General features: G+C 35.4%; 2 protein-coding genes across 2 annotated transcripts; both read right to left on the bottom strand.

Moving 5' to 3' along the window:
- Nucleotides 1–27,860: 27,860 nt before the first annotated feature.
- LOC143888946 (uncharacterized) lies at nt 27,861–28,658 on the bottom strand. Its single transcript, XM_077393326.1, has 2 exons — nt 28,341–28,658; nt 27,861–28,145 (listed from the first exon to the last, which is right to left on the bottom strand). The coding sequence occupies exons 1-2, from the start codon at nt 28,656–28,658 to the stop codon at nt 27,861–27,863; spliced, it is 603 nt and encodes a 200-aa protein (XP_077249441.1).
- Nucleotides 28,659–28,763: 105 nt separating this feature from the next.
- LOC143888945 (uncharacterized) lies at nt 28,764–29,288 on the bottom strand. The gene has a single exon (XM_077393325.1). The coding sequence runs from the start codon at nt 29,286–29,288 to the stop codon at nt 28,764–28,766; it is 525 nt and encodes a 174-aa protein (XP_077249440.1).
- Between the last annotated feature and the right edge of the window lie 42,801 nt (nt 29,289–72,089).

Raw genomic sequence — 72,089 nt, 5'->3', positions numbered from 1 at the left:
AGTTTCTGATTTTAGAAACTTTATAAAACATCCATCTTTTAGACATAAAAGACCCTAGAGAAGCTGTGAAGGAGCTTTTAGCCAAGTTTTGAGGTGAGGATGAGATGATATTGAATCTTAGATTTAGTTGACGCATGATGGAGCTTGAAAAAGTAGAAAGTTTCTTAATTTAGAAACTTTATAAGACATCAATCTTTTAGACATAGGAAACCTTAGAGAAAGTGTCAAGGAGCTTTTAGCCAAGTTTTGGGATGGGCATGAGAGGGTATTGAATCTTAGAATTAGTTGATGAAGGATTGAGATTGAAGAAATAGAAAGTTTCTTATTTTAAAAACTTTACAAAACATTTATCTTTTAGACATAGGAAACCCTAGAGATGGTGTCAAGGAGCTTTGAGCCAAGTTTTGAGAGGAGAATGAGAGGGCACTGAATCTTGGATTTAATTGCTGAAGGATGGAGATTGAAAAAATAAAAAGTTTCTTACTTTAGAAACTTTATAAAATATCAATCTTGTACATTTAGTAAGCCCTAGAGATGGAGATTGAAAAAATAGAGAGTTTCGTATTTTAGAAACTTTATAAAACATCAATCTTTTACACCTAGTAAATCGTAGAGATGCTGTCAAGGAGCTTTTAGACTGATCTTCTATACTATTGAAACTCTACAGATGATGTCAACGAACTTTTAGCCAAGTTTTGAGATGAGAATAAGAGGGTAATGAATCTTAGATTTAGTTGATAAAAGATGGAGATTGAAAAAATAGAAAATTTCTTATTTTAGAAACTTTATAAAACATCCATCTTTTAGACATAATAGACCCTATAGATGGTGTTAAGGAGCTTTTATCCATGTTATGGGATGAAGATAAGATGATTTTGAATCTTTGATTTAGTTGATGAAAAATGGAGATTGAAAAAATAGAAAGTTTCTAATTTTAGAAACTTTAAAAAACATCCACCTTTTAGACATAGGAAACCCTAGAGATGGTGTCAAGGAGGTTTGAGCCATGTTTTGGGATGAATTAGCGATTGTATTGAATCTTAAAGTTAGTTGAATAAGGATGGGGAAAAAATAAATAGTTTCTTATTTTAGAAACTTTATAGAAAATCTATCTTTTAGACATATGAAACTCTAGGAGATGGTGTCAAGGAGCTTTTCGCCATGTTTTGATACGAGGATGATATGGTATTGAATCTTAGATTTAATTGATGAAGGATGGAGATTGAAAAACAGAAAGTTTCTAATCTTATAAACTTTATAAAATATCCATGACATAGGAAACCTTCTAGACGGTGTCAAGGAGCTTTTAGCCAAGTTTTGAGATGAGGATTAGATGTTATTGAAACTTAGATTGAGTTGATGAATGATGGAGATTGAAAAAATATAAAGTTACTAATTTTAGAAACTTTATAAAACATTCAACTTTTATACATAGGAAACCCTAGAGATGGTGTGAATGAGCTTTTTGCCAAGTTTTGAGAAGTGGATGAGTTGGAATTTAATCGTAGATTTAGTTGATGTGCTTTTAGCAAAGTTTTGGGATGATGATGAGATGGTGTTGAATCTTAGATTTAGTTGATGAAGGATGGAGATTCACAAAATAGAAAGTTTCTTATTTTAGAAACTTTATAAAACATCCATCTTTTATGGTATTGAAACCTTAGAGATAATGTCAACGAGCTTTTAGCCAAGTTTTGGGATGAGAATGAGAGGGTACTGAATCTTAGATTTAGTGGATGAAGGATGCAGATTGAAAAGATAGAAAGTTTCTTATTTAAGAAACTTTATAAAATATTCATCTTTTAGACATAGGAAACACTAGAGATGGTGTCAAGGAGTTTTTATACATCTCATCCTCCTCCCAAAACATGGCTACGTTCCTTGTCACCTTCTCTAGGGTTTACTAAGGGTAAAAGATTGATGTATTATAAAGTTTCTAAAATAAGAAACTTTCTATTTTTAAAATCTCCAACTTTCACCAACTAAATCTAAGATTAAATATCATCTTATCCTCATCTCAGAACTTGCCTAAAAGCTACTTGACACAATCTCTACGGTTTCCTATGTCTAAACAATGGACGTTTTACAAAGTTCCTAAAAAAAAACCTTTCTATTTTTTCAAATTCCATCTTTCATCAACTAAATCTAAGATTCAATACCCTCTCATCATCATCCCAAAACATGGCTAAAAGCTCATTAACACCACCTCTAGGGTCTCCTATGTCGAAAAGATGGATGTTTTATAAACTTTTTAAAATAAGAAATTTTTTATTTTTTCAACCTCCATCCTTTATCAACAAAATCTAAGATTCAATAACATCTCATCTTCATCTCAAAATATGGCTAAAAGCCCCTTCACACCATCTCCAAGATTTTCTATGTCTAAAAGATTGTTGTTTTATGAAGTTTCTAAAATAAGAAACTTTCTATTTTTTCAATCTCCATCCTTCATCAACTTAATCTAAGATTTTAACGATCTCATCATCATCACAAAACCTGGGTAAAAGCTCTTTGACACCACCTCTAGGGTCTCCTATGTCTAAAAGATGGATGTTTTATAAAGTTTCTAAAATAAGAAACTTTCTACTTTTTCATTCTCCATCCTCTATCAACTAAATCTAAGATTCAATACCATCTCATTCTCTTCTTAAAACTTGGCTAAAAGCTCCTTCACACCATCTCTAGAGTTTCCTATGTCTAAAAGATGGATGTTTTACAAAGTTTCTAAAATAAGAAACTTAATAGTTTTTTAATCTCCATCCTTCATCAACTCAATCTAAGATTCAAAACCATCTCATCATCAACCCAAAACTTGGCTAAAAGCCCCTTAACACCATCTCAAAGGTCTCCTATGTGTAAAAGATGAATTTTTTATAAAATTTCTAAAATAAGAAACTTTCTATTTTTTCAATCTACATCCTTTATAAACTAAATCTAATATTCAATATCATTTCATACTCATCTCAAACCATGGCAAAAAGCCCTTTGACACCATCTTTAAGGTATCCTATGTGTAAAAGATAGACTTTTTATAAAGTTTTTAAAATAAGAAACTTTCAATTTTTTCAATATCCATCATTCATCAACTAAATCTAAGATTAAATACCATCTCATCCTCATTTCAAAACATGGCTTAAAGCTCCTTTACACCAACTCTAGGGTTTACTAAGTCTAAAAGATTCTGGCTAAAACCTCGTTTACATCATCTCTAGGGTTTCTTATGTCTAAAAGATAGATGTTTTATAAAGTTTATAAAATAAGAAACTTTCTATTTTTCAGTCTCCATCCTTCATCAACTAAATCTAAGATGCAATATCATCTCATCCTCATCACAAAACATGACTAAAAGCTCCTGACACCTGTCTCTAGGGTCTCCTATGTCTAAAAGATTGATGTTTTGTAAAGTTTCTAAACTAAGAAACTTTCTATTTTTTCAATCTCCATCCTTCATTAACTAAATCGAAGATTAAATACCATTTCATCATCATGTCAAAACTTGGCTAAAAGCTCTTTGACACCATCTTTTGGGTTTCATATGTCTAAAAGACGGACGTCTTATAAAATTTCAGAAATAAGAAACTTTCTATTTTTTCAATCTCTATCATTCATCAACTAAATCTAAGATTCAATTCCCTCTCATTCTCATCCCAAACCTTGGTTAAAAGTTCGTTGACATCATCTGTAGGGTTTCCGACATCTAAATCTAAGATTGAACATCGTCTCATCCCAAAACATCGCTAAAAGTTCCTCGACACCGTCTCTAGGGTCTCTTATGTCTAAAAGATGGATGTTTTATAAAGTTTCTAAAATAAGAAACTTTTTTATTTTTCAATCTCCATCCTTTATCAACTAAATCTAAGATTCATTACCATCTCATCCTCATCTCAAAACTTGGCTAAAAGCTCCTTCACACCATCTCTAGGGTTTCTTACGTCTAAAAGATGGATGTCTTATAAAGTTTCTAAAATAAAAAACTTTCTATTTTTCAATCTGCATCATTCATCAACTAAATCTAAGATTCAATATCATCTCATTCTCATTCCAAAACATGGCTAAAAGCTCCTTGACACCATGACTAGGGTTTACTAAGTCTAAAAGATTGATGTTTTGTAAAGGTTCAAAAATAAGAAACTTTCTTCTTTTCAATCTCCATCCTTAATCAACTAAATCTAAGATTTAATACCCTCTCATTCTCAACCCAAAACTTGGCTAAAAGCTCGTTGACATCATCTCTAGGGTTCAAATACCGTACAAGATGGTCCTTCATCAACTAATTCTAAGATTCATTACCATCTCATGCTCATCTCAAAACTTAGTTAAAAGCTTCTTCACACCATCTATAGGATCTCCTATGTCTAAAAGATGGATGTTTTATAAAGATTCTAAAATAAAAAACTTTCTATTTTTTCAATCTCCATCCTTTATCAACTAAATCTAAGATTCAATACTATCTAATCCTCATCTCAAAACTTGGCAAAAAGCGCTTTGACAACATCTCTAGGGTTTACCAAGTGTAAAAGATTGATGTTTTATAATGTTTCTTTTTTTTTTTTTTTTTTTTGAAATGGCAAGTTTTATAATGTTTCTAAAATAAGAAACTTTTTATTTTTTCAATCTCCATCCTTCAGCAACAAAATCTAAGCTTTAATACCCTCTCATTCTCAACTCAAAACTTGGCTAAAAGCTCCTTTACACTATCTCTAGGGTTTCCTATGTCTCAAAGATGAATGTTTTATAAAGTTTCTAAAATAATAAACTTTAAATTTTTTCAATCTCCATCCTTCATCAATTAAATTTAAGATTCAGTACCCTCTCAATCTCTAGGGTTTTCAATACCATAAAAGATGGTCTTTCATCAACTTAATCTAAGATTCAATACCAACTCATTCTAAACTCAAAACTTGGCTAAAAGCTCCTTCACTCATCTCTCGAGTTTCCTATGTCTAAAAGAATTATATTTTATAAAGTTTCTAAATTAAGAAGCTTTTTGTTTTTTCAATCTTTATCTTTTATCAACTATATCTCAGATTCAATACCATCTCATCCCCAACTAAAAATTTGGCTAAAAGCTCCTTAACACAATCTCGAGGGTTTCCTTTGTCTAAAAGATTGATGTTTTATATAGTTTAATAAATAAGAAACTTTCTATTTCTTTCTATTTCTTCAATCTGCATTGTTCATCAACCAAATCTAAGATTCAATACCATCTAATCCAAATCTCAAAACTTGGCTAAAAGCCTTTTGACACAATCTCTAGGGTTTACTAAGTGTAAAAGATTGATGTTTTATAAAGTTCGTAAAAGAAGAAACTTTTTATTTTTTCAATCTCCATCCTTCAACAACTAAATCTAAGATTCAATACCCTCTCATTCTCATATCAAAACTTAGCTAAAATCTCCTTGACACGATCTCTAGGGTTTCCTATGTCTAAAAGATGTGTGTTTTATAAAGTTTCTAAAATAAGATACTTTCTATTTTTTCAATCTCCATCATTCATCAACTAAATCTAAGATTATATACCCTCTCGTTCTAATCCCAAAACTTGGTTAAAAGCTCATTGACATCATCTCTAGGGTTTCAATACCGTAAAAGATGGTCATTCAGCCACTAAATATCTGATTAAATACCATCTCATCCTCATCTCAAAACCTAGCTAAAAGCTCCAGGACACCATCTCTAGGGTCTCATATGTCTAAAAGATTGATGTTTTATAAAGTTTCTAAAATAAGAAATTTTTTAGTTTTTAAATCTCTATCATTTATCAACTAAATCTAAGATTCGATACCATCTCATCCTCATCTGAAAACTTGGCTAAAAGCTCTTTATCACCATCTCTAGGGTTTCCTATGTCCAAAAAGATGGATTTTTATAAACTTTCTAAAATAAGAAACTCTCTATTTTTTCAATATACATGTTTCATCAACTAAATCTAAGATACAATACCATCTAATTTGCATCTCAAAATTGGGCTAAAAGCTCCTTGACAATAATTTTAGGGTATACTATGGGTAAAAGATTGATGTTTTATAAAGTTTCTAACATAAGAAACTTTCTATTTTTTCAATATCCATCCTTCATCAACCAAATCTAAGATTCAATACCATCTAATCCTCTTCTCAAAACTTGGCTAAAAGCTCCTTAACACCATCTCGAGGATTTCCTATTTCTAAAAGGAGGAGGTTTTATAAAGTTTCTAAAATAAAAAAGCTTTTTATTTTCTCAATCTCCATCCTTCATCAATTAAATCTAAGATTCAATACCATCTAATCCTCATCTCAAAACTTAGCTAAAAGCACTTCGGCACCATATCTAGGGTTTACAAAAAGTAAAAGATTGATATTTTATAAAGTTTCTAAAATAAGAAACTTTTTATTTCTTCAATCTCTATCCTTCACCAACTAAATCTAAGATTCAATACCCTCTCATTCTAATCTCAAAACGTGGAAAAAACTCCTTCACACCATCTCTAGGGTTTCTTTTGTCCAAAAGATGGGATGTTTTATAAAGTTTCTAAAATAAGAAGCTTTCTATTTTTTCAATCTTCATCCTTCATCAACTAAATCTAAGATTCAATACCCACTGATTCTCAACCCAAAACGTGACTCAAAGTTGGTTGACATCATCTCTAGTGCTTCAATATCATAAAAGGTGGTCCATTATCAGCTAAATCTAAGTTTCAATACTATCTCATCCTCACCTCCAAACATGGCTAAAAGCTCCTTGACACCATCTCTAGGGTCTCCTATAGCTAAAAATGGATGTTTTGAAAAGTTTCTAAAATAAGAAACTTTCTATTTTTTCAATCTTCTTACTTTATCAACTAAATCTAAGATTCAATACCATCTCATCCTGATCTCAAAAGTTGGCAAAAAGTCTAAAAGATGGATGTTTTATAAAGTTTCTAAAATAAGAAACTTTCTATTTCTTCAATCTCAATCATTCATCAACTAAATCTATGACTCAATACCATCTAATCCTCATCTCAAAATTTTGCTAAAAGCTCTTTGACACCATCTCTAGGGTTTACTAAGTATAAAAGTTTGCTGTTTTATAAAGTTTCTAAAATAAGGAACTTTTTATTTTTTCAATCTCCATCATTCAACAACTAAATCTAAGATTCAGTACCCTCTCATTCTCATCTCAAAACTTTGCTAAAAGCTCCTTGACACCATCTCTAGAGTTTCCAATGTCTAAAAGATTGATGTTTTATAAAGTTTCTAAAATAAGAAACTTTCTATTTTTCAGTCTCCATGCTTCATCAGCTAAATCTAAGATTCAATACCATCTCATCATCACTCCAAAACTTGGCTAAAAGCTCATTGACACCATCTCTAGGGTCACCTATGTCTAAACGATTGATGTTATATAAACTTTCTAAAATAAGAAACATTCTATTTTTTCAATCTCCATCCCTTATCAACAAAATCCAAGATCCAATACCATCACATCCTCATCTCAAAACTTGACTAAACGCTCCTTAACACCATCTCTAGGGTTTCCTATGTCTAAAAGGTGGATATTTTATAAAGTTTCTAAAACAAGTAACTTTCTATTTTTTCAATCACCTTCTTTCATCAACTAAATCTAAGATTTAAAACCATCTCATCATCATCCCAAAACATGGCTAAGAGCTCTTTGACACCATCTCCAGGGTCTCCTATGTCTAAAAGATGGATATTTTAGAGTTTCTAAAATAAGAAACTTTCTATATTTTCATTCAATATCCTCTATCAACTCCATCTAAGATTCAATACCATCTCATCCTCTTCTCAAAACTTGGTTAAAAGCTTCTTTACACCATATCTAGGGTTTTCTATGTCTAAAAGATGGATGTTTTATAAAGTTCTTAAAATAAGAAACTTTGTAATTTTTCAATCTCCATCATTCATCAACTCAATCTAAGATTCAAAACCATCTCATCATCAACCCCAAACATGGCTAAAAACCCCTAAACACCATCTCAAGGATCGCTTATGTCTAAAAGATGGATGTTTTATAAAGTTTCTAAAATAAGAAACTTTCTATTTTTTCAATCTACATCCTTTATCAACTAAATCGAAGATTCAATTCCATCTCATCATCTCAAAACTTGGCTAAAAGTCGTTTGACACGATCTTTAGGGTTTGCGATGTGTAAAAGATAAACGTTTTATAAAGTTTATAAAATAAGAAACCTTCTATATTTTCAATATCCATCCTTCATCAACTAATTCTAAAATTCAACACCATCTCATCCCCATCTCAAAACTTGGCTAAAAGCTCCTTTACACCAATTCTAGGGTTTATTAAGTTTAAAAGATTTATGTTTTATAAAGTTTCTAAAATAAGAAACTTTCTATTTTTTCAATCTCTAACCTTCATCAACAAAATCTAAAATTCAGTACCCTCTCATTCTCATCCCAAAACTTGGCTAAAAGCTCGTTGACATCATCTCTAGGGTTTCCTATGTCTAAAAGATTGATGTTTTATAAAGTTTCTAAAATAAGAAACTTTCTATTTTTTCAATCTTTATCCTTCATCAACTAAATCTAAGATTAAATATCATCTCATCCTCAATCCAAGACTTGGCTAAATGCACCTTGACACCGTCTCTTAGGTCTCTTATGTCAAAAAGATGGATGTTTTATAAAGTTTCTAAGATAAGAAACATTTTATTTTTTAAATCTCCATCCTTAATAAACAAAATATAAGATTCAATACCATCTCATCTTCATCTCATAAAAGCTCCTTGACACCATCTCTAGGATTTCCTATGTCTAAAAGATAGATGTCTTACAAAGTTTCACAGATAAGAAATTTTCTATTCTTTCAATCACCATCCTTCATCAACTAAATCTAAGATTAAATTTCCTCTCATTCGCATCATAAAACTTGGCTAAAAGCTCGTTGACATCATTTCTAGGGTTTCATATGTCTAAAAGATTGATGTTTTATAAAGTTTCTAAAATAAGAAACTTTTATTTTTAATCTCCATCCTTCGTCAACTAAATCTAAAATTCAGTATCATCTCATCTTCATACCAAAACATGGCAAAAAGCTCATTCACACCGTCTCTAGGGTCTCCTATGTCTAAAAGATGGAAGTTTTATAAAGTTTCTAAAATAAGAAACTTTTTATTTTCTCAATCTCAATCCTTAATCAACCATGGTTTAAAATATCGGTTTCGGTCCCTGAGAAAAACCGTAATTTCGGTCAAAATTTGGTAAGAAATTGAAAAGAGTATTTATTTAATTTCCAAATTTCGGGTCAAAATCCAGAAATTTCGGTCGAAATTTTGTAACAATTTTATTTTTTTAAAAGTCCCAAAAATAAAATTTCTAACCGGAATTTCAAAATTTGGTATTTAGCGAAAAATGGGATTTCGGGAAATTTTCGTTTCGGTCCCAACCAAACCATGTCATCAACTAAATCTAAGATTGAATACCATCTCATCCTCATCTCAAAACTTGGCTAATAGCAACTTCACACAATCTCTACGGTTTCCAATGTAAAAAAGAATGATGTCTTATAAAGAACTTTCTATTTTTTCAATCTCCATCGTTCATCAACTAAATCTAAGATTCAATTCACTCAAATTCTCATCCCAAAACTTGGCTAAAACCTCATTGACATCATCTCTAGGGTGTCATATGTCTAAAAGATTGATGTTTTATAAAGTTTGTAAAATAAGAAGTTTATATTTTTTCAATCTCCATCATTCCTCAACTAAATCTCAGATTCAATACAATCTCATCCTTATTTCAAAACTTGGCTAAAAGCTCCTTAACATCATCTCTAGGGTTTCCTATGTCTAAAAGATGGGTGTCTTAAAAAGTCTCTAAAATAAGAAACTTTCTATTTTTTCAATCTCCATCCTTCAACAACTAAATCTAAGATTGGTCGGGGTCTGCGTAACCCCAGCTTACCAACCAAAAAAAAAAATCTAAGATTCAATATCATCTCATCCTCATTACACAACATGGCTAAAAGCTCCTTAACACCATGTATAGGGTTTACTAAGTCTAAAAGATTTATGCTTTATATAGTTTCTAGAATAAGAAACTTTCTATTTTTTCAATCTCCATCCTACATCAAATAAATCTAAGATTCAAAACAATCTCATCCTCATTTTAAAACTTGGCTAAAAGCTTCTTGACACTATCTCTAGGGTTTCCTACGTCTAAAAGATGGATGTCTTAAAAAGTCTCTAAAATAAGAAACTTTCTATTTTTTCAATCTCCAACCTTCAACAACTAAATCTAAGATTCAATATCATCTCATCCTCATTACAAAACATGGCTAAAAGCTCCTTAACACCATGTATAGGGTTTACTAAGTCTAAAAGATTTATGTTTTATATAGTTTCTAAAATAAGAAACTTTCTATTTTTTCAATCTCCATCCTACATCAACTAAATCTAAGATTCAAAACAATCTCATCCTCATTTCAAAACTTGGCTAAAAGCTTCTTGACACTATCTCTAGGGTTTGCTACGTCTAAAAGATGAATGTCTTATAAAGTTTCTAAAATAAAAAACTTTCTGTTTATTCAATCTCCATCCTCTGTCAACTAAATCTAAGATTCAATACTAACTCATCCTCATCTCAAAATTTGGCTAAAAGTTCCTTTACACCATCTCTAGGGTTTCCTATGCCTAAAAGACGGATGTCTTACGTAGCTTCTAAAATAACAAACATTTTATTTTTTCAATCTCCATCATTCATCAACTAAATCAAAGATTCGATATCATCACATCCTCATTCCAAAACATGGCTAAAAGCTCCTTGACACCATGTCTAGGATTTACTAAGTCCAAAAGAATGACGGTTTATAAAGTTTCTAAAATACGAAACTTTTTATTTTTTCAATCTCCATCATTTATCAACTAAATCTAAGATTCATTAGCCTATTATTCTCATCTCAAAACTTAGGTAAAAGCTCCTGGACAACATCTCTAGAGTTTCCTATGTCTAAAAGATGGATGTTTTATAAAGTTTCAAAAAAAATTCGTCCTCTCCTCGGTTACATCTCCCGTTTTGAGGATTTTAGGTCTGCATCTTTCTCTTTCGTTCAAACACAGAGAGAGATTTCAACCTCTATAGTAACTGCTCCGGAGGAATGGAGCCTCCATGGCTGATCCAGAGGAATCCTAGGACAAAGAGAGTTAATCAAATGTGGAAAAAAGGGGATCTCATAACCTTGGAGACTGGAAGTGTTGTAAATGTAGCTTTCATAACTTCAAGAGAAGGGTAGAATGTTGGGGCTGTGGAAAAATTTGGTCGTCTTTTGACATTAACTTAGCAAGAAAGGTGATGGATCCGAATCATAATGCTACAAACTCTCAAAGGATTGTTGATGAGGAGATCGTTGGACATCCTGGTACAAATATCTCTGATTCTTCACTTAACATTGTTTTTGGAGAACCGGAGAGTAGCGATGTAGTCCCCCTGGTGTCTTTAAAAGGCTCTAATCGTAGCTTATGGGGCAGGATCGGACCGGGATGGTCTGGTAATGTGCAGGCGTTGGAGTTTTGGCTGAATCAAAGGAAGGTCTCTAAGGGGTCTATCAAGGTGTATAAAGTTGATGAATTGGAAGTGATGATAATCCTAGAATTGGAGGCAATTTTGATGAACGAAAACTTATATGGTTTTCTGCCAGGAATTCACCTTTTGTGGAGCTGAGTACCTGGTTAAAGAAGTTTGAAAACTTGGTAGAGACGGAGTGGTGGAGTATTTCTAGAGTTCCTCCTAATTGCTTGGTGTGTGGAAAACTTTAAGAAAATATGCATGAAAATTGGCAGGGTAATCGAAATAGATGAATCGTGTAGAGCTGCAAGGGGATATCAAAGGGCTAGGTTGCGTATCGCGACCAGTTCGGAATGTCCGGTGGTGGTTTCTATCCCGGTGTGTATTGGGGGTTTAACGATGTGGGCGAAAAGCTCGAAGGAATCGGCATTAACCAATAAGGAGGTATATGCATCATTGTCGGATCGGAGCAGTTCGGAGGGATCCGAGGAGGATTTTAGCGTCGATGGAGATTCTAGGAGTGTTGAAGGCAGCTTGGGGAGGGGAACAGAGATGGTGGAGGTGCAAACTAGCAAGGAGAGGGAGGGCGTTCGATCTTTGGCGCATGATAGGCTTGGGGCGCAAAATAGCTATGAGGTTGAAAATCAAATTCATGAAACACATGTTAATTGCCAGTTGGAGAGAAGTGGGCGGGATGAGATCTCGGGATTTGCGTCTGTGGGTGACAGCTGTGTGGGGGTTGGTGAAGATTATCTTTGCAATCAGCCTACCGGTTTGGCCGGTCATGATTTACCGAGATTTTATGGGCTGGATTTCCCTATGGCAGGTAGGAGGCCTATTGTGGACTCTTCTGTAAATGAACATGAGTTAGAATCTGTAGACCCGGTGGATGGACCATTAAATGGGCTGAGAAATCATTTGATCCAAATGGTGGATAATATAGTCAGCACTCTGAAAGCCAACGTGGGTCATGCTTATGGGCCCAAGTCGCCTTCTAATTCTAGAAGCAGGGGATTGTCCCAAGGGATTGCATTTCCACCTTTGATTGAGTTCTCTCCTATTCCAAACCAGTGTTTATCGCCTCTTGGGATAGGGATCGAAACTTTGGATGCTCAGGAACTTAGTTTTGGCGATTGGAGGGAGATATCTGTTGGGGCAGAAAGTGTAATTGGTGGTGAGGAGTTTATGGGGTGTGATTCCTCTATATTGAACCAGGGAGATCCTCGAGCGAGAAGAGGAGGCCATTATCAGGTGGAGAAGAAAATTTCTACGGAAGTTGTGTTCCATAGAATTAATGTTTCAACTTGCATAGCATCATCATGCGTAGATCAAGTTTCTGATGTTCCGGGTGGAGATCTCTGTTTGGGCGAGGGAAAGAGTCCAAATCCTCTAGGCAGAGGAGGTGCAATTGATCAGAACCATGTAATCAGGTTTCAAATGGAAGATGATATTTGTAGCCCTTACGGTTCGCTTGTAGAAGATAAAGAGGGTGGGAGTTATCGGGATCAATTCATCAGACCACAATTGGGGTTAGGGGTTTGTATCCCTAGAGGCATGTCCGTTGAAGGTATGAGTTCCTTTGATTTGGTTTTGGCTAATGATTTTTCTTCTCCTTGTGTTGATGTGCAGAGAACTGATTTGGGCTATAGAGGCCTTTATGATTGTGTTGAAAGATTAAATCCGGGAATTCCATTACCATATTCTGATTTAAATGGCGTTTACACTAGAAGCATAGCACTTGATTTAGAACATCCGTTAAGGGATCCTGATTCTTGTTCCCTGATTAGGGGTGCTTCTGTGGGAGGGATGGAGAGTAGTGTAGGGTTAATTGAAGAAAAGAGGGCTAGAGAGGTGGATAGAATGGTAGATCATACTATCGAGGTAAGTAAAAAATTAGGAGTGAAGTATAGAGGCCCGGTGGAAAATTACCGTGAGATGATAAAGTCGGCAGAAATTAGATAGGTGGAGGGGGATGAGTCAAGGAAGTCTAGTTTTGCTGAGTGTTCTAAGAAGTCGCTTAGGGAGTTAGCGAGATTGAAATCCGAGATAAATTACGAAGGGAAAACGAGTGAGGTGGAGGTTTTGGTCTCTTCATCTGCTAAGAAGATGAGTGGAAGAAAGGGGAGGAAATTCATCAAAATTGTTTCATTATGAAGATTCTCTCATGGAACATTAATGGATTGGGGGCCCTGGCAAAAAGGGCCCAAATCAAAGACCTTGTTAGAAAAGTAAAACCAACTTTGATATGCATTTTGGAAACAAAACTAGAAGTAATAGATAGGTTTACCTTGAAGAGTCTAGGGGTTAGGGGGGATTAGAGTTTCTCGTATATGGGTTCCAATGGGGCCTCGGGGGGTATTCTTGTAGCATGGGATGAGCTGTGTTGGATAAGTGTGGATGAATGGATAGGAAATTATTCACTTTCCGTTGTCCTCCAGCGGGTGGAGGATGCATCAAAGGTTGTTTTCACTGGGGTTTATGGGCCTTCCTTAAGGGTGGAAAAGATAAGGTTTTGGGAGGAATTAAATGTGGTTCGGGACCGGTGGATCTTTCCATGGTGCATAGGAGGAGACTTTAATGAGATTAGATTCGTAGGTGAAAGAAGCAGTTGTAGGAGAACAACAAGAAACATGGTAGCATTTTTATGATTCATTGCTAACCATGAGTTAGTTGATCTTCCGTTGGCTGGGGCTCGTTTTACTTGGAATAGAGGCGAGAGTCAGAGCAGGATTGATCGGTTTCTTATATGTCCTGGTTGGTCGAATCTGGTTCCTGATGTGTATCAAAGATCCCTGATTCACTTGGTGTCCGATCATTGCCCTATTCTTTTAGATCCTACGCTTGAATCTTGGGGTCCTCCTCTGTTTAGATTTGAGATTGCATGGTTGCAAGCTCCTCGTATGGAGGAAAGGTTGGGGGAATGGTGGAGTTTTCTTAAATCGGAAGGGCCTTTAGATGTGGTAATAGGTCGTAAGCTCAGATTTGTGAAGAAAAAGTTGCGGGAATGGGTAAAAGAGAAAAGAGCCTTTGATCAAAATCATTTGAGATGGTTGGAGAGTAGGATAGGGGAAATAAATTTTCTTGAGGGTGAGGGGAATGGGAACAGCAACTTGAGAGGGGAGTTGGGTAGAATTAAGGCGGAGCACAATGGTATACTACTGCATGAGGAAATATCCTGGAGACAAAAGTCGAGAGTTAAATGGCTAAAGGAGGGGGATAAGAACTCGGCATATTTTCATGCCATGGCTAGTGTTAGGAGGAGGGGTAATAGGATCGAGTTCTTGGAGGCTGAGGGTGAAAAGATCACAAATAAGGATGAGATCACTGGGGTGATCTTGGAATTTTATAAGAAATTGTACTCGTCGGATGGTTCTTTAAGACCGACTCCGGAGGAGTTGGTTTTTAAGCGCCTAGACGAGGATCAATGCAGAGTTTTGGAGAAGAATTTTGAGGAGGAGGAAATTGAGAGAGGGGTTTTCTCCTTGGGTAGAGATAAGGCTCCTGGGCCAGATGGTTTTTGTTTGGCATTCTTCCAAGCATGTTGGCCATATGTGAAGGAAGATATAGTAGGTTTCTTTAGGGAATTCCATCAGGGCATGGTGTTAGACAAGGGTACTGGGGCTACTTTTATTACTCTAGTTCCAAAGGTTGTGAGGGCTTCCAAGGTTTCTGATTTTCGACCTATTAGTCTTGTGGGATGTTTGTATAAGATCTTAGCTAAGGTGTTAGCGGAGCACCTTAAAAGAGTGCTCCCTATTATTATCTCTGATAGTCAGTGTGCCTTTGTGGCCAAAAGACAAATTTTGGATTGTTCCCTCATTGCGAATGAGGCTATTGATTATTACCGCAGGCTTGGGTTGAAAGGGATCTTATGTAAATTGGACATGGAAAAAGCATATGATAGGGTGGAGTGGGAGTGTTTAGATATGTTACTCGATAGAATGGGGTTTGGGGGAAGATGGCACCAATGGATTAGGATGTGCTTATCCTCGGCGTGGTTCTCGGTTCTGATCAATGGGTCTCCTAAAGGTTTTTTCAAATCCTCCCGCGGTCTTAGGCAAGGGGATCCGTTATCCCCTTTCTTGTTTGTAATTATGGCAGAAATTCTTAGTAGATTGCTGGCTAAAGGTAGTAGCCTGGAGATGTTTAAGGGTTTCAAAATAGGGGGTGATAATATAGAGGTATCTCACTTACAATTTGCGGACGACACCCTTTTATTTTGTGAACCTCATAAGGATCAAGTGCTCAATTTGAAAGCTACTTTAAGATGTTATAAACTTATCTCTGGTCAAAGATCAAATTTTCACAAGTCTAAATTGTATGCCCTAAATATTCCCTCGGCTGAGGCTTTAGAGATGGCCGGAATTTTAGGGTGTGATCTTGATTTCCTTCCCGCTTCTTATCTTGGTTTACCTATAGGAGTTAGTAAACCTGATAAAACTGTTTGGGAACCGATAATTGAGAAGATTGGGAGAAGGTTGGATACTTGGAAGAGAAATATTGTGTCTAGGGGAGGTAGGTTGGTATTGATTAAGGCTGTATTGGCCAATTTGCCTATATATTTTATGTCTCTTTTCATGTGCCCGGTTAGTGTTGCCTTGCGTATTGAAAAGATCCAGCGTAGATTTTTGTGGGGTGGAAATGGGGAGAAGAAAGGCATCTCTTTGGTAAACTGGAGCGATGAATGTGTTCCTACAAAGTTTGGAGGTTTGGGCATTAGGAGGTTTAGGGAGTTTAACCATGCCTTAATAGGGAAATGGTTGTGGAGATTTGGGGAAGAGCAGTCTAATTTATGGGCTAAGGTGATTTGTAGTAAGTATGGCTGTATTCCGGGCGGGTGGGAATCGAAGGACGAATATAAGAAAAAGGGGTTGACTGCGTGGAGAGATATCTTGAAATTAGCTTGCTCTTTTAATCTAAAGGTGAGGTTCATGGTCTATGTTAGTGATAGAATTAAGTTTTGGAGTGACGTGTGGTGTGAAGAGGAGCAGTTAAGGATCTTGTTCCCTAGGCTATATCGGGTGGCTGTTAACAAAGAAGCTTTCGTTTCTGAATGTTTTGTTTGTAGTGGTGGTAAGTTGATATGGTGTCCTGCCTTTAGAAGAATCCTTTTTGAGTGGGAAAGTGAGGATGAATCTCGGTTGCGGCGGCTCCTTAATAAGTGCTATGTAAAACGTGGGGGTCAAGACAAAAGAATATGGACAGTGAAATCATCCGGCATTTTCTCTGTCAAATCTTTTTATAATGGTTTGATGCCTCCTTCTGTTCCTGGATTTTCTGCAAAGGTATGGAATTTTCATTGCCCACCTCGGGTTAGTATCTTCGGTTGGGCCGTTTGTCGTCAAAGGATACAAACCATTAACTTCTTGAGAAACCGTGGGTTGTTGCTAATTGATCACTGCCCTCTTTGTCTTAATAATGGGGAATCTGTGGATCATTTGTTCATGCATTGTTCTTTCACCAGGATCATATGGAGATGTATCTTTCTGAGGTTTGGAATCACTTAGGTCTTCCCTAGATCTATTTAGAATCTTTTGAGTACGTGGGGCTTTATGCCATGGAAAAAGAGAGGGCAATTATTGTGGAATGTGTGTTTGCTAGCTACGTGGTGGGTGGTTTGGAAGGAAAGAAACTCTAGGGTGTTTGAGGGTTTGGCCAAATCACCTTATTATTTGTACATGCGGATTATAGCATTGGTCATATCATGGGTTGGATGTCTTCCATCCTTTCTTTTTGTATCGACCTTTGATCTTTGGGAACATTGGAGGGAAGTGTGCTTTAGTACTGAGAGGAAAACTAACATAGTCCAAAGATGGGAGCCTCCGATGCTAGGAATATTGAAAATCAACTTTGATGGTGCTTGTTTTGGAAACCCGGGTCCAGCGGGGGTGGGGCGGTCTTTGCCGTGATGAGTTTGGTGAGATTCTTTGGGCTTTTTCTGGTCCTATTGGTGTGTGTGATTCTTCTGAGGCGGAAGTTAAAGCTGCCTATTTTGGGATCAAGAAGTTTAGTAGAGAAGTATTAGACCATATCATTGTTGAAGGGGATTCATTGAATGTCATTTGATGGTTGAAGGGTGGTGTAGCTCCTCCTTGGAGATTTTTGGCGTTATTTGATGAAATTGAGGATTTTGTTGCAGGTTCGGCTATTGTCTTTAATCACGTTTGGAGGTCGGCAAACGAAAAGGCGGATGGGTTAGCCAAGCAGGGAGTTGGGAGGGAGAGTATTCTCTTGTTCGATCATCTTCCCCCATAATATAATCTTGTTATTTTTATTGTATCTTTTCTTCTTCTTCTCTGTTTCTTCTTTCTTGTTTTTGTTCTCTGGGTTGCCCCTTCTCGGGTGCTCCCTTGTCATTTTTTCTTATTAATGCAAATTGCTATTTAAAAAAAAAAAAAAGTTTATAATTTTTCAACCTCTGTCCTTCATCAAATAAATCTAAGATTCAATACCATCTCATCCTAATCTCAAAACTTGGCTAAAAGCTCCTTCACACCATCTCTACGGTTTCGCATGTCTAAAAGATGGATGTATTACAAAGTTTCTAAAATAACAAACTTTCTATTTTTTCATTCTCAATCCTTCATCAACAACATCTAAGATTCAATATCATCTCATCTTCATTCGAAAATATGGCTAGAAGCTCCTTGACAACATGTCTAGAGCTTACTAAGTCTAAAAGATTGATGTCTTATAAAGTTTCTAAAATAAGAAACTTTTTATTTTTTCAACCTCCATCCTTCATCAACTAAATCTAAGATTCATTACAATCTCATCCTCATTTCAAAACTTCGCTAAAAGCTCATTGACACCATCTCTAGGGTTTCCTACGTCTAAAAGATGGATGTGTTACAAAGTTTCTAAAATAAGAAACTTTCTATTTTTTCAATCTCCATCCTTTATCAACTAAATCTAAGATTCAATATCATCTCATCTTCATTCCAAAATATGGCTAAAAGCTCCTCGACACCATGTCTAAGGTTAACTAAGTCTAAAAGATTGATGTTTTATAAAGTTACTAAAATAACAAACTTTTTTTTTTCATTCTCCATCCTCAATCGACTAAGTCTAAGATTCAATACCCTCTCATTCTCATCCCAAAACTTTGCTAAAAGCTCGTTGACATCATGTCTAGGATTTCCTATGTCTAAAAGATGGATGTTTTATAAAGTTCCTAAGATAAAATTTTTTCTGTTTTTTCAATCTCCATCCTTTATCAACTAAATCTAAGATTCAATACCATCTCAACTTCATCTCAAAACTTGGTAAAAAGTTCCTTGACAACATCTCTAGGGTTTTCTATGTCTAAAAGATGGATGTTTTATAAATTTTCTAAAATAAGAAAGTTTATATTTGTTCAATCTTCATCCTTCATCAACTAAATCTAAGATTCATTACCATCTCATCCTAATCTCAAAAATTGGCTAAAAGCTCCTTGACACCATCTCTAGGGTTTACTAAGTCTAAAAGATTGATATTTTATAAAGTTTATAAAATAAGAAACTTTCTATTTTTTCAATATCCATTATTTATCAACTAAATCTAAGATTCAATACCATCCCATCCTCATCTCAAAACTTAGCTAAAAGCTCCTTCACACCATCTCTAGGGTTTCCTATGTTTAATAGATGGATGTCTTACAAAGATTCTAAAATGAGAAACTTTTTATTTTTTCAATCTCCATCCTTGATCAACTAAAACTAAGATTCAATATCATCGCATCCTCATTCCAAAACATGGCTAAAAGCTCTTTGACACCATGTCTAGAGTTTACTAAGTCTAAGAGTTTTTTTTTTTGATTGGTAAGCTGGGGTTAGGCAGACCCCGACCGGATATATTAATACGAAAACGCAAGAAATAAGTCTAAGAGATTGATGTTTTATAAAGTTTCTAAAATAAGAAACTTTCTTTTTTTCAATCTCTATCCTTAATCAACTAAATTTAATATTCAATACCCTTTCATTCTCATCCCAAAACTTGGCTAAAAGCTCGTTGACATCATCTCTTGGGTTTCCTATGTCTAAAAGATGGATGTTATTTAAAGTTTCTAAATTAAAAAACTTTCTTTTTTTTCGATATCTATCCTTTATCAACTAAATCTAAGATTCAATACCATCTCATCCTAATCTCAAAACCGGGCTAAAAGCAGCTTTACAACATATCTAGGATATCCTATGTCTAAAATATGGATGTGTTATAAAGTTTCTAAAATTAGAAACTTTCTATTTTTTCAATATCCATCCTTCATCAACTAAACTAACATTGAATACTATCTTATCCTCATCTCAAAACTTGGCTAAAAGCTCATTTACACCGAGGGTTTACTAAGTCTAAAAGATGGATATTTTATAAAGTATCTAAATTAAGAATCTTTCTATTTTTTCAATCCCCATCCTTCATCAAATAAATCTAAGATTAAATATCATCTCATCATCATTCCAAAACATGGCTAAAAATGGGTCTCCTATCTTTAAAAGATGTATGTTTTATAAAGTTCCTAAAATAAGAAACTTTCTATTTTTTCAATCTCCATCTATTATCAATTAAATCTAAGATTCAATAACATGTCATCCTCATCTCAATACTTGTCTGAAAGCTCCTTGACATCATCTCTAGGGTTTACTAAGTCAAAAAGAAATATATTTTACAAAGTTTCTAAAATAAGAAACTTTCTATTTTTTCAATCTCCATCCATCATAAACTAAATCTACAGTTTAATATCTTCTCATCCTCGTCTCAAAACTTGGCTCAAAGCTCATTGATACCATCTCTAGGGTTTCATATGTCAAAAAGATAGATGTTTGATAAGGTTTCTAAAATAAGAAACTTTCTATTTTTTCACTCTCGATCCTTTATCAAGTAAATTTAAGATTCAATACCCTCTCATTCGCATCCCAAAACATGGCTAAAAGCTCGTTGACATCATATCTAGGGTTTCCTATGTCTAAAACATGGATATTTTATATTGTTTTTAAAATAAGAAACTTTCTATTTTTTCAACCTCCATCCTTCATCAACTAACTCTAAGATTCAAAATCAACTCATTCTCATCTCAAAACTTGGCTAAAAGCTCTTTAACACCATCTCTAAACCAGTTTCTAAAATAAGAAACTTTCAATTTTTTCAATCTACATCCTCCAACAACTAAATCTAAGATTCAATATCATCTCTTCCTCATTTCAAAACACAGCTAAAAGCTCCTTGAGTGGTCTCTAGGGTCTCATATGTCTAAAAGATGGATGTTTTATAAAGTTTCTAAAATAAGAAACTTTCTATTTTTTCTATCTCCATCCTTTATCAACTAAATCTCAGATTAAATACCCTCTCATTCTCATCCCAAAACTTGGCTAAAAGCTCGTTGACATCATCTCTAGGATTTCCTATGTCTAAAAGATTGATGTTTTATAAAGTTTATATTATAAGAAATTTTTTATTTTTTCAATCTCCATCCATCATCAACTAAATCTAAGATTCAATATCATCTCATCCTCATTCCAAAACATGCCTAAAAGCTCTTTGACACCATGTCTAGAGTTTACTAAGTCTAAAAGATTGATGTTTTATAAAGTTTATAAAATAAGAAACTTTTTTTTCCAATCTCCATCCTTAATCAACTAAATTCAATATTCAATACCCTCTGATTCTCATCCCAAAACTTGGCTAAAAGCTCGTTGACATCATCTCTTAGGTTTCATTTGTCTAAAAGATGGATGTTTTATAAAGTTTCTAAAATAAGGAACTTTCTAGTTTTTCAATCTCCATCCTTCATAAACTAAATCTAAAATTGAATACCAGCTCATCCTCATCTCAAAACTTGGCTAAAAGCTCCGTTACACCATCACTAGGGTTTACTAAGCCTAAAAGATGGATATTTTATAAAGTTTCTAAAATAAGAAACTTTTTTATTTTTTCAATCTCCATCCTTAATCAACTAATTCTACGATTCAACACCCTCTCATTCCCATCCCAAAACTTGGCTAAAAGTTCGTTGACATAATCTCTATGGCTTCTTATGTCTAAAAGATTGATGTTTTATAAAGTTTTTAAAGTAAGAAACTTTGTATTTTTTCAATCTACATCCTTTATCAACTAAATCTAAGATTCAATATCACCTCATCCTCATCGCAAAACATGGCTAAAAGTTCCTTCACGCCGTGTCAAGGGTGTCCTATCTCTAAAAGATGGATGTTTTTATAAAGTTTCTAAAATAAGAAACTTTCTATTTTTTCAATCGCCATCCTTCATAAACTAAAGCTACAATTCAATATCATCTCATCCTCGTCTCAAAACTTGGCTCAAAGCCCCTTGACACCATCTGTAGGGTTTCCTAAGTCTAAAAGATAGGTGTTGTATAAAGTTTTTAAAATAAGAAACTTTTATTTTTTCAATCTTCATCCTTCATCTACTAAATTTAATATTCAATACCCTCTCATTCTCTTCCCAAAACTTGGCTAAAAGCTCGTTGACATCATCTATATGGTTTCCTATGTCTAAAAGATGAATGTTTTTAAAATAAGAAACTTTCTATTTTCTCAACCTCCATCCTTCATCAACTAAATCTAAGATTCAATACCATTCCATCCGCATCTCAAAACTTGGCTAAAAGCTCTTAGCAGCATCTCTAAACCAGTTTCAAAAATAAGAAACTTTCAATTTTTACGATCTACATCCTTCATCAACTAAATCTAAGATTCAAAACCATCTCATCCTCATCCCAAAACACGGCTAGAAGCTCCTTGACACTGTCTCTAGGGTCTCATATGTCTAAAAGATGAATGTTTCATAAAGTTTCTAAAATAAGAAACTTTCTATTTTTCCACTTTTCATCCTTTATCAACTAAATCTCAGATGAAATACCCTCTCATTCTCATCTCAAAACTTGGCTAAAAGCTCGTTGACATCATCTTTAGGGTTCCATATGTATAAAAGATGGATGTTTTATAAAGTTTCTATTAAAAGAAGATTTCTATTTTTTCATTCTCCATCATTATAAACTAAGTCTAAGGTTCAATACCATCTCATACTCATCTCAAAACTTGGCTAAAAGCTATTTCACATCATATCTAGGGTTTCTTATGTCTAACAGATGGATGTTTTATAAACTTTCTAAAATTAGAAACTTTCTATTTTTTCAATCTCAATCCTTAATCAACTAAATCTAAGATTCAACACCATCTCATCCTCATTTCAAAATATGGCTAAAAGCCCCTTGACGCCATCTCTAGGGTTTCCTATGTCAAAAAGATGTATATTTTATAAAGTTTCTAAAATAAGAAATTTTCTATTTTTCAATCCCCATCGTTCACCAACTAAATCTACGATTTAATACCACCTCATCCTCATCACAAAACTTGGCTAAAAGCCCCTCGACACCATCTCTAGGGTTTCCTATGTTTAAAAGATTGATGTTTTAAAAAGTCTCTAAGGTAAGAAATTTTCTTTTTTTTTTCAATCTCTATCCTTCATCAACTAAATCTAAGATTTAAAACCATCTCCTCATCATCCTAAAACTAGGTTAAAAGCTCATTCACATCATCTCTAGCGTCTCTTATGTCTAAAATATTGTTGTTTTATAAAGTTTCTAAAATAAGAAACTTTCTATTTTTTCAATCTCAATCCTTCATCAACTAAATCTAAGATTCAATAGTATCTCATCTTCATCTCAAAACTTGGCTAAAATCCCCTTGACACAATTTCTAGGGTGTCATATGTCTAAAAGATGGATGTTATATAAAGTTTCTAAAATAAGAAAATTTCTAATTTTTCAATCTCCATCCTTTTTCAACGAAATCTAATTTTTAATATCATCTCATCCTCGTCTAAAAACTTGCCTAAAAGCTCCTTTACACCATTACTAGGGTTTACTAAGTCTTAAAAGTTGATATCTTATAAACTTTCTAAAATAAGAAACTTTCTATTTTTTCAATCTCCATACGTAATCACCTAAATATAAAATTCAACACCCTCTCATTCCCATCCCAAAACTTGGTTAAAAGCTCTTTGACAACATCTCTAGGGTTTCCTATGTCTAAAAGATGAATATTTTATAAAGTTTGTAAAATGTGAAACTTTTAATATTTTCAATCTCCATCCTTCATCAACTAAATCTAAGATTAAATACCATCTCATCCTCATCTCAAAACTTGGTAAAAGCAACTTTACACCATCTCTAGGGTTTACAAAGTCTAAAAGATTGATGTTTTACTTTATATTTTTTCAATCTCCATCCTTCATCAACTAAATCTAAGATTCAATACCCACTCATTCTCAACCCAAAACTTAGCTAAAAGATTGTTGACACCGTCTCTAGGGTCTCTTATGTCAAAAAGATGGATGTTTATTAAAGTATCTAAAATAAGAAACTTTCAATTTTCTCAACCTCCATTCTGGATCAACTAATTCTAGGATTCAGTACCATCTAATCCTCATCTCAAAACTTGGCCAAAAGCTCATTGACACCATCTATAGGGTTTATTATGTCTAAAAGATGGATATTTTGTAAAGTTTTTAAAATTAGAAACTCTGTTATTTCAATCTCTATCTTTCATCAACTAAATCTAAGATTCAATACCCTTTCATCCTCATCCCAAAAATTTGCTAAAAGCACATTTACACCATCTCTAGGGACTCTTGTGTCTAAAAGATGGATGTTTTATAAAGTTTCTAAAATAGGAAACTTTTTATTTTTTCAATCTCTATCCTTCATCAACTAAATCTAAGATTCAATACCCACACATCCTCATCCTAAAACTTAACTAAAAGCTTGTTAACACCATCTCTACAGTTTCTTATGTCTACAAGATGGATGTTTTCTAAAGTTTCTAAAATATTCTCTTTTTTCAATTTGCATCCTTCTTCAACTAAATCTAAGATTAAATACCATCTCATCCTGATCACAAAACTTGGCTAAAAGCTCTTTGACACCATCTCTAGGGTTTATTAAGTCTAAAAAAGATTGATGTTTTATAAAGTTTCTAAAATAAGAAACTTTTTATTTGTTCAATCTCCATCCTTCATCAACAAAATCTAAGATTCAATACAATGTCATCCTCATCTCAAAACTTGGCTAAAAGCTCCTTGACACCATCTCTAGGGTTTATTAAGTCAAAAAGATTGATGGTTTGTAAAGTTTCTAAAATATGAAACTTTTTATTTTTTCAATCTCCATCCTTAATCAAGTGAATCTAAGGTTCAATACCATCTCATGCTAACCTCAAAACTTGGCTAAAAGTCCCTTGACACCATCTTTAAGTTTTACTAAGTCTAAAAGATTGATGTTTTATAAAGTTTCTAAAATAAGAAACTTTCTATATTTTCAATCTCCAAACTTCATCGACTAAATCTAAGATTCAATACCATTTCATCATCTTCTCAATACATAGCTAAAAACTCCTTCACAGCATCTCTAAGGTTTCCTATGTCTCAAAGATTGATGTTTTATAAAATTTACAAAATAAGAAACTTTCTATTTTTTCAATCCCCATCCTTCATCAACTAAATCTAAGATTTAATACCATCTCATCCTCAATGAGCATTTAGCCAAGTTTTGAGATGAGGATGAGATGGTTTTGAATCTTAGATTTAGTTGATGAATGATGGAGATTGAAAAATATAAAGTTTCTTATTTTTGAAACTTTATAAAACATCGATCTTTTAGATATAGAAAACCCTAGAGATGGAGTTAAGGTGCCTTTTCCCAACTTTTGAGATGAGGATGAGATGATATTGAATCTTAGATTTAGTTGATGATGGATGGAGATTGAAAAAACATAAAGTTTCTTATTTTATAAACTTTATAAAACATCCATCTTTTACACATATGAAACCCTATAGATGATGTCAACGAGCTTTTAGCCAAGTTTTGAGATGAGGATGAGATGGTATTAAATCTGTGATTTTTTTTTGATTGGTAAGCTGGGGTTAGGCTGACCCCGACCAGATATATTAAAACCAATGACAAGGATTACAGAGGGGGGCCACAAGGGCAGCAAAGGCACCTAGCCAAAAATAAAATCAAAGAGGGCTGCTGAAATAAGCCACAAGGGTGGCTACAGATCTCACCACAACACCAGCAGCTAAACACAACACTGGCCTCCAACACGTATCTTTGGGACATTAAACTAGCCTTACAAGCGAGGGTACATATGGCTGCATCCAGCGCCAAAATATCCCTAAGTTTTGGGGTGAGAATAGAAGGCGAGATGACGGGCCCCTCGCAACAGCAGTCCGACTTCGACAAAAAGTCCGCGGCTCCGTTCGCTTCTCTCCAAATGTGGGTCAATTTCCAGCTCTGAAATTGTAAGAAAGCGTCTCGAATTTCTTCTACGATTGGAATAGCTTTCCAAGGACACTCCCACTTCTTTGAGATCACATTCACAGCAGTCAAAGAGTCAGATTCGATCCAGGTGGAATCGTGCCCCCCCATGAGAGCTAGCCTGATTCCATGAAGGATAGCTTTGATTTCCAGAAGATGGATCTCTTCACAGCCCAACCGAATAGAAAACATGACTTTTACCTCCCCAGCGGAATTACGAAGTAAACCTCCAATTCCACCCTTCCCATTCTGAACTGCTGCATCTGTATTTACCTTTATGAATCTTTGCTCCGGCCTGGCCCATGAGCAGAATTCAGCATCTATCTTCACTTGAAAACTTGGTAATCCAAAATTTGCAGCAGTGTCAACATTTTTCCTGTTCTCGACGTCTCCAAGTTGAAGATAAGCGAGTCTAGAGTGGACAGCCCTGATGCTGCGTTGGAGGATACTGTTTTTGTGGCAAGGTGTTTTACCATGCAGGCGGCTGTTCCTTTCTCTCCAGATCTCGTACACCACCACACAAAAGCTAATCCTCATAATCGAAGTGGCCTGGCCATCTCCTTTACATTTTTCCCGAATCCACATTTCTTCCTGTAGGAGGGTCTGAAGTGGTTTTCTCCTGTACCCACATCTCCAAAGAATGGACCTCCAAATCCAGGCCGAGTAGGAGCAGTGGAAAAAAAGATGATTCACAGAGTCAGGCTCAGCTTTACAGAGGAGACACTTTATATCTCTGTTTGAGCCTAGGAAGAATAGCCTATCCCGCGTACTTAGCCTGTTTTGCATTGCTTGCCAGGTAATGAAGCTGTGCCTAGGGATATGGCCTTTATTCCAGACCGTCTTGAACCAAGGAACCTCAGCGCATCTAATTCTACTTTTATTCCAAGCTGATCTGAGGGAAAACTTCCCATTTGGGTTATCCTTCCATATGATTCTGTCAGCATCGTTGATGGAGTAGAGCCCTGTTCTCATAATCTTATTGAGTTGGGGCAAATGAGGCTGCTGAGTTATGTGATCCCAACTTCCATCCTGTTTCATACTTTCGATAGATATCTTCTTTGTTATGCAGAAAAGCTCTCCTTCAGAAGTTAGAGTTTTGACGAGCCCATCCGGATGCCAAGGTTCGGTCCAGAAGTCTATGTCTCTGCCTTTTCCCACACAGTAGCACAGATGAGGCTTTGCGAAGTCTCTGCAGTTAAATATACTTCTCACACCCCAGGGCGGATTGGACGGCATTGGTCTATTCCTGAAGTTACTTTTCTTTAAATATTTGACTTTAAACCATCGAACCCACAGGGATCTCCTGTTATCAACAATGTGCCAGAGGAGTTTCATCTGGGAGGCTTTGTTGATGTCAACTACTCTGCGAATGCCCACACCACCTTCTGATTTAGGTCTACATACCGATTCCCAAGCAATTGGATGGTACTTTTTCTGATGGTCAGGTCCCCCCCAAAGGAAGTTCCGAAAATTTTTCTCAATCTCGAGCAAAATTTCCATGGGAATGTTGTAGGTGGCAGACCAATATATCTGGAAGGAGTTGAGGACAGATTTGATCATTTCGATTCTCCCAGCCCTGGAAAGCTTTTTGTTATTCCACATGCCCAATCTACGCCGAATTTTGGTAAGCAGAGGTTGGCAATCCTGGCTGGACAGCCTCTTAGTGATCAGGGGAAGCCCCAGGTATTTAATTGGGAGCGTTCCAGGATTAATGCAGAGGGAGGTGCAGATCTGAGCCTTTAGGTGGTCAGGAATTCCAGATAGGAACACTTCACTTTTCTGAATATTGACAGCAAGACCTGAAATGAGTTGGAAGGAATGGAGACAATCTTTTATACCTGCAATAGATTCGATGTCTGGGGTGATAAAAATCATTACATCATCAGCATACATGACATGGTTAATATGGAGATTTCCTTTGGAGAAAGGTGTTTTAATTTTACCCATGACATGAGCCGTATTCAGCATGCAGGAGAAGATTTCCATTACGAGGCAGAATAGCAGCGGGGACAGGGGGTCCCCTTGTCTTAGCCCATTTGTAGACTAAAAGAATCCCTTCGGGGATCCATTGAGAAGAACGGAGAAGGATGCTGAGGCAATGCACTTAGAAATCCAGGTGCACCACATAGGAGGGAACCCAATCTTGCTCATGAAACCAAGGAGAACTCCATGGATAACATAATCATAAGCTTTTTTCAGGTCAAGCTTGATACACAGGGCTTTAGTGTTGGAGAGCTTATGGAAGTTGTGACATAGATCATGAGTGAGGAGAACATTATCTTGGATTAACCGATCCTTGATGAAGGCAGACTGGTGAGGGCTGACAATCTGGTTCATAATTTTACTTAGTCTATAAGCCATAAGCTTGGTTATGATTTTATAGAAGAAGTTGCACAAGGAGATGGGCCTGAATTGGTTTGGGGAGGAGGCTCCACTACATTTGGGGATCAGAGCTATAAAGGTGGTATTGAAAGCAGGAAGGAGATTGCCAGATCAAAAGAAATACTGGATAGCTTTAATAACCTCGCCCCCAATTAAATACCAGAATTGCTTAAAGAAAGCCCCATTAAAACCATTAGGTCCGGGGGCTCGATTCCCATCACAGTTGAACACCACCTCTTTTATCTCCTCAGCCCCGAAAGGCTTAACGAGATCATGGGCCTCATCAGAGGACAGCTTGTACTGTGGTTCGGGAAGATCTCCAATCATAGAGATATTGTGATTAAGCAGGCAAGAAAAATGATTTACCAGAATGTCAGCAATTCCTTGGGATTCAGTACAGATCTCTCCATTCTGGTCTTCAATCGCCTGAATCTGATTCTGATTTCTTCGCAAGGACATGGCAGAGTGAAAAAACTCGGTATTTGAGTCACCAAGATTTAACCAGTTGACGCGGGATTTTTGATGAAACAAGCTCTCCTCCTGCTTGGCTATCCGGATGAACTTCTACCGAATGGCTTTTTCCTCATCTCTGAGGCTACTGTTCCTCGGATCTACCGCGACCTTTGTTTGGATCTCATCCAACGTTTTCCTGATTTGAGGTGCTAGGATGTCCACCCTCTCAAAGCTATTTCGATTCCAATCTTTTATAGCTCTCTTGGTCCCTTGGAGTTTCTTGAAAATTATGAAAATAGGGTTCCCACGGATCTTTGAGTTCCAAGCTCTTTCAACAACCTCATAGAGGGAAGTGTCACATAGCCACATATTATGAAATTTGAAAGGTTTCCCGCCTGTATTATGCACAGGAGAAGTGAGGACAATGATAGGGGAGTGATCGGACAAGCCAGGATTCTTGTATTGAACATAAGAGGTGGGAAATACTTGCAGCCATTCCTCATTTACTAAACCTCTGTCAAGTCTACGAAGTTTAAGGTTACCAGTACAAGATTTGTTATTCCAAGAAAGGATTTGACCAACTGATCTCAAGTCTAAAAGAGAGCAGCCCTCAATACAATCATTGAAATCATTCATGTCTGAGAGATTAGGATCAGCTCCTCCCCATCTTTAATCAGCGAATCTAGTGATATTAAAATCCCCCAAAGCAATCCAAGGCTGCTGAATCGCAGAAGAAATCCCCACTAAAGAAGACCAGAGGTGCCTGCGTTCAATAGCATCATTTGAGGCATAGATAGCAGAAATCGTTATTGATTGGCCAGCTAGAATGGCATGACATTCCCCATGTATTATTTGGGAAGTCTTATAGAGGACTTGGAATTGTACCACCTTTGGGTCCCAAAGGACCTAGATTCTGCCTTCGACACAGAAATCATAATTTGTTTGGGACTCCCAATTTTCACATATTGCGGAAGTGATCTGCTGCAGATCATCTTTCTTTGCTTTGGTTTCCGTTAGGCAAATAAGGGAGAGCTTGTTCTCTTGAATAAATCTCTTTATATCCCCCCTTTTAGTTTCGGAGCATAGGCCCCTAACATTCCATGCTCCCATAACTACCATCAGGACAGGTTGTGGTGATGTTGGTGGGCCTACCTGATGGAGACAATTTGCATTCCTGAGTTAGGGAGCTAGCAGTGCCATTCAGGTCCTGTATCTCCTGGTTTTGACCTGTAACCTTGGCATTACATTTATCAAGTGCTGTTTCATTAAGAATCTCGAGAGCCATGTAGCTGTTCTGCACCGTAAGGCCGGGGCTACGGAGGAGCGACTGACCAGGAGATGAGCCCTTGCTTAGTTCATTTTGCTCAACCCGATCCTGACTTTCACCCACCACTTGAAATTCATGTCCTTCATCTTCAGCCAGGGCTTCAAAGCTATTTTGGATCTGAATTGCTTTCTCTGCCACCCGAGAGCTGACGCCATGTTGTTTACTGCTCTGCTTAACAACTTGGGGGTGCTTTGTGAGGATGTTTTGCTCAGACCTTTCCTCCCTATCCCCATCTTGAGTGGCTTCTTGTTGGGGGTCCTTAGAAGGGGGTTTAACTGGCCTCCATTCCTGTTTATAATTTTGCTGGGTTAGCTGAACATTCTTGGGGCATGCCTCAGAGGTATGGCTGAAATTTAGGCAGGTTGTGCATGCTAATGGTTTCCAGTCATATTGCACACTTTGGAGGTGAATCCCATAGGGGGTATGTATGGGTATGGTATCAGGAAATTCGGCCCCTGCGTCCACTTCCACACACATACGAGCATAACTGAGCCTTGTTTCTTCAGCAGTCCTTGAGTCCATGTACAGAGGATTCCCAATGAAACTAGCAATTTTACTTAATCCTTTAGCACTCCAGAACTCGAGAGGCAAGCCTGGAAAGCGAACCCACACAGGGATTGAGGTCAGGTTTAGTTTCTCAAGGGGTGTCCCAGGTTTCCACTTTCTTAGAATCAAAGGTCTCCCAGCATAGGAGTGCTCCCCTGATTCCATCACTGAGTCACAATCTTCCAAACAAGTGAACTGAAATAAGTAAAATCCATTATTAAGAGAAAAAATCTGCAAGTCCCCCTTAAGTGTCCACTTTCTCGAGAGGTTTTCTCTCAGGTTCATGAAATAGGGTCTCCTCCCAATAAAATAGCCCACCAAAGAAGTTCTCCATTTACATCCAGTCTCTTCTAGCTCCTCATTTTCGAAAGAAATCCTCTTCTTCCCCGAATCAGCCAAAACAGGGTTCACAAACTCAAGTTTTGAAAGCCCCTTGGTTGAGGTCTTTTCAAAGAGGGATCTCCAAGGGCCAGGTGATCCCTGGATTGTAGTAGCTCCTTTCTCTAGATTTGGGCCTGTATCAACAGAATTTGAAGTATTTGAAATTTTGGGTGGGAGGGAAAGATGGGATCTAGTGGTCTCGTGGGAATGGGCGCTGGAAGGGGGGCTTTTTCGGTTTGAAATGTCTAGTGGACGGGTATAATTCCCAGGGGTATAAGGGAAAGAGCTGGAGAAAAGTGGGCCATGGTTGATTTTCTCCACTTTAGCAGCTGCAATTAGCTTTTGGTTGAGGATAGGGCTGTGACCTGGGGTTAAAGGACTAGGGACAGATAAGATTGGGACAGAGGAGACAGCAGAGGGTAGGTGTTGACTGACAGGTGTCACAGAACAGACTGCTGGACAAAACCCCTTTCCCTGAATGTGGTGGTTTGTTCCCTGGTTTTCTGGATCAAAGGAGGAGCTGCCAAATAAGGAAGGTTTCTCTCCATCATTCTCATCTTCTCCATTTTGCCATGCCAAAGGTAGAAAGTTGTTAAGGGTGGGTGGGTGGGGGTGGAGCACAATGGATGGCTTGAGGGATATGGGATTTTCGAGGAGGAGGGGTTTTGGAAGATAGTCCAGACGACTTCTTTGATTTTTTAAGAGAGATAGAAGACTGAGATGAGTTTTTTGTGAACCTTTTGTGCATTCGAGTACCTCGCTTGAAGTGAGTTGAGGGATCATGTTCATTTCCAGGGGGATCACCAAGAGGAAACAAGTTCTTTAGGTATGCAATACGCTGGGCAGAGTTTACACCTTTTACAGAGAGAGAAGAATCCTTTGGTTCAACATGGATGGGGAGCGTTTCAAACTCATGGGTATCCTCCAGCTCACTATCTGCTGGAAACACATTTCCATGGGAAGAGGGGGAGCTCTTACCTGGTTCGAAGAGAGGTGATAGCTGGGGTTCAACCATAGAAGAGAGCCCATCGAAATGATAGATTGCCTCAAGCTCACGAGTTGCTTGAGGCACAGATCCATGGGATGAAGGAGGAGTGCCATAACCAGCAGGTTTTGAACTGACCCAAAAACGGCCTTCCACAGGGCCTTTGCCTGGGTCAGGAGGAATCTCCATGGCCTGGAAACCCTCCAAACCACCCAAAAAACCAAAAAATATTAAAAAGAAATTAGCTCCCCAGGAGGGAGGAAGGAAAGAGAAGGGTTTGGGACCTTGGCCTCCAGCTGGAAGGCCGGAGGAAGAAGACGACCTCCTCGAAGAGGAAGTTTCTCTCACTAGAAATCTCAGAGTTTCTCTCACTAGTCGTGAGGAAACTTGGTGGTTGAGCTTTTGAGTGAGTTGTGGTCATTCAATCGGAGGTAGCTCTGTAAACTGCTAGGCGAAAGCGCGAGTCTAACTATTTCTATCATAACTCTTAAAATACTTGGAGTTTTTCATCTCTGTTTCTTCCGTTTTCAACTACATCTGTGATTTAGTTGAAAAGGGTTGGAGATTGAAAAAATAAAAAAAGTTTCTTAGTTTAGAAACTTTGTAAAACATCAATCTTTTAGAAATTGGAGACCTTAGAGATTGTACCAAAGAGCTTTTAGCCAAGTTTTGAGATGATGATGAGATGGTTTTGAATCCTAGATTTAGTTGATGAATGAAGGAGATTGAAAAAATAGAAAGTTTCTTAATAAAACATTAATCTTTTAGACACAAGAAACACTAGAGATAATGTTAACAAGCTTTTAGCTAAGGTTTGCGATAAGGATGAGATGGTATTGAATCTTAGATTTAGTTGATAAAGGATGGAGATTGAAAAAATAGAAAGTTTCTTATTTTAGAAACTACATAAAACGTCCATGTTTAAGACATAAGAAACCCTAGAAATTGTGTCGAGGACCTTTTAGCCAAGTTTTGAGATGAAGATGAGATGGTATTGAATCTTAGATTTAGTTGAAGAAGGATGGAGATTGAAAAAATAGAAAGTTTCTTATTTTAGAAACTTTATAAAACATCAATCTTTTAGACGTAGTAAACCGTAGAGATGGTGTCAATGAGCTTTTTGCCTAGTTTTGAGATGGGGATGAGATAGTGTTGAAACTTAGATTTAGTTGATGAAGGATGGGAATTGAAAAAATAGAAAGTTTCTTATTTTAGAAACTTTATAAAAAATCTATCTTTTAGACATAAGAGACCTTAGAGATTGTGTCATTGAGCTTTAAGCTAGGGTTTGGGATGATGATGAGATGGTATTGAATGTTAGATTTAGTTGATTAATTATGGAAATTTAAAAAATAGAAAGTTTCTAATATTAGAAACTTTATAAAACATACATCTTTTAATGTAGGAAACCTTAGAGATGATGACAAATAGCTTTTACCCAAGTTTTGAGATGAGAATGAGAGGGTATTAAATCATAGAGTTTGTTGATGAAGGATGAAGATTGAAAAAATAGAATGTTTCTTATTTTAGAAACTTTATAAAACATACATCTTTTACACATAGGAAACCTTAGAGACGGTGTAAATGAGCTTTTGGGCAAGTTTTGGGATGAGAATGAGATGGTATTGAATCTTAGAATTAGTTGATGAAGGATGGGAATTGAAAAAATAGAAAGTTTTTTTTATTATAAACTTTATAAAACATCTATCTTTTAGACATATGAAACCCTAGAGATGCTGTGAATGAGCTTTTAGCCAAGTTTTGAGATCAGGATGAGATGGTATTGAATCTTAAATTTAGTTGATAAAGGTTGGAGATTGACAAAATAGAAAGTTTCTTATTTTAGAAACTTTATAAAACATCAATCCTTTAGATATAGGAAACCCCATAGATGGTGTCAAGAACCTTTTAGCCAAGTTTTGAGATAAGGATTAGATGGTATTGAATCTGAGATTTACTTGATAAAGGATGGAGAATGAAAAAAAAGAAAGTTTCTTATTTTATAAACTTTGTAAAACATCCATCTGTTAGATATAAGAGAACCTTGAGATGATGTCAACGAGCTTTTAGCCAAGTTTTTGGATGATGATGAGAAACTTTATAAAACTTCCCTCTTTTAGAAAGAGAAAACCCTAGAGATGGTGTGAAGGAGCTTTTAACTAAGTTTTGAGATGAGGATGTGATGATATTGAATCTTAGATTTAGGTGATGAAGGATGGAAATTGAAAAAATAGAAAGGTTCTTATTTTAGAAACTTTATAAAACATCCATCGTTTAGACATAGGAAAACCTAGAGATGGTGTCAAGGAGCTTCTAACTAAGTTTTCATATGAGGATGAGATGGTATTGAAACTTGGATTTAGTTGATAAAGGGTGGAGATTGAAACAATTGTAAGTTGCTTATTTTTGAAACTTTATAAAAGATCCATCTTTTAGATATACGTGACCCTAGAGATGGTGTCAAGGACCTATTAGCCATGTTTTGGGATGAGGATAAGATGATATTTAATCTTAGATTTAGTTGACGAAGAATAGAGGTTGAAAAAATAGAAAGTTTCTTAAAGTAGAAACTTTATAAAACATTAATCTTTTAGACATAAGAGACCCTAGAGATGGTGTGAAGGAGCATTTAGCCAAGTTTTGAGATCAGGATGAGATGGTATTGAAACTTACATTTAGTTGATAAAGGATGGATATTGAAAAAAATAGAAAGTTTCTTATTTTAGAAGCTTTATAAAACATCAATCTTTTAGACATAAGAGACCCTAGAGATGGTGTCAGGAGCTTTTAGCCAAGTTTTGGGATGGCGATCAGAAACTTTATAAGACATCCTTCTCTTAGACAGAGGAAACCCTATAATTGGTGTGAAGGAGCTTTTAGCAAAGCTTTGAGATGAGGATAAGATGATATTGAATCTTAGATTTAGTTAATGAATGATGGAAATTGGAAAAATAGAAAGTTTCTTATTTTAGAAACTATATAAGACATCCATCTTTTAGACATAGTAAAACCTATGGATGGTGTTAAGGAGCTTTTAACTAAGTTTTGAGATGAGGATGAGATGGTATTGAATCTTAGATTTAGTTGATAAAGGGTGGAGATTGAAAAAATTGTAAGTTGCTTATTTTTGAAACTTTATAAAACATCCATCTTTTAAACATACGAGACCTTAGAGATGGTGTGAAGGAGATTTTAGCCATGTTTTGGGATGAAGATAAGATGATATTGAATCGTAGTTTTAGTTGACGAAGTATGGAGATTGAAAAAATAGAAAGTTTCATATATTAGAAACTTTATAAAACATTCATATTTTAGACATAGGAGACCCTAGAGATGATGTCAATCATCTTTTAGCATAGTTTTAGGATGATGATGAGATGGTATGAAATCTTAGTTTTAGTTTATGAAGGATGGTGATTGAAAAAATAGAAAGTTTCTTATTTTAGAAACTTTAGTAAACATCCATCTTTTAGACATAGGAAACCCTAGAGATGACGTCAACGAGCTTTTTGCCAAGTTTTGGGAAGAGAATGAGAGGGTATTGAATCTTAGATTTAGTTGATGAAAGACGAATATTGAAAAAATAGAAGCTTTCTTATTTTAAAAACCTTATAAAACATCAATCTTTTACACAAAAGGAAACCCTAGAGATGGTGTAAAGGAGCTTTTAGCCAAGTTTTAAAATCAGGAAGAGATGGTATTGAATCTTAGATTTAGTTGATGAAGGATAGACATTGAAAAAACAGAAAGTTTCTTATTTTAGTAACTTCATAAAACATCAATATTTTAGACATAGGAAACCCTAGAGATGGTGTAAAGGAGCTTTTAGCCAGGTTTTGAGAAGAAGTTTAGATGGTATTGAATCTTAGATTTAGTTAATCAAGGATGGTGATTGGAAAACTTGAAAGTTTCTTATTTTAGAAACTTTAAAAAATTTCTATCTTTTAGACGTAGGAAACACTAGAGTTGGTGTCAATGAGCTTTTAGCTAAGTTTTGGGATGAAGATGAGATGGTATTTCATCTGAGATTTAATTGTTAAAGGATAGAGATTGAAAAAATTAAAAGTTTTCTTATTTTAGAAACTTTATAAAACAACAATCTTTTAAACATAAGAAACCCTAGAAATTGTGTCAAGGAGCTTTTAGCCAAGTTTTGAGATGAGGATGAGATGGTATTGAATATTAGATTTAGTTGATAAAGGGTAGAGATTGAAGAAATTGTAATTTTCTGATTTTACAAACGTTATAAAACATTCATCTATTAAACATACGAAACCCCATTGATAATGTCAATGAGCTTTTAGTCAAGTTTCGAGATGAGGATTATTTGGTATTGAATATTAGATTTAGTTGATAAAGGATGGAGATTGAAAAAAATAGAAAGTTTTTTATTTTAGAAACTTTGTAAAACATCCATCTTTTAGAAATAGAACCCTAGACATGTTTTGAATGAGCTTTTAGCCAAGTTTTGAGATGAGGATGAGATGGTTTTTAATCTTTGAATTAGTTGGTGAATGATTGAGATTGAAACAATAGAAAGTTTCTTATTTTAGAAACTTTATAAAACATTAATCTTTTAAACATAGGAAATCCTAGAGATAGTGTCAATGAGCTTTTAGCCAAGTTTTGATATGAGGATTTGATGATATTGAATCTTAGATTTAGTTGATCATTGATAGAAATTGAAAAAATAGAAAGTTTTGAATTTTAGAAACTTTTCAAATATCCACCTTTTACTCATAAGAAACCCTATAAATAGTGTGAAGGAACATTTAGCCAAGTTTTGAGACGAGGATGACATGGTATTTAATCATAGATTTAGAGTATGAATGATGGAGATTGAAAAAATAAAAAGTTTATTATTTTATATACTTTATAAAACATTAATCTTTTAGACTTAGGAAACCCTACAGATGCTGTCAAGGAGCTTTTAGCCAAGTCTTGAGATGAGGATTAGTTGGTATTGAATCTTAGATTTAGTTGAAAAAAGATGGAGATTGAAAAAATAGAAAGTTTATTATTTTAGAAACTTTGTAAAACATTCATCTTTTGGACATAGGAGATCATAGAGATAGTGTCAATGACCTTTTACCCAAGTTTTAAGATGAGGATGAGATGGTATTGAATCTTAGATTTAGTTGAAGAAAGATGAAGATTGGAAAAATAGAAAGTTTTTTATTTTAGAAACTATATAAAACATCCATCTTTCAGACGTAAGAAACCTTAGAGATGGTGTGAAGGAGCTTTTAGCCAAGTTTCAGAAACTTTTTAAACATCCATCTTTTAGGCATATGAAACCTTATAGGTGGTGTCAAGGCGGTTTTAGCCGTGTTTTGAAATGTAAATTTGATGGTATTGAAGCTTAGATTTAGTTGATCAAGGATGGAGATTGAAAAAATAGAAAATTTCTTATTATAGAAAATTTATAATACATCAATCTTTATGACATAGGAAACCCCATAGATGGTGTCAATGAACTTTTAGCCAAGTTTTTAGAAGAAGAGTAGATGGTATTGAATCTGAGATTTAGTTGATCCAGGATGGAGAATGAAAAAATAGAAAGTTTCTTATTTTATAAACTTTATAAAACATTCATCTTTTAGACATAAGAGACCCTAGAGATGGTGTCAACGAGCTTAAAGCCAAGTTTTGAGATAATGATGAGAAACTTTACAAAACATTCATCTTTTAGAAAGAGAAAACCCTAGAGATGGTGTGAAGGAGCTTTTAGCCAAGTTTCGAGATGAGGATGAGATGATATTGAATCTTAGATTTAGATGATGAAGGATGGAAATTGAAAAAATAGAAAGTTTCTTATTTTAGAAACTTTATAAGACATCCATCTTTTAGACATAGGAAAACCTAGAGATGGTGTCAAGGAGCTTCTATCAAAGTTTTAACTTGAGGATGAGATGGTACTGAAACTTGGATTTAGTTGATAAAGGGTGGAGATTGGAAAAAATTGTAAGTTGCTTATTTTTGAAACTTTAAAAAAGATGCATCCTTTAGACATACGTGACCCTAGAGATGGTGTCAAGGACCTTTTAGGCATGTTTTGGGATAAGGATAAAATGATATTGAATCTTAGAATTAGTTGACGAAGAATGAAGATTGAAAAAAATTGAAAGTTTCATATAGTAGAAACTTTAGAAAACATTAATCTTTTAGACATAAGAGACCCTAGAGATGGTGTAAAGGAGCTTTTACCTAAGTTTTGAGAGGAGGATGACAAGGTATTGAACCTTACATTCAGTTGATAAAGGATGGAGATTGAAAACATAGAAAGTTTCTTATTTTAGAAACTTAATAAAACATCCATCTTTTAAGCATAAGAGACCCTAGAGATGGTGTCAATGAGCTCCTAGCTAAGTTTTGAGATGATGATCCGAAACTTTATAAAACATCCTTCTTTTAGACAAAGGAAACCCTAGAGATGGTGTGAAGGAGCTTTTAGCAAAGTTTTGAGCTGAGGATAAGATATTGAATCTTAGATTTAGTTGATGAATGATGGAAATTGAAAAAAAAAGTTTCTTATTTTAGAAACTATATAAGACATACATCTTTTAGACATAGGAAAACCTAGAGATGGTGTTAAGGAGCTTTTAACCAAGTTTTGAGATAAGGATGAGATGGTATTGAATCTTAGATTTAGTTGATAAATGGTAGAGATTGAAAAAATTGTAAGTTGCTTATTGTTTAAACTTTATGAAACATCCATCTTTTAAATATACGAGACCTTAGAGATGGTGTGAAGGAGATTTTAGCCCTGTTTTGGGATGAAGATAAGATGATATTGAATCTTAGATTTAGTTGACGAAGTATGGAGATTGAAAAAATAGAAAGTTTCATATATTAGAAATTTTATAAAACATTCATCTTTTAGACATAGGAGACCCTAGAGATGGTGTCAATGACTTTTTAGCCAAGTTTTGGGATGATGATGAGATGGTATAAAATCTTACATTTAGTTTATTAAGGATGGAGATTGAAAAAGTAGAAAGTTTCTTATTTTAAAAACTTTAGAAAACATCCATCTTTTAGATATAGGAAACCCTGGAGATGACGTCAACGAGCTTTTGGCCAAGTTTTGGGATGAGAATGAGAGGGTATCGAATCTTAGATTTAGTTGATGAAGGATGAATATTGAAAAAATAGAAAGTTTCTTATTTTAGAAAACTCATCCAGCTTTTACACATAGGAAACCCTAGAGATGGTGTCAAGGAGCTTTTAGCCAAGTTTTAAGATGAGGAAGAAACTTTATAAAACATCAATCTTTTAGACATAGGAAACCCTAGAGATGGTGTAAATGAGCTTTTAGCAAAGTTTTGAGAAAAGGTTTAGATGGTATTGAATATTAGATTTAGTTAATCAAGGATGATGATTGAAAAAATAGAAAGTTTCTTATTTGAGAAACTTTTAAAAACTTTCGTCTTTTAGACGTAGGAAACCCTAGAGATGATGTTAATGAGCTTTTAGCTATGTTTTTGAATGAGGATGAGATGGTATTGAATCTTAGATATAATTGATAAAGGATGGAGGTTGAAAAAATTAAATGTTTCTTATTTTAGAAACTTTATAAAACAACAATCTTTTAAACATAAGAAACCCTAGAGATGGTGTCTAGGAGCTTTTAGCTAAGTCTTGAGATGAAGATGAGATGGTATTGAATCTTAGATTTTTTTTTTTTTGGTTGGTAAGCTGGGGTTAGGCAGACCTCGACCAGATATATTAAGAACAATAGAAATGATTACAAAGGGGGGCCACAAGGGCTACAAAGGCTAATAGCCAATAAGAAAATCAAAGTGGATTGCTGAAAAATGCCACAAGGTGGGCTACAGATAGCACTACAGCACCAACATCTAGAAACAATACTTGTCTTCACAAGGAACTTGGCCATATTTTGGGATGAGGAGAGAGAAACTTTGAGGAGAGAGAAAAGTCTTCTTCTTCCTCCCCCTCTCTCCGGAGAGAGCCGGCGGCGGCCGGCGAAGCGGCAAGGGCCCAAGCCCTTCTTGTTCCTCCCTTCCCTTCTGCGATTTCTAGTGAGAGATACTCTCCTCTTCGTGGAGATCATCTTCTTCCTCAGGCCAGCCGGCTAGAGGCTAAGGGCCCAAGCCCTTCTTGTTTCCTACCTCCCTCCTGGGAAGCTATTCGGTTTTTTGTTGGTGGTTTAGGAGGACTTCCAGACCATGGAGATTCCTCCTGACCCAGGAAAGTCTGCTGTATTGGAAGGCCGGTTCTGGGCAAATCCACAACCAGCTGGTCTTGGCCAATCACCCTCACCCCATGGAAATGTGCCTCAAGCAGTTTGTGAGCTTGAGGATAAATATCTCTTTGATGGGCTCTCTTCTTGTGTTGAACAAAAGCCATCTCCTATCTCTGAACCAGGTATGAATTCTGTCCAGCGTGTTGCATACCTGAAAGAACTGTTCCCTATAGAGGATCATGAACCCTCAACCCATTTCAGGAGAGGTACTAGAGTGCACAAAAGGTTTACCATAACCCCAGCTCAGACTACAAGCTCTCTGAAAAAATCAAAGCAGAGTTCTAGAATTCCTGTGAAAACTCCTTCTTCTCGAAAATCCCAAAGCCCTGAGCTCCAGTCCACACAAGAAATTCGTGCTCCTCCCCTTCCAACTTTTAGCTGCTTCTTACCTCTGAATCTGCAATTTGGAGAAGAAGAGACAGCTGGAGGGAAACCTTCCATTTTGGGAAGTTCTTCCATTGCCCAAGAAAACCAGGAACAAAACCTCCCTTTCCAGGAAAAGGGGTATTGCCCAACAGTTTCTGCTGTGACCCCTGACAGTCAACTCCTACCACCTGACGCCTCCTCATTCCCAACCTTATTTGTTCCCTCCTCATTCCCAACCAGCTTTGTTCTCTCACCAGGACCCAGTCCTTTTTTAAATCAAAAGCTGATTGAAGCAGCAAAAGTGGAGAAAATCAGCATTGGTCCACACCCCCACTCATTTCTCTTTTCAACCCCTGGAAATTATTCCCGCCCAATTGAAATTTCAAACGAAAAAACCCCTTCTCCCAGCTCAGATATTCCCGCCCACTCTGTTGGGACAGCTTCAACGACCATCCCCTTGCCCCTGGAAACTGATGAGTCTGATCTTGCTACTCATTCAGCAACAGGAGCTGATGCTAACCAAGCTAAATCCAGTCCTTGGAGATCCCTCTTTGGGGAAAAATCTACTAAGGGTCTTTCAAAACTTGAGTTTGTAAACCCTGTAATTGCTGATTCGGGGAAGAAGAGGATTTCTTTCGAGAATGAGGAGCTTGAGGAGATTGGATGTAAATGGAGAACTTCTTTGGTGGGATACTTTATTGGTAGGAGGCCGTACTTCATGAATCTGAGAGATAATCTCTCACGAAAGTGGAACCTTAAAGGAGAACTGCAGATTTTTACTCTCTCAAATGGATTTTATTTATTTCAGTTCACCTGTCTGGATGATTGTGACTCAATGCTGGAATCAGGGGAGCACTCCTATGCGGGGAGACCTTTGATTTTACGAAAGTGGAAACCAGGGACACCCCTCGAGAAACTAAACCTTACCTCAATCCCTGTGTGGGTTCGTCTTCCAGGTTTGCCTCTTGAGTTCTGGAGTGCTAAAGGATTAAGTAAAATAGCCAGTTTCATAGGGAATCCTTTGTACATGGATTCAAGGACTGCGGAAGAAACAAGACTAAGTTACGCTCATATGTGTGTGGAAGTGGAAGCAGGGGCAGAATTTCCAGAAATCATTCCCATACACAACACCCCTTATGGGACCCACAACCAAAGTCTGCAATATGACTGGAAACCATCAGCCTGTAAAACCTGTATTGATTTCAGTCATACCTCGGAAGCATGCCCCAAAAATGTTCAGGTTGCGCAGCACAATCATAAGCAGGAATGGCGACCAGTAAAAAATCCCTCTAAGCAACCCCTTCAAGCAGTTAAACCTAATAGAGACCGGGAGGAAAGGCCAGTCAAACCCACTTGTAAATACCCCCAAGTTGTGGAGCAAAGCAAATTTCTAAGTGGTGTCAGCACACATGTGGCGGATACAGCAATCCAGATTCAAAACAGCTTTGATGCCCTGGCTAATGTTGAACGAAATGAAAATGAAGAGGGGGAAGAGAGTGAGGATCAAGTCGAATCCAATATAGATGATCGAGATAAATTGGTAGGCTGTCTTGGAAAAGAATTCGTCCATGTCTTATCTTCATCAGGTGAAATTCCTGTTCAACACTTATTGGTAGGATTAACCGCTCGCCAGAATCCATCTACTCTCAATAGAGCCCATGACCTGAACTTTGAAAGAGCCCTTGACCCGAAATCCGAAAGAGCCCATGACCCGAACTCCGAAAGAGCCCATGACCCGAACTCTGAAAGAGCCCCTTCTCCCCCATCTTTCACTATTACCCAATGAATATTGTAACATCCTGGAACATTAGGGGAATCTGTTCAGCCACAAAGAGAAGGGAAGTTCAAAATCTGATCAGGAGCACTAACGCTCCTATCTGCTGTCTTCAAGAAACTAAAGCCAGAGAACCTATGATGAAGAATCATGTGAAAGATATTTGTGAGTCTTGGGCTTCTCATGGAAATTACGCACATGTTATTAAAGGAAGAGTTTGGATTCTTTGGGATCCAATGAGAGTAAATCTTCAGATTCTATTGGAGTCGAGCCAATTCATTCATGCTGAGGTCCATCTAACCCAAACCAACCAGCGATTTCATCTTACCTCTGTCTATAAGGAATTATGGGGGAGATCGGAAAGCTCTTTGGGAAAATCTTGAATTAGTTAATGTTACCATCCAAGGCCCTTGGATTGTGTTGGGGGATTTCAATGCGATAAGAAGCTATGACGAAAGATCGGGTGGATCTCCTCATAATCAGAACGACATTGAGGATTTTAATAGTTGTATATACAATTGCTGTTTGGCGGATCTTCGATCTATTGGTCACTCTCTTTCCTGGAATAATCGAGCCACTAAGAGTGAAAGAAAATATGCAAGATTAGATAGAGCCCTTGTCAATGACCTATGGCTGCAAGACTTCCCTCTTGGCTTTGCTGAGTATAGGCCTCCTGGAATCTCGGACCATAGCCCCATTATTGTGAGTCTAAAAAATCACACTAGTTTGGGCCCAAAACCGTTCAAATTCATGAACATGTGGTTCGATGATGTCTCTATTTATCCTGTTGTTGAAAGAGCTTGGGCTATCAAGTGCATCGGGAATCCTATGTATAGGTTAGTGCACAAACTTAAAGAAGTTAAAAGACAGCTTGTTTCATGGAACAAGGACATTTTTGGTAGAATTGATGTGATGCTTCCTTTAGCTCGCCTCAAACTGGACGACATTCAGATCAAACTTGCAAATAACCCTGCGGATCAGAGAATCAATGAGGCCGAAATTGAAGCCAGAAATGAATTTTGTACGGTCGCTAGGAGGGAAGGGGCGCTTTACAAGCAGAAATCAAGAATTGAGTGGCTGTGCCAAGGTGATTCTAATACAAAATTCTTTCATGCTGCTGTTAGAACCAGAAATCATTCCAATCACATTATGGCTATGGAAAGAGAAGACAAATCCATCTCTTATGATCCTGATAAGATATCTAGTATCTTGGTCAATTTCTATCACAAGCTCTTAAACAGGACCCAAGATCAGAATTCCCACACCCCCAGGCCTAATAAAATTCTTACCTTGGAGGAAGCAAATCATTTATCCCGTGAGGTGACCAAGGAGGAGGTTAGAGAGGCTGTGTTTATGGCCGATGGAGACAAAGCGCCTGGACCTGATGGGTTTAATGGCTCCTTCTTTCAAAAGTTTTGGTATCTTGTTGAAAAAGATTTCACAGATGCGATTCTCAATTTCTTTTCGAAAGCAAAGCTCTTGAAGGAAATCAATAACACCTTCATTTCTCTCATTCCTAAGGTCCCTGGCGCGTCTTCGCCCTCCAAGTTCAGACCTATATCCTTGTGCAACTTCATCTACAAGACGATTACCAAGATTCTTGCGCAGAGATTGAAATTGGTGATAGACAAATTGGTTAACCCTGCCCAATCTGCTTTCATCAGAGGTAGGCAGATACAAGATAATATCTTGTTAACTCATGACATCCTACACAAATTCCACCTCCCCTCTACAAATGCGGCTATGTGTCTTAAAATTGATCTTGCAAAGGCCTTTGACAATGTTAAGAGAGAAGCACTTCTTCAATTTATGGCGGATCAGGGATTCAGTAAACTTTGGTGTAAGTGGGTGGGAGAATGTATTCAGTCTCCCTCCTTTTCTGTTTTGATAAATGGGTCTCCTCAAGGGCACTTCTCTTCATCCAACGGAATTCGCCAAGGAGATCCCATATCCCCTTTGCTGTTCTGTTTAACTATGGAAATGCTCTCCTGGACCCTTGAAGATTCTCAGTTGAAAGGTAATCTCCAATCCCCCTTTACTCATGGAAATGTCTCCATAACACACTTACTTTTTGCGGATGATCTTATGATCTTCGGGGAAGGTTCTGTCAAGTCAGCAAAAGAAATTCTAGCTTGTTTACAAGAATTCTACAGATTCTCTGGCCTCCAACCAAATTTTTCGAAATGTGAGGTCTTCTTTTTTGGAATTAGTTGCAGAGAAAGAAAGGCAATCTCAAAAATTCTGCTCATCCCTGAAGGAAAACTGCCAATCAAATACCTTGGCCTCCCCTTGACCTCTTCAAGACTTTCTTCAAATGATTGTTTCCCGATCATCTCGAAGGTCACTCAAAAAATAAATGGATGGAGTAGTCGTTTTCTCTCCGCTGCTGGAAGGATTGAGTTGGTGAAATCTGTCCTTCACTCTTATCAAGTCTTTTGGTCCTCCTCTTTTAATCTCCCCTCGGGAGTTATAGACAAGCTTGAATGGCTTTGAAGAGATTTTGTTTGGGCTGGAAGTGAAAATTCTAAGAAAGTTCATACGGTGGCTTGGGAATCTATATGCAAGCCTAAGAAAGAAGGTGGCCTGGGTATCCGTAATCTGAGAGACATTAACTCGGCTCTCCAGTGCAAATTACTGTGGAGACTAATTCAGGGAAATAATTCTTTGTGGCGCCAATGGATATTTGCCAAATACATTCAAAACAAGAACATTTGGTCCATGAAGGTTCCCTCCAGACCGTCTTGGGCTTTCCGGAGCATTCTTCGAGCTCGATATACCCTCAAAGATAAGATTTGTTACTTAGTTGGGATCGAAGCTGAAATTGATCTATGGACTCAACCTTGGCATCCAGATGGAGTCCTGAATCAAATCATTTCGAAATCAGTGACTGATTATTCCCTCTCCTCGATGAAAAGTCTGGCTGAGATACATTCAAAGGAAGGCTGGAATCCAATCATAAATAAAACATCTCTCATACAGGAAAAAGCTATTTTGCAAAAGTCTCTCTTTCAGGAGGACGATGAAAACAGAGTAATCTGGAAGCCTAGTACTGATGGCTATTTCTCTATTAATAGTGCTTGGAACGCTATCAGGAAGCATCAGGTGGATATCCCATGGGCTCCTTCAGTATGGTTTATAGGTCACATACCAAGGCAAGCGTTATCTGCTTGGAAAGCTCTTCACAAGAAACTGCTTACTAGAGATCACCAGATATTCAGGAATAGAGTGATGGATGAAGGGTGTCCTCTCTGTAAATCAGAAAAGGAGACAATTAATCACTTATTCTTCAGGTGTGGATTCTCAGCTTGGGTATGCAGGTCCATTTTGTGGCGGTATGGATCTCGAAGAAAACCGAAGAAAACTATGCAGGAAGAAGAAGAGTGGTTACGAACTCATTGTAGAGGTAAGTCTCAAAGTTCCATGGCCATGAAAATTGCATTTGCTTCTGCCATCTACAGGTTATGGGGGGAGAGAAACCTGAGAATTTTTGAAAATAAATCAAATCATAAGATCAAAATCCTCCGTATGATTCTTGATGATGTAAAGGCAAGAGCTAACAGCCTCAATCTCAGGGACAGTAAAGAAGTGCACACAGCTGCTGTCGCACACCACTTTGGCTACACAATTTCTGTTCAGGAGAAAGATCTAAAATTCTGCTGTTGGGTTCCCCCTGCTGTGGGAGAATTCAAACTTAACACTGATGCTTCTTTAATTGATGATGGAGGAGGGATTGGAGGAATAATTAGAAACAATGATGGCGAAATAATCCAATTTTTCTCTAAAAATACTGATGGGGAAGAGATTTTCGCCTTGGAGATTCAAGCTATATGCGAAGGAGTGGCTTTGCAAAAAGTCTGGGTATCACTTCTCTTTGGATAGAAGCTGACTCTACCTTTGCTGTAAACTCTTTTAACAAAATTTCCTCTCCTCCGTGGAGAAAAATCCCAGCTATCAATAGAGCCTGGAGTGAGCTGGCAGGAATGTCGTGGAGAATATCCCACATCTGGAGAGAGGGAAATATGGCAGCGGACTTATTATCCAAGAGAGAATGCCCCTTTAAAGGACATTCCACCTTTCAGACGAGAGTTCCTGATGATCTCCTTGCTGTTGTCAAATCTGACAGAGAGCAAACCATGTACCAGAGAATGAAAAACTGAACCATGTTTCCAATGTTTGCCTGTTTAGGTTGTTTTTCTTGTTTTCCTTTTGCCATTATGTGGATAGCCTTTTGGGAGAATGTTCCCCCCTGGCTGGACTTTTGGCCCCCTTGATGTATCTTTTCCTTATTTTTAATGATATCTGGTAGGGGTCTTGCCTAACCCCAGCTTAACCATCAAAAAAAAAAAAAACAAAAAAAAAAAAAAACTGTACTTGTCTTCAACACATAGCATAGGGGCATTAAGCTAATCTGATGAAGAATGTGAACAAAGAACCACTCCCTCCCAACAGAGATCTGCAAGCGGCTAGCAAGGCACATCCTTCTCTTCTTCACAAGATTGGGACGACTACACTCTAGAATAAACCATCCCATCATAATCAAGGGACACAATGTTCTGGAGATCTGGAGGAATAGAAACTAGCTGAATATCTTCGCCTTTGATAGAGCAATTTGGTTTTGAGAGGTAATCAGCTGCTTAGTTAGCCTCTCTCCAAATATGAGAGATTTCCCAGCTTTTGAATTTGTTAAGCATGTTCATGATCTTCTCAAAAGTAGGGATCTTCTTCCAAGGACAAGTCCACATCTTCTCTATAATTTTCACAGTCATCATCGAATCTGATTCAACCCAGATGTGCTGAGTATTCTTTCTGTGAGCAAGCTCTAAGCCATGTAGGACTGCTTCCATTTCTAACCCATGAATCTCTTCCACAGGTTTATCAACAGAGAACATAGCTATGATATTCCTCTTACCATCTCTTAGAATCCCCCCAATCCCCGCACCTTCTGAGTTGAGATTCTATGATATTTCTCTTAGAATCTTAGATTTAGTTGATAAAGGATGGATATTGAATAAATAAAAAATTTCTAATAATAAAAACTTTATAAAACATCCATCTATTAAACATATGAAACCCCATTGATGGTGTCAATGATGTTTTAGTCAAGTTTTGAGATGAGGATTATATGGTATTGAATATTAGATTTATTTGATAAAGGATGGAGATTGAAAAAATAGAAAGTTTTTTGTTTAAGAAACTTTGTAAAACATCCATCTTTTAGACATAGGAAACCCTAGAGATGTTTTGAAGGAGATTTTAGCCAAGTTTTGAGATGAGGATGAGATGGTATTTAATCTTAGATTTAGTTGGTAAATGATTGATATTAAAAAAATAGAAAGTTTCATATTTTAGAAACTTTACAAAACATCTAAGAAACCCTAGAGATGGTGTCAAGGAGCTTTTAGCCAAGTTTTGAGATGAGGATTAAATGGTATTAAATCTTAGATTTTGTTGATCACAGATAGATATTGAAAAAACAGAAAGCTTCGAATTTTAGAAATTTTATAAAACATCCACCTTTTAGACATAAGAAACCCTATAGATGGTGTGAAGGAGCTTGTAGCCATGTTTTGGGGTGAGGATGACATGGTATTCAATCATAGATTTAGAATATGAAGGCTGGAATTGAAAAAATAGAAAATTTATTATTTTAGGAACCTTATAAAATATTAACCTTTTAGACTTAGAAAACCCTACAGATGGTGTGAAGGAGCTTTTAGCCAAGTTTTGAGATGGGGATTTGTTGGTATTGAATCTTAGATTTAGTTGATAAAGGACGGAGATTAAAAAAATAGAAAGTTTATTATTTTAGAAACTTTGTAAAATATCCATCTTTTGGACATAAGAGATCCTAGAGATAGTATCAATGAGCTTTTAGCCAAGTTTTGAGATGACGATGAGATGGTATTGAATCTTAGATTTAGTTGAAGAATGATGGAGATTAGAAAAGTAGAAAGTTTCTTATTTTAGAAACTTTATAATACTTCCATCTTTTAGACGTAAGAAACCCTAGAGATGGTGTGAAGGAGCTTTTAGCCAAGTTTGGTGATGAGGTTGCAATGGTATTGAATCTTAGAATTAGTTGATTGAGTTTCTTATTTTAGAAACTTTGTAAAACATCAATCTTTTAGATATATGAAACCTTATAGATGGTGTCAATGAGCTTTTTGCCATGTTTTGAAATAAGGATTTGATGGTATTGAAGCTTAGATTTAGTTGATCAAGGATGGAGATTGAAAAAATAGAAAATTTCTTATTATAGAAAATTTATAAGACATCAATCTTTTAGACATAGGAAACCCAATAGATAGTGTCAACGAGCTTTTAGCAAAATTTTGAGATGAGGATTAGATGGTATTGAACCTTGGATTTAGTTGATCAAGGGTGGAGATTGAAAAAATATTTTAGACAACAGAAACCTTAGAGATGGTGTGAAAGGGCTTTTAGCCAAGTCTTGAGATGAAGATGAGATGATATTTAATCTTAGATTTAGTCGACTGAGGATGGAAATTGAAACTTTATATAACATCCATCTTTTAGACATAGGAAAACCTAGAGATGGTGTCATGGAGCTTTTAACCAACTTTAGGGATGAGAATCTGAGACTAATGAATCTTATAATTAATTGATGAAGGATAGAGATTGAAAAAAATAGAAAGTTTTTTATTTTAGAAACTTTATAAAACATCAATTTTTTAGACTTAGTAAACCCTAGATATGGTATAAAGTTGCTATTAGCCAGGTTCCTAATTGAGGATGAGATGATTTTGAATCTTAGATTTAGTTGATGAAGGATGGAGATTGAAAAAATAGAAAGTTTCTTATTTTTCAAACTTTATCATCCTTTAGACGTATGAAACCCTAGAGATGGTGTCAAGGAGCTTTTAGCGAAGTTTTGAGATGAGGATGAGATGGTATTTAATCTGAGATTTAGTTGATGAAAGATGGAGGTTGAAACAATAGAAAGTTTCTTATTTTAAAAACTTTATAAATTATCAATCTTTTAGACTTAGTAGACCCAAGAGATTGTGTGAAGGATCTTTTAGCTAAGGTTTAAGATGATGAGATGGTATTGAATCTTAGATTTTGTGTATGAAGGATGGAGATTGAAAAAAAAGAAAGTTTCTTCTTCTGGAATTTTTTTAAAATATCTATCTTTTAGACAATAAAAACTGTAGAGATAGTGTGAAGGACCTTTTAGCTAAGTTTTGAGATGACGATGCGATGGTATTAAATCATAGATTTAGTTGATGAAGGATGGGGATTGTAAAAAAAGAAAGTTTCTGAATTTATAAACTATATAAAACATCTATCTTTTAAACATAGAAAATCCTAGAGATGATGTCAACGAGCTTTTAGCCATGTTTTGAGATGAGGATTAGATGGTATTGAATCTTAAATTTAGTTGATTAAGGATAGAGATTGAAAAATAGAAAGTTTCTGATTTTAGAATATTTTTTTTTTTTTAGACTTAGTAAACCATAGAGATGGTGTGAAGGAGCTTTTAGCCAAGTTTTGACATGATGATGAGAGGGTATTGTATCTTAGATTTAGTTGATTAAACTTTGAGATTTGAAACATAGAAGAAAGTTCCTTATTTTAGAAACTTTATAAAACATCATTCTTTAAGACATAAGGAGCCCTAGTGATGGTATCAAGGAGGTTTTAACCATGTTTTGAGATGAGAATGAGATGATATTGAATCTTAGAATTTGTTGATAAATGATGAAAATTGAAAAATAGAAAGTTTCGTATTTTAGATTTTAGAAACTTTATAAAACATCCATCTTTTAGACATAAGAGACCCTAGATAATATGTCATGGTGCGTTTAACCATGTTTTGGGAAGATGATAAGTTGATATTGAATGTTAGATTTAGTCGATAAAGTATGGAGCTTGAAAAAATAGAAAGTTTCCTGTTTTAGAAACTTTATAAAACAATATTCTTTTAGACATAGGAAACCCTTGAGATGGTGTCAAGGAGCTTTCAGCCAAATTTTGAGATGAGGATGAGATGATATTGAATCTTAGATTTAGTTGATAAAGGATGGAGATTGAAAAAATAGAAAGTTTCTTATTTTAGACTCTTTATAAAACATAATTCTTTTAAGCATAAGACACCTTAGATATGGTGTCAAGGAGCTTTTAACCATGTTTTGGGATAAGGATAAGATGATATTGAATCTTAGATTTAGTTGACGAAGGAAGGAGATTGAAAAAATAAAAAGTTTTTTATTATATAAACTTTATAAAACATCTATCTTTTAGACATAGGAAACCATAGAGATGGTGTAAATGAGCTTTTAGCCACGTTTTGAGATGATAATGAGAGGGCGTAGATTTAGTCGGTTAAAGATGAGGATTGAAAAAAAAATGTTTCTTACTTTAAAAACTTTATAAAATATCAATCTTTTAGACATAGAAAAACCCTAGAGATGGAATTAAGGAGCTTTTAGCGACTTTTGAGATGATGATGAAATGATATTAAATCTTAGATTTAGATGATGAAGGATGGAGAATGAAAAAATAGAAAGTTTCTTATTTTAGAAAATTTATAAAATATCAATCTTTTAGACTTAGTAAACCGTAGAGATGGTGTCAAGGAGCTTTTAGCTATGTTTTAAGATGAGGATGAGAGGGTATTGAATCTTAGATTTAGTTGATGAAGGATGGTGATTAAAAAATTAGAAAGTCTCTGATTTTAAAAACTTCATAAAACATCAATCTTTTTTACATAAGAGACCCTAGAAATGGTGTCAAGGAGCTTTTTACCATGTTTTAGAAACTTTATAAAAAATCCAACTTTTAGACATAGGAAACCCTAGAGATGTTGTGAAGGAGCTTTTAACCAAGTTTTGGGACGAGGAAGAGATGGTATTGAATCTTAGATTTAGTTGACGACGGATGGAGATTGAAAAATATAAAGTTTCTTATTTTAGGAACTTTATAAAAGATTTATCTTATAGACCTAGAAAACCCTATAGATGGTGTTAAGTTGCTTTTAGCTAAGTTTTGAGATGAGGATTAGATGGTTTTGAATCTTAAATTTAGTTGATCAAGGATGGCGATTGAGAAAATAGAATGTTTCTTATTTTAGAAACTTTATAAAACAACAATCTTTTAGACATCGGAAATCCCATATCAACTAAATCTTAGAGATAGTGTCAAGAGCTTTTAGCTATGTTTTGAGATGAGGATGAGAAGATATTGAATCTTTGATTTAGTTGATGAAGGATGAAGATTGAAGTAATAGAAAGTTTTTTATTTTAGAAACTTATAAAACATTAATCCTTTAGACATACGAAACCCTAGAGATGGTGTCAAGGTGCTCTTAACAAAGTTTTGGGATGATGATGAGATAGTATTGAATCGTAGATTTAGTTGGTGAAGGATGGAGATTGAAAAATAGAATGTTTCTTATCTTAGAAACTTTATAAAACATCAATTTTTTAGACAAAGGAAACCGTAGAGATGGTGTGAAAGTGCTTTTAGCTAAGTTTTGAGATGAGGATGAGATGATATTGAATCTTTGATTTAGTTGATGAAGGATGGAGATTGAAAAAATAGAAAGTTTCCTATTTTAGAAGCTTATAAAACATTCATCTTTTAGAAAAAATATAGATGGTGTTAAGGAGCTTTTAGCCAAGTTTTGGGATGAGAATGAGAGAGTATTGAATATCAGATTTAGTTGATGACGGATGGAGATTGAAAAATCGAAAGTTTCTTATTTTAGAAACTTTATAAAATATCATTATTTTAGACATAGGAAACCCTAGAGATGATGTCAACGAGCTTTTAGCCAAGTTTTGAGATAAGAATGACAGAGTAATGAATCATAGATTTAGTTGATTAAGTATAGAGATTGAAAAAATAGAAATTTTCTTATTTTAGAAACTTTATGAAAATCCATATTTTAGACATAGAAAATCTAGAGATCGTGAAGTGGAGCTTTTATCCAAGTTTTGAGATAAGGATGAAATGGTATTGAATCTTACATTTTGTTGATAAAGGATGATGATGAACAAAATAGAAAGTTTCTTATTTTAGAAAATATATAAGACATCCATCTTTTAGACATAGGAAACCCTATAGATGGGGTCAAGGAGCTTTTAGCTTAGTTTTGAGATGAGGATGAGATGGTACTGAATCTTAGATTTAGTTGATAAACGATGAAGATTGAAAAAATAGAAAGTTTCTTATTTTAGAAACTTCATTAGACATCCACCTTTTAGACATAAAAAACCCTAGAGATGGAGTCAAGGTGCTTTTGCGAAGTTTTGGGATGAGGATGAGATGGTATTGAATCGTTGATTTAGTTGGTGAAGGAAGGAGATTGAAAAATAGAAACTTTATTTTTTTAGAAACTTTATAAACGATCCATCTTTTAGACATATGAAACCCTAGAGATGATGTCAAGTGGCTTTTAGCCAAGTTTTGGGATGAGGATGTGATGGTATTTAATCGTAGATTTAGTTGGTGAAGGATGGATATTGAAAAATAGAAGGTTTCATATTTTAGAAACTTTAGAAAACATCCATCTTTTAGACATAGGAAACCTTAAAGATGGTGTGAAGAAGGTTTTAGCTATGTTTTGAGATGCGAATGTGATGATATTGAATCTTAGATTTAGTTGATTGAGTGAGATTGAAAAAAAAGTTTCTTATTTTAAAAACTGTATAAGACGTCAATCTTTTAGACATATGAAACCCTACAGATGATGTGAGGGAGCTTTTAGCTAAGTTTTGAGATGATGATGAATTGGTATTGAATCTTATATTTGATTGACAAATGATGAAGATAGAAAAAATAGAAAGTTTCTAATTTTAGAAACTTTATAAAACTTCCATCTTTTAACGATAGGAGACCCTAGACACGGTGTGAAGAAGCTTTTAACCATGTTTTGGGATAACGATGAGATGATACTGAATCTTAGATTTAGTTGATGAAGGATGTGAATTGAAAAAATAGAAAGTTTCTTCTTTTAGAAACTTTATAAAACATCAGCTTTTAGACATATGACACCCTAGAGATGATGTCAACGAGCTTTTAGCCAAGTTTTGGGATAAGAATGAGAAGATATTGAATCATAGATTTAGTTGATTAAGTTTGGAGATTGAAAAAATAGAAAGTTTCTTATTTTAAAAAATTTATAAAAATTCATCTTTTAGACATAGGAAACCCTAGAGATGGTCTCAAGAAGCTTTTAACCAAGTTTTCAGATGACGATGAGATGGTAATGAATCTTAGATTTAGTTGACGATTGGTGGAGATTGAAAAAATAGAAAGTTTCCTATTTTAGAAACTTTATAAAACAACAATCTTTTAGACATAGGAAACCACATCAACTAAATCTTAGAGATGGTGTCAAGGAGCTTTTAGCTATGTTTTTAGATGAGGATGAGATAATATTGAATCTTTGATTTAGTTGATGAAGGATGGAGATTGAAATAATAGAAAGTTTCTTATTTTAGAAACTTATAAAACATCCATCTTTTAGACATAGGAAACCCTAGAGATGGTGTCAAGGTGCTTTTAGCCAAGTTTTGGAATGATGTTGAGATGGTATTGAATCGTAGATTTAGTTGGTGAAGGATGGAGAGGTAAAAATAGAAAGTTTCTTATTTTAGAAACTTTGTAAAACATCCATTTTTAGACATTGGAAACCCTAGAGATGGGGTCAAAGAGCTTTTAGCTAAGCTTTGAGATGATGATGAGATGAAAGTGAATCTTTGATTTAGTTGATGAAGGATGGAGATTGAAAAAATAGAAAGTTTTTTATTTTAGAAACTTATAAAACATCCATCTTTTAGACATATGTGACCCTAGAGATGGTGTCAGGGGGATTTTTGCCAAGTTTTGGGATGAGAATGAGAGAGTATTGAATCTCATATTTAGTTGATGACAGATGGATACTGAAAAATAGAAAGTTTCTTATTTTAGAAACTTTTTAAAACATCCATCATTTAGACATAGGAAACCCTTGAGATGATGTCAATGAGCTTTTATCCAAGTTTTGGGATAAGAATGAAAGGGTACTGAATCATAGATTTACGTGATTAAGTATAGAGAATGAAAAATAGAAAATTCCTTATTTTATAAACTTTATAAAAACCCATCTTTTAGACATAGAAAAGCCTAGAGATGGTGAGAAGATGCTTTTACCGAAGTTTTAAGATGAGAATGAGATGGTATTGAATCTTAGGTTTAGTTGATAAAGTTTAGAGATGAAAACAATAGAAAGTTTCTTATTTTAAAAACTTTATAAGACATTCATCTTTTAGACATAGGATACCCTATAGTTGGGGTCGAGGAGCTTTTACCTCAGTTTTGAGATGAGGATGAGATGGTATTGAATCAAATTTAGTTGATAAATGATGAAGATTGGAAAAAAAAGAAAGTTTCTTATTTTAGAAACTTTATAAAACATCCATCTTTTAGACATAAAAAATCCTAAAGATGGTTTCAAGGGGCTTTTAGCTAAGTTTTGAGATGAGGATGAAATGATATTTAATCTTTGATTTAGTTGATGAAGGATGGAGATTGAAAAAATAGAAAGTTTCTTATTTTAGAAACTTATAAAACATCAATCTTTTAGACAAAGGAAACCTTAGAGATGGAGTCAATGAGCTTTTAGCCAAGTTTTGGGATGAGGATGAGATGGTATTGAATCTTAGATTTAGTTGGGGAAGGATGGAGATTGAAAAATAGAAAGTTTCTTTTTTTTGAAACTTTATAAAACATCTAATTTTCAACATAAAAAACCGCAGAGATTGTGTGAAGGAGCTTTTAGCCAAGTTATGGGGTGAGGATGAGAAGGTATTGGATTGTAGATTTAGTTGGTGAATGATGGATATTGAAACATCGAAAGTTTCATATTTTAGAAACTTTAGAAAATATCCATCTTTTAGACTTAGGAAATCCTAGAGATGGTGTCAAGTAGGTTTTAGCTAAGTTTTGAGATGCGGATGAGATGATATTGAATCTTAGATTTAATTAATTAAGGGGTGAGATTGAATAAAAAAGTTTTTGTTTAAGACATCAATCTTTTAGACGGAGGAAACCCTACAGATGGTGTGAATGAGCTTTTAGCTAAGTTTTGAGATGAGGATGAGATGGTATTGAATCTTTTATTTAGTTGATTAGTGATGAAGATTAAAAAAATAGAAAGTTTCTTATTTTTGAAACTTTATAAAACATCCATCTTTTAGAGATAGGAGACCCTAGACACGGTGTTAAAGAGCTTTTAACCATGTTGTCGGATAACGATGAGATGATACTGAATCTTAGATTTAGTTGATGAAGGATGTGAATTGAAACAATAGAAAGTTTCTTCTTTTAGAAACTTTATAAAACATCAATCTTTTAGACATAGAAAATTTTAGAGATTATGTCAACGAGCTTTTAGCCAAGTTTTGGGGTAAGAATGTGAAGACACTGAATCGTAGATTTAGTTGATTAAGTATGGAGATTGAAAAAATAGAAAGTTTCTTATTTTAGAAAATTTATAAATATCCAACTTTTAGACATATGAAACCCTAGAGATGGTGTCAAGGAGCTTTTAGCCATATTTTGAGATGAGGATGAGATTGTATGGAATTTTAGATTTAGTTGATAAATGATAGAGATGGAAAAAATAGAAAGTTTCTTATTATAGAAACTTTATAAAACTCCCTCTTTACTTATGAAACCCTAGAGATGTTGTCAATGAGCTTTTAGCCAAGTTTTGGGATGAGAATGAGAGGGTATTAAATCTTAGATTTAGTTGATAAATGATGAAAATTGAAAAAATAGAAAGTTTCTTATTTTAGAAACTTTATAAACATCTTTGTTTTAGACATAGGGGAACCGAGAGAAGGTGTGTCAAGGAGCTTTCAGCGGTATTTTGGGATGAGGATGAGATGAAATTGAATCTTAGATTTAGTTGATTAAGGACGGAGATTGAAAGAATAGAAAGTTTCTTATTTTAGAAACTTTGTAAAATATCCATCTTTTAGACATAGAAAACCCTAGAAATGATGGCAACGAGCTTTAAGCCAAGTTTGTGGATGAGAAGTAGAGGTACTGAATCTTAGATTTAGTTGATGAAGGATGGAGTTTGAAAAATTAGAAAGTTTCTTATTTTAAAAACTTTAAAAAAGTTCAATCTTTTAGGCATATGAACCCTAGAGATGGTGCTAAGGTGCTTTTCGCCAAGTTTCAGGATAAGGATGAGATGGTATTGAATCGTCGATTAAGTTGGTGTGGGATGGAGATTGAAAAATAGAAAGTTCCTGAAACACAAGGTGACAACCCAAGAGGGGGGGTGAATTGGCTAATTAAAAATTTGGGGCTTAATTAATTGGATTCCTAAAATCAATTTACCAATTATGCCTTAACATGTTTAACCCTTGATCAATTAATAGAGATATTAAGAGTTAGGGTTTGGATGTTACTTTAAGCATGCATTCACTAACCCTTGTTTGATTAAAACATAGATACAAGTTGGGTTAGAGATTACCAATCACCACAATGTGCAAATGAGAAGGAGAAAAAGAAAGCATCCACAAGGGACAAGATTTATACTGGTTCGGTCACAACTTGACCTACTCCACTCTTCCAAGTTTTCCTCCTTGGAATTCTTCACTAACCACTAAGATTCGTCAAAGGGCAAATCTCAAAACCTTACACCAACTCCTTCTTCAAAGGGATCTCACCTTTTTCTGCACGAAGCTTTTTCGAGAACAAGCTTTTTCGAGAACAAGCTTTTTCTGCACGAAGCTTTTTCTAAACGGAACTGCTATTGGACTCCGATAGGAGAGGGAGTGAGTACTCTAGATTGTAATTTTCATGTTTCGTCTTTCTGTCCTTTGGGTTTTCTGTTGTTGGGAGCTTGTTCCCTTTTTGTTGGCTTTTCAGCCCCCCTAGTTGTATCTCTTTTTATTTTCTAATGCCTAGTTGGGGTCCTGCCTAACCCCTGCTTACTCATCAAAAAAAAAAAAAAAAAAAGCTTTTTCGAGGACACCTTCCTCGTACACTTGATTTACCTTTCTTTCCGGACCAAATCGGAGACCCTCAAACATAGAATGAAGAAATAAAAGGAAAGAAACTCTCAATGCCTCTTGATAGGCGGATTACAAAGTTGTAAGCTCACAAACTCTCCAAAGAATATATACAAATGTAAAGCCTATGGAGATCCTCTTAATAGAATGTGAAAATGCAAATTCAAAGAGATTTAACCTTTCATATAAAAGTTTTGGTTCAAGAAGATGGGATTTTATCTTGACAAAGGTTATGTAGAAAGGTTTGGATAGTGTATATATAGCTGACAAGGAAATATGACCGTTTGGGGGTAAAACTGTAATTTACAGGGTTGAAAAAGTCAGCCGGCGAAAGCCCCAACAGATCTATTTCCCAGTCGCAGCGGTAGCCCGCCCTTATCGTGCTCTTAATTTGAAATTCAAAATTCATACTGGCGCGGTCGACCGACCCAATGGCGGTCGCCCGGCGAGGGCTTACTGTTTGAATTTAATTTTCGCTCAAAACACTATCGCGGTCGACCCCCCACACCATATTGGATTGTTTTTGTTTTGAACAGAAACGTATCCGCGGTCGCCCGGCTTGCCCCGGTCGACCTGCCCGATAAATTTCGAGATAACCTGGATTTCCAGGTTCCATCCCGCGGTCGCCCGGCATAGCCCAGTCGACCGGCCTTGAGTGAAATTCCATTTTAACTTTAAAATCCAGGGGTTTTTGGGCTATGGTCTTTTGGCTTTAGTCCAAGATTTTCAAACACATTTTTGAGTGTGATGATGGTTTTCAAAGATGTAAAATGTTAAGTATAAAAATCATTTTACAAACCTTTTGAAAGTGCATTTTATATATAATCAAGAAGACTCCAAAAATATTCTAAAAATAAGAACCTTGAGTCTTCTTGGAATGTCTTGGCTCCTTTGCACTTTCTTGGACTTATTCGGCTTGAGTGAACATTTTGACCTTGTCTTGGCTCTTGTGACATCCTCCAATCTTCACTGCATGTTGTGAGGTGGATGAGGTGTCACCAATGACTTGTTCAACTCCAAGCTTCTTCTTGACACTTGCTTAGGAACTTGTGGGATCTTAATGATGAGCTTCTTTACTTGAGCATCTTCAAATGAGGATGACTCAAAAGTAGGTGCAAGCTCAGAGGTTCCTTTGATCCTTGATCCACAAGTCATGTGTTGTGTTGAGGTGTGTAATGGCGATATAGCATATCAAATTCGTGTGTAGAGCATAGGATCTCAAAGCAACACATTAGTCTGACAATGCTAATCAATTTGTGTTTGCTAGTATCAAAACAAGAAGGTAAGGTGAATGATTGAACCAAAATATAAACATAATGTCTGAAAGCCCATACTGAGCGAGAAGAAGGAATCAAGAAATATGATCAAGCAGCTAAAAGATGTGATCAACTACAGCTGCTTCTTTTTTTATGAGTAAGCAAGGGTTAGGCAGGACCCCAACCAGGCATTAGGAAATAAAAAGAGTTACAACTAAGGGGGCTGATCAACTGCAGCTACTGCCGAGAAGGTGCTGGTCATCTGTCAATCCTGAGGAGGATGCTCACGTGGTGGAGACCGGGAGGTGTAGTATCTGGTGGACTGACTCCTCTGATACGCCTGCATCATCTCCTTATGCTGCCTCACCATAAGCTGCATAAGACTCTCATGATCAGAGGTTCTCTGGCTCTCTGCAGTCGTAAAAAGCAGTGGAGAGTGTATCAAAACCAGTCGTGAGAGTGTCCTTACCGGTTGTAAGCCCAATGGTTCCCACCTTGGCATTCCCATATTCTTTTGATGATTCCAATACACAAGTGATTTAATATCACTAATGTGTTTAAATGTCTAAGTTGTAGATCATAATTTTGCTAAGACAAGATTGCTTGGATTAAGGCCAAAACGCTCTCATTGGACCGCTTATGAATGCCAAAGACATCGGAGATCCAAAGCGCATGAAGACTTGAAGCATCGCAATTGAAGATCAAAGTCGTTTTAGAATGGAAAGATCCAATCCTAGTTTAGATTTTAAGAGGCATAAATAAAGTAATCTCACACACCCTAAAATTTTTAAGAGATTGTCCTTGTGCTGTTCCAACACTTTGGAACCCTCATAGCAATCCCAACTTGGTGTAGAGTTGGAAGCTAAAATAAATAAAACAACATGAATTGAAAATCTACTGCATATAGGCTTCTCGGAGCTACGACCTCGGAACTCTGAGAAATTCCTCGGAGCTCCGAGATTTGGTCCAGTAGCTTTTTTCCAACTTCTGTTTGTATTCCCGGAACTCCGAGAAAATCTCTCGGAACTCCAAGACCACTATTTCGGGAAGAAATTATAGCCGTTGGTGATTTTGCCAGATTTACCACTATGCCCCTCAAACGGTCATACTTGGTTTTTCTATATATATGGGTATTCTAAACTTCCCAACTAACAAGCCTAACACTCTAAAAACCTATTGGAATATCGTAAGAGTGAATCAAGCTTGTTTATGCCTCTCATCCTCTAGAATTAGGATTTGGATCATAGGTTCAAATTTGTACATCTTCTACAAATCTTATAAACCCTTGTGAGGGATTTTTTGTTCTTTCTTTCTTTATCGAGACAATTGTATTCGGGCGAGTGTTCGGAGAAGCAGAGCCCACTCTCCGTGGTGAGGATTGCCACCAAGGTTAAAGGCAATTGGAATTGTAATCGGCACCGATCTTCGCCGAAGTTAAGAAGATCAAATAGTGAAGCCATCAACGGGTTTGGTTGGTGGAGTGGAGTAGGCCTCGTGTTTTGAGGACCGAACCACTTTAAATCTCGGGTGCACTCTCTCTTATCTCTTGCTTTATATTTGCATTGCACTTAGGATTTAACTTGTGTGCTTGATTGCCTTTTTGATCTCTTAAAACTTCAAAATTGTGTTAGTGTTTTCAAAAGCCTAAAACTTGTTAGGAACCTAATTTTCCCTCCTCATTAGTTGCCATTAGAATAGTACTCGGGCCTACTCTTGGAATTTCACTTGGTATCAGAGCCTTGGCTCTTAAAAGATTTTCTTTTCTTGAAATCTTTGGTAAATTTGTTTTAAAAATTTAACAAGGGAAAGATCATAAGATCATTGGCATTTTTTTAATTGTGAAATGGCAAACATAAATGGAACCGGACTTACGGAAGGCCATTCCACAACTAGACCTCCTTTCTTTGATGGGTCAAACTATGGACATTGGAAGACAATGATGCGCATCTATCTTCTTTCGATAGATGTGGAGCTTTGGCATATTGTTGAAAATGGATACAGTTTGCCTTCCAAGCCATTTGAAGAATGGAATGTTGTAGAGAAAAGGCATGCAAATTTAAATTACAAAGCTATAAACTCTTTGTTTTGCGCCTTATCTACGGAGGAGTTTAATAGAGTAGCTCTTTTTTATTCCGCCAAGGTTATTTGGGATACTCTTGCCGTTACCCATGAGGGAACATCACAAGTCAATGATTCCAAAATAAACTTGTTAAAGAGCAAATATGAAATGTTTAGAATGGGTCAAAATGAAAGTATTTCCGAAATGTATACCCGATTTTCTAAAATATCAAATGAATTAGCTAATCTTGGTAAATCTTATCCTACTGATGAACTTGTGGGTACGTTGCTTAGGTCACTTCCTCCACATTGGAATCCAAAGGTCACCGCCATACAAGAATCAAAGGATCTCAAGACACTAACTATGGAGGAGCTTGTAGGATCTCTTATCACTCATGAGATGCTCCTTACTAGCCGTCAAGAAGAGAAGAAGCCGACAGAGAAAGAAAAAGAAAGTCAATCTCTAGCTCTAAAGGCCTCCAAGACGGACTCATCATCCTCAAGTGATGCGGATAGTGATGAGGAAGAAGCGTTAAGAAAATTTAAAAGCTTATGGAGAAAGAAACACAAAAAGGATAAAAAGAAGAAGAAAGAAGATCGTGAAGTAGAAGGAGGAATAAGGTGTTACAATTGCAAGAAGACGGGACACAAAACACCGAAGTGTCCACTTCTCAAGTCATCTTACTCAAAGTACAAGAGAAAGAAGAAAGATTGGAACAAGAATAAGGGTCTCGTCGCCGCTTGGAATGCTTCAAGCACGTCGGGCAAAAGCTCAAGTGAAGGGGAAGCTAATAAGGATGATCTTTGCTTCATGGCACTCACCCATGATGATGAGGTAAATTCTAACCCCTCTTGTAATTCATCAAGTAGTGATAGTGAAAAAATATCTTATGATGAATTGAGCATAACCTTGCATTCTCAAATTTTAAAAAATAAAGTTCTTAAAAAATCTATTTCAAAATTAGAAAATGAACTTGATATTTTGAAAAATGAGTCATCTTCTTCCATATCTAAATCTCAAGCACAACTTGAAAATTTTAAACTTGAGATTAAAACCCTTAAGGGTATTTTAGATGAGAATTCTTGCTTATTAGCACAATTTCATAATGTAGCAAGATCTTCCAAATCTTATGAAGATGACACTAATGATTTTCTAAATCAAATAACCCATCTTCATAATGAAAATGAAAGGTTAAGATTATGTCTCCATGGATTCCTAAATGGTGATAAAATTATTGACATAATCTTGAAGAAGGCTAGTCATAGATCTAATCATGTATTTTATGATAGGACTAGTCTATCTAACCCTCATGTTAGATGCCATTATTGTGGAATCAATAGTCATTACCAATTCCAATGTGCATCTAAGATTAGGGATTGTGGTGGAACCAAGAGAGCTTGGGTTCCCAAAGCCCCCATATGATTCCCTTCATATGTGCTTAGATTAGGGGCTTGCACTTAAAATTGAATATCTTTTTATGGTTAGTTAAATATCCCCTCTTGTGTTAAATAAAAGCTCTAAATAGGGGGAGTTTTATGTTTGTCTTTTTCCTTGAAAAAGGGGGAGCTTAAAATTGTAAATTTCATCCCTTTGATTTTCTTTTACCCCATCCTTTTTATAGATGACAAAGGGGGAGAAAAATCTAGTGTAAGGAAATATATGTGTGCTTTTATTGGAAAATCTTTTGTGCTTGTCATCATAAAAAAGGGGGAGATTGTAAGCCCAATGGTTCCCACCTTGGCATTCCCATCTTCTTTTTATGATTCCAATACATAAGTGATTTAATATCACTAATGTATTTAAATGTCTAAGTTGTAGATCATAATTGTGCTAAGACAAGATTGCTTGGATTAAGGCCAAAAAGCTCTCATTGGACCGCTTATGAAGGCCAAAGACATCGGAGATCCAAAGCGCATGAAGACTTGAAGCATCGCAATTGAAGATCAAAGTCGTTTTAGAATGTAAAGATCCAATCCTAGTTTAGATTTTAAGAGGCATAAATAAAGTAATCTCACACACCCTAAAATGTTTAAGAGATTGTCCTTGTGCTGTTCCAACACTTTGGAACCCTCATAACAATCCCAACTTGGTGTAGAGTTGGAAGCCAAAATAAATAAAACAACATAAATTGAAAATCTGTTGCATATAGGCTTCTCGGAACTCCGAGAGAATTCTCGGAGCTCCGAGCTCAGAACTCCGAGAAATTTCTCGGAGCTCCGAGATTTGGTCCAGTAGCTTTTTTCCAACTTCTGTTTGTATTCCCGGAACTCCAAGAGAAATTCTTGGAACTCCGAGACCACTATTTCGGGAAGAAATTATAGCCGTTGGTGATTTTGCCAGATTTACCACTATGCCCCTCAAACGGTCATATTTGGTTTTTCTATATATATGGGTATTCTAAACTTCCCAACTAACAATCCTAACACTCTAAAAACCTATTGGAATATCCTAAGAGTGAATCAAGCTTGTTTATGCCTCTCATCCTCTAGAATTAGGATTTGGATCATAAGCCCAAATTTGTACATCTTCTACAAATCTTGTAAACCCATGTGAGGGATTTTTTGTTCTTTCTTTCTTTATCAAGACAATTGTATTAGGGCGAGTGTTCGGAGAAGCGGAGCCCACTCTTCGTGGTGAGGATTTCCACCAAGGTTAAAGGCAATTGGAATTGTAATCGGCACCGATCTTCGCCAAAGTTAAGAAGATCAAATAGTGAAGCCATCAACGGGTTTGGTTGGTGGAGTGGAGTAGGCCTCTCGTTTTGAGGACCGAACCACTTTAAATCTCGGGTGCACTCTCTCTTATCTCTTGCTTTATATTTGCATTGCACTTAGGATTTAACTTGTGTGCTTAATTGCCTTTTTGATCTCTTAAAACTTCAAAATTGGGTTAGTGTTTTCAAAAGCCTAAAACTTGTTAGGAACCTAATTTTCCCTCCTCATTAGTTGCCATTAGAATAGTACTCGGGCCTACCGTTGGAATTTCACCGGTCCTCAAGGATGCAATGTCTCTGGCTAGAGCTTCATATGAGCTAGTGGTGGGAGCTTGGCACTGCTGAGCATGTGTTCTACTCTGCCGCGGCGTCAGGGCCACTCGTTCAGCTTCATCCACGGCCTCATCAATATCATCCTGTCCAACCATACTAGGTCCACCTGCTCCAGGTATAGGAATTCTCATAAGGGTAATGGTGGAGTGGTTGAGCGGAGGATCAGGGTTTGTTGAGAAGATTTTTTCTAGATTCATCTTATGAAGCCTTAGGAGTTTAGTAATTTGCATCCCATAGGGTAGGCCACCCTGTCCTCTTTTGACTGCCTCATCCATTTACCCCGACATGATGAAGCCTAAATGTAATTGCATCTTTTTCATAATGCAATGGATTATGAGGGCTTCAAAGGGCTTCACTGCGTCAAAATTTCCTGCTCTAGGGGTGATATCGTATGCTACAACTTTATGAACCACTCTAGCTGCATCATTCATTGTGCTAGCCTTGATGTTGAATTTATCCTTTGGAGGAGCAACACGTAATGTCTCAGATACTTCTTCTCTTGAAAAATGATTTTCTATTTCGTCTTTCCCCCAAAAGAAGATCTTCTTTCCTGCATTAGGTATGTCAAGCCAAGCACAGAAGTTTTTCAAATTAACCCAAATTTGTCTCCTTGAAGATGGGTATTCATCACTACTCCTTCATAGGAAATTTTCAAATTGGCATAAAAATACCTAACTATCTCAAGATAGACTAGAGCGCTATAGACTAGAAAGATGGACCAACCTTGGAATTCAAAAAGTGATAGAAGATCAAATTTGTTAAAATCTTGAAAAATAACCTTTCGTCCTGAGCAGCTCGTTCTATGAAGGCTTGGTAACGTTCCTTGGCTTGTTTGCTGAAGAAATGTTTGTTGGGGAACACCTCTTCTTCCGGTTCGGTTCGTGCCTTTTTATTCTTTTGTGCGATGGTTTTCCTTGGTGTCGACATTTTAGAGGCTAGGGTTTTGAGAGGGATAAAAAAAATGAGAGACAAATAAAGGGATGATGAACAATGAAAATAAGGTGAGAGATCAAAGGAGATATGGTAAGGAAAATAACGAATAAGAACAATGAAGAGATTTAATGGAGAGAAACGAAGAATGAGGAAGGAGAATGAGAAATGGAAGAAGGGAAACGGATCAAACCTCACTAAAATGCCTTAAACTTGATGATCTTCAATTGAAAATGGCTTGGAAGCAAAGGAAGAAGAAAACCCTAGGAGAAGACACGAAATGGCGGGAGTAAAAATGAAACAACGGAAATCTATTTAAAGCAGTTTTCGATCGTCGCGGTCAATCGAGCTATCGCGGTCGCCCGCTGTGACGCTACTGTCCGTTTTATTTTTCACTCTCGACCATCCACGGTCGACCGGGTTCACGCGGTCGTCCGCCACGACGCTGCTGTTCATTTTTCAATTTTGTCCATATTGCCTTTCGCGGTCGCCCTCCGAGGCTCGGTCGACCGCCACACCCCTGTTTTCAATTTCTTGATATTTTTCAAGGGATTTTGTGAAAAAATCTATTTTCTCCTATTTTTCTTGCATTCAAGGGATTCTAATGAACATGTAAACTCGATCCCTAGGCTATGTGAGGACTCCTAAAAATTCATTTCTATTTTTCTATCATTTAAGCTCAAATTGATGAATGGACATATATTTTTAATAAGCCCCTTTTTTTATGCACTAGATGAATTTTGCTAGATACACAATATGATATATGTTGATCTATATCTAGCAATGTTTGACATGTTAGTTCATCTAAATGTGGATGCTAAGTGCATATTTGTGTGTTTTTGCACTTAGATGGATTTTTCTAAAAGATTTTCAATGAAGTAGTCTAGAAAAGTATTTTCTTATTTTCTACATAGACTATGAGATGAATATGATGTGATCATGAAGATCAATAAGCAAAGATGCATTCTATTAAATACATGACTAATGATATGCATCTATGCTTGATTTTAAAATGATATATCTTTAAAGCACGAATGATCAAGATACAATGAATGCAACATTAAAATAGTATCTAGAAAGAATTCATATGATATAACAATGAAAGCACAACCCCATATATTAATAATTTTAAATAATGAGTTGAGTGGGGGATTTTGGAACCCAAATCCATTTGGTTCCAATCAAGTTTGTGTGCGTAAGTGTATCTTTTCTTATCCACACCAACTTTCTTGATCTCACAAATCTAAGCTTACACCTAGATTTGTGATGCCCTAATCTACCACAATATGAACATGAATAAGTGTGGGTAGATGAGGAGCAACAAGAACCACAAGAATACATATGATGACAAAGATATTTGTCATTTTCTTCTTGTATTCTTTGGTTCTTCATAGAGAGTTCTTTATTAACTAATTTAATCTCAATTAATTGACTTTCAAAGCAATTTGTTTGTTGAGATAAATTAGCTTTTAATTTTTCTTCATTTAAATTCTTGTTTGTCGTTTCAAGGCTTTCCTTTTCTTTTCCAAGACCAATGCACTTTTTAATTAGGTCATCATTTTTGTTTATCAAGATTTTGCTCAAATGACTTAATTTTTCATTTCTTTTCAAACAATCATTAATTTTCAATTTCAAAATTTCAATTTGTTTTTCAAAATCGGAAAATGAAAGTTTGAAAGAATTTTTCTTTACAAAAGATTTTTGTTGATTTTCTTTTTGTTCAACAACAGTATTTTTATCATTTAAAAAGAGAGTATCATTTTTCTCATAAATTTTTTTAGATTAGTCCAAATATCTTTTGCAATAGAACATGATGAAATTTTCTCAAAAGAATTGGGACATAGTCCACAACATATTATAATAATAGCTTTTGAATTTAATGAAAATAATTTTGCATCATTTTTAGTGCATTCCCTTCGAATAGAAAATCCCCTTTTAATTTTCCAACCTCTAAAATTTGTTCCATCAAAAAATGGAGGAATTATAGTGGATTGACCTAGCTCATAATCCATCGGATTGTCACGGATATTTATCGCTTCTAGATTTTGAAATTTAAAAATCCCTAGAGATGGTGTCAAGGGGCTTTGAGCCAAGTTTTGAGACGAGGATGAGATGATATTGAATTGTAGATTTAGTTTTTGAAGGGTGGCGATTGAAAAAATAGAAAGTTTCTTATTTTAGAAACTTTATAAAAACATCCATCTTTTAGAGATAGGAGACCCTTGACACGGCGTGAAGGAACTTTTAGCCATGTTTTGCGAAGAGGATGAGGTGATACTGAATCTTAGATTTAGTTGATAAATGATGTAAATTGAAAAAATACAAAGTTTCTTACTTTAAAAACTTTATAAAACATCAATCTTTTAGACATAAGAAGCCATAGAGATTATGTCAACGAACTTTTAGCCAAGTTTTGGGATGGGAATGAGAGGGTTTTGAATCTTAGAATTAGTTGATTAAGGATGGAGATTGAAAAAAATAAAAAGTTACTTATTTTAGAAACTTTATAAAATATTCATCTTTTAGGCTTAGCAAACCCTAGTGATGGTGTAACGGAGCTTTGAACCAAGTTTTGAGATGAGGATGAGATGGTATTCAATTTTAGATTTAGTTTATGAAGGATGGAGATTGAAAAAATAGAAAGTTCCTTATTTTAGACACTTTATAAAACATCCATCTTTTAGACAAAGGAAACCCAAGAGATGATGTCAACGAGCTTTTAGCCAAGTTTTGGGATGAGAATCAGAGGGTATTGAATATTAAATTTAGTTGATTAAGGATGGAGATTGGAAAAAAGAAAGTTTCTTATTTTATAAACTTTATAAAAGATCAATCTTTTAGACTTAGTAAACTCTAGACATGGTGTCAAAGTGCTTTTAGGCATGTTTTGGAATGAGGATGAGATGATATTGAATCTTAGATATAGTTGATTATTGATGGAGATTGAAAAAAAAGAAAATTTCTTATAATATAAACTTTATAAAACATCCATCTTTTAGATATAGGAAATCTTAGAGATGATGTCAACGAGCTTTTAGCCAAGTTTTGGGATGAGAATGAGAGGGTATTTAATCTGAGATTTAGTTGATAAATGTTGGAGATTGAAAAAATAGAAAGTTTCTTATTTTAGAAACTTTATAAAACATCCATCTTTTAGACATACAAGACTCTAGAGACAGTGTCAAGGAGCTTTTAGCTGTGTTTTGAAATGATGAAGAGATGATATTGAATCTTAGATTTAGTTGATGGAGGATGTAGATTGAAAAAATTGAAAGTTTCTTATTTTAGAAACTGGTTTAGAGATTGTGTTAAAGAGCTTTTAGCCAAGTTTTGGGATGAGAATGAGTTGATTTTGAATCTTAGAGTTAGTTGATGAAGGATGGAGGTTGAAAAAATAGAAAGTTTCTTATTTTAAAAACAATATAAAATATCTATATCTTAGACATAGGAAACCCTATATATGACGTCAACGAGCTTTTAGCCATGTTTTGGGATGCGAATGAGAGGGTATTGAATCTTAAATTTACTTGATAAAGGATCGAGAGTGAAAAAATAGAAAGTTTCTTATTTTAGAAACTTTATCAAACATCTATCTTTTTGACATATGAAACCCTAGAGATGGTATCAATGAACTTTGAGCTAAGCTTTGAGACGAGGATGTGAAGATATTAAACTGTAGATTTAGTTTATGATGGATGGAGATTGAAAAAATAGAAAGTTTCTTATTTTAGAAACTTTGTAAAATATATTTCTTTTTGACTTAGTAAACCCTAGAGATGATGTCAATGAGCTTTCAGCCAAGTATTGAGATGAGGATGAGATGTTATTTAATCTTAGATTTAATTGATAATAGATGGAGATTGAAAAAATAGAAAGTTTCTTATTTTAGAAACTTTATAAAATATCAATTTTTTAGACGTAGTAAACCCTAGAGATGGTGTCTATGAGCTTTTTGCCTAATTTTGAGATGGGGATGAGATAGTGTTGAATCTTAGATTTAGTTGATGAAGGATACGAATTGAAAAAAGAGAAAGTTTTTTATTTTAGAAACTTTATAAAATATCTATCTTTTAGACATATAAAAACGTAAAGATAGTGTTAAGGAGCTTTTACCTAAGTTTTGAGATGAGGATGCGATGGTATTGAGTCTTAGATTTAGTTGATGAAGGATGGAGATTTTAAAAAAAGTTTCTGATTTTAGAAATTTCATAAAATATCCATCTTTTAACTATAAGAAACCCTAGAGATGATGTCAACGAGCTCTTAGTCATGTTTTGAGATGAGGATTAGATGGTATTGAATCTTAGATTTAGTTTATTAAGGATGGAGATTGAAAAAATAGAAAGTTTCTAATTTTAGAATATATATAAAACATCAATCTTTTAGACTTAGTAAACCCTATAGATGGTGTCAAGGAGCATTTAGCGAGGTTTTAGGGAGAGGATGAAATGGTATTGATATTAGATTTAGTTGATAAATGATAGTGATTAAAAAAGTAGAATGTTTCATATTTTAGAAACTTTATAAAACATCTATCTTTTAGACATAGGAACCCTAGAGATGGTGTCAAGATCCTTTTAGCCAAGTTTTGAGAGGAGAATGAAAGGGTATTTAATCTTAGATTTAGTTGATAAAAGTTGGAGATTGAAAAATAGAAAGTTTTTTATTGTAAAAACTTTATAAAAAATTGATCTTTAAGACATAGGAAACCCTAGAGATGGTATCAAGGGGCTTTTAGCCGAGTTTTGAGATGAAGATGAGATGATATTGAATATTCGATTTAGTTGATGAAAGATGGAGATTAAAAAAATATAAATTTGCTTATATTAGAAACTTTATTAAACTTCAATCTTTTAGAATTTGGAAACCCCATAAATGGTGGTGAGGTGCTTTTAGCCAAGTTTTGAGATGATGATTAGATGGTATTGAATCTTAGATTTAATTGATTAAGGATAAAGATTGAAAAAATAGAAAGTTTCTTAATTTAGAAACTTTATAAAATATCAATCTTTTAGACTTAGCAAACAGTAGAGATGGTGTTATGGAGCTTTTAGCCAAGTTTTGAGATGAGGATGAGATGGTATTGAATGTTAGATTTAGTTAATAATGGACGGAGATTAAAAAAATATGAAGTTTCTTATTTTAGAAACTTTATCAAACATCCATCTTTTAAACATTGAAGACCCTAGAGATGGTGTAAAGGTGCTTTTAGCCATGTTTTGAGATAAGGATAAGATGACATTGAATCTTCAATTTAGTTGATGAAGAATCGAGATCGAGAAAATAGAAAGTTTCTTATTTTAGAAACTTCATAAAATATCTATATTTTAGACATAAGAGACCTTAGAGATTGTGTCATTGAGCTTTAATCTAGGTTTTGGGATGATGATGAGATGGTATTGAATGTTAGATTTAGTTGATTAATGATGGAAATTTAAAAAATAAAAAGTTTCTTATATTAGAAAATTTATAAAACATCCATCTTTTAAAATTGGAAACCTTAGAGATGATGACAAATAGCTTTTAGCCAAGTTTTGATATGAGAATGAGAGGGTATTGAATCATAGAGTTTGTTGATGAAGGATGAAGATTAAAAAAATAGAATGTTTCTTATTTTAGAAACTTTATAAAATATACATCTTTTACACATAGGAAACCTTAGATATGGTGTAAATGAGCTTTTGGGCAAGTTTTGGGATGAGAATGAGATGGTATTGAATCTTAGAATTAGTTGATGAAGGATGGGGATTGAAAAAATAGATAGTTTCATTTATTATAAACTTTATAAAACATCTATCTTTTAGACATATGAAACCGTAGAGATGCTGTGAAGGAGCTTTTAGCCAAGTTTTGAGATGAGGATGAGATGGTCTTGAATCTTAGATTTAGTTGATAAAGGTTGGAGATTGAGAAAATAGAAAGTTTCTTATTTTAGAAACTTTATAAAATATCAATCCTTTAGATATAGGAAACCCTATAGATGATGTCGAGGACCTTTTAGCCAAGTTTTGAGATGAGGATTAGATGGTATTGAATCTGAAATTTAGTTGATCAAGGATGGAGAATGAAAAACAAAGTTTCTTATTTTACAAACTTTATAAAATATCCATCTGTTAGATATAAGAGAACCTTGAGATGGTGTCAACGAACTTTTAGCCAAGTTTTGGGATGATGATGAGAAACTTTATAAAACATCCCTCTTTTAGGAAGAGAAAACCCTAGAGATGGTGTAAAGGAGCTTTTAGCTAAGTTTTGAGATGATGATGAGATGATATTAAATTTTAGATTTAGGTGATGAAGGATGGAAATTGAAAAAATAGAAAAGGTTCTTATTTTAGAAACTTTATAAAACATCTATCTTTTAGACATAGGAAAACCTAGAGATGGTGTCAAGGAGCTTCTAACTAAGTTTTGAGATGAGGATGAGATGGTATTGAAACTTGGATTTAGTTGATAAAGGGTGGAGATTGAAAAAATTGTAAGTTGCTTATTTTTGAAACTTTATAAAAGATCCATCTTTTAGATATACGTGACCCTAGAGATGGTATCATGGACCTATTAGCCATGTTTTGGGATGAGGATAAGATGATATTTAATCTTAGATTTAGTTGACGAAGAATAGAGATTGAAAAAATAGAAAGTCTCTTAAGGTAGAAACTTTATAAAACATTAATCTTTTAGACATAAGATACCCTAGAGATGGTGTGAAGGAGCTTTTAGCCAAGTTTTAAGATGAGGATGAGATGGTATTGAACCTTACATTTAGTTGATAAAGGATGGATATTGAAAAATAGAAAGTTTCTTATTTTAGAAACTTTATAAAACATCTATCTTTTAGACATAAGAGACCCTAGAAATGATGTCAAGGAGCTCTTAGCCAAGTTTTGGGATGGCGATCAGAAACTTTATAAAACATCCATCTCGTAGACAGAGGAAACCCTAGAGATGGTGTGAATGAGCGTTTTGCAAAGTTTTGAGATGAGTATAAGATGAAATTGAATCTTAGATTTAGTTGATGAAGGATGGAAATTGAAGAAATAAAAAGTCTTTTATTTTAGAAACTATATAAGACATCCATCTTTTAGAAATAGGAGAACCTATGGATCGTGTTAAGGAGCTTTTAACCAAGTTTTGAGATGAGGATGAGATGGTATTGAATTTTAGATTTAGTCGATAAATGGTGGAGATTGAAAAATTGTAAGTTGCTTATTTTTGAAACTTTATAAAACATCAATCTTTTAAACATACGAGACCCTAGAGATGGTGTGAAGGAGATTTTAGCCATGTTTTGGGATAAAGATAAGATGATATTGAATTTAGGATTTAGTTGACGAAGTATGGAAATTGGAAAAATAGAAAGTTTCATATATTAGAAACTTTGTAAAACATTTATCTTTTAGACATAGGAGACCCTAGAGATGATGTCAATCATCTTTTAGCCTAGTTTTGGGATGATGATGAGATGG

This window comes from Tasmannia lanceolata, unplaced genomic scaffold (assembly GCF_043159265.1).
Source record: "Tasmannia lanceolata isolate RefF3 unplaced genomic scaffold, GAP_Taslan_0.1 ptg000012l, whole genome shotgun sequence".
Taxonomy (NCBI): Eukaryota; Viridiplantae; Streptophyta; class Magnoliopsida; order Canellales; family Winteraceae; genus Tasmannia; species Tasmannia lanceolata.
The sequence above is the reverse complement of the archived record's forward strand: the minus strand, read 5'-3'. Positions and strand labels throughout refer to the sequence as shown.

Coding starts and splice junctions, on each gene's coding strand:
- LOC143888946 (XM_077393326.1), bottom strand. CDS start 28,658: ATGTCCTTGCGAAGAAATCAGAATCAGATTCAGGCGATTGAAGACCAG. Junction 28,146..28,340: donor GGTATTTAATTGGGGGCGAG/GTTATTAAAGCT, acceptor ATTATGAACCAG/ATTGTCAGCCCTCACCAGTC.
- LOC143888945 (XM_077393325.1), bottom strand. CDS start 29,288: ATGAATGATTTCAATGATTGTATTGAGGGCTGCTCTCTTTTAGACTTG.